The sequence below is a fragment of the Heterodontus francisci genome, chromosome 8, assembly GCF_036365525.1.
Source record: "Heterodontus francisci isolate sHetFra1 chromosome 8, sHetFra1.hap1, whole genome shotgun sequence".
In the NCBI taxonomy this organism is placed as follows: Eukaryota; Metazoa; Chordata; class Chondrichthyes; order Heterodontiformes; family Heterodontidae; genus Heterodontus; species Heterodontus francisci.
In genome coordinates this window covers 10,310,665-10,382,753 of record NC_090378.1, presented here as the reverse complement: position 1 = coordinate 10,382,753, position 72,089 = coordinate 10,310,665, and the positions used below count along the sequence as shown (strand labels likewise).

At 43.5% G+C, this 72,089-nt stretch overlaps 1 protein-coding gene across 1 annotated transcript; it reads left to right on the top strand.

Moving 5' to 3' along the window:
- Positions 1-15,911: 15,911 nt before the first annotated feature.
- Positions 15,912-38,677, top strand: LOC137373175 (di-N-acetylchitobiase-like). The gene is made up of 6 exons (XM_068038032.1): positions 15,912-15,927; positions 16,065-16,261; positions 30,403-30,574; positions 30,660-30,757; positions 31,519-31,680; positions 38,474-38,677. The coding sequence occupies exons 1-6, from the start codon at positions 15,912-15,914 to the stop codon at positions 38,675-38,677; spliced, it is 849 nt and encodes a 282-aa protein (XP_067894133.1).
- The last annotated feature ends 33,412 nt before the right edge of the window (positions 38,678-72,089 follow it).

Sequence of the window (72,089 nt, the reverse complement as noted above, 5' to 3'; positions counted from 1 at the left end):
CAACTGACTCCCACGACTTGTGATCAATGTCACACGATTTCATGTCGCGTTTGCAGACGTCTTTATAACGGAGACATGGACGGCCGGTGGGTCTGATACCAGTGGCGAGCTCGCTGTACAATGTGTCTTTGGGGATCCTGCCATCTTCCATGCGGCTCACATGGCCAAGCCATCTCAAGCGCCGCTGACTCAGTAGTGTGTATAAGCTGGGGGTGTTGGCCGCTTCAGGGACTTCTGTGTTGGAGATATAGTCCTGCCACCTGATGCCAAGTATTCTCCGAAGGCAGCGAAAATGGAATGAATTGAGACGTCGCTCTTGGCTGGCATACGTTGTCCAGGCCTCGCTGCCGTAGAGCAAGGTACTGAGGACACAGGCCTGATATACTCGGACTTTTGTGTTCCGTGTCAGTGCGCCATTTTCCCACACTCTCTTGGCCAGTCTGGACATAGCAGTGGAAGCCTTACCCATGCGCTTGTTGATTTCTGCATCTAGAGACAGGTTACTGGTGATAGTTGAGCCTAGGTAGGTGAACTCTTGAACCACTTCCAGAGCGTGGTCGCCAATATTGATGGATGGAGCATTTCTGACATCCTGCCCCATGATGTTCGTTTTCTTGAGGCTGATGGTTAGGCCAAATTCATTGCAGGCAGACGCAAACCTGTCGATGAGACTCTGCAGGCATTCTTCAGTGTGAGATATAAACAACATTTAAAACAGAAAAAAATCAGAGTCCTTGCAGATTTACGCTCCTGCCAGAAGTGGAACAGTCCAAGGTTGCTTCAAGTCCTCACAGCCGTCTGATGGGGGGAAAAAATGTTCTTCAACAATAGAACATCCCATAGTCTAATTCAGAAGCTGAAATTGATGCTTTCCTTCTCCAGCGATGAATTTCAACAATTAATGACTTGCAAAAACATTTTGATGCATCAATTTGACTTTAGAATAATTGAGGGATAATAGTTTATCACAGGCTAACTTCCCTTCCTTCACTTTAAATTATCAGAGATCTCGGTACTGGCTTGACTTTTTAGAATTTTGAGACAGAATAATAAATAAACAGACTAAATTTTCTTCCTTCTGTTTAAATGGTCTGAAAACCCTCCTTTCAGGTGCTAACACATAGCTGGAGATCTGTGTCTCTGTATTAGAACAGCCTATTTTCCACTATAAGCCTGTTCAAAATTACATTGCAACAATGTATCTCTGGATCTCTGGTCCTAAATGGCTGTATCACGGGCAACGAGAATGCATTCTTTGACTCACAGTCTCCGAATGGCTGTATCCCGGGCAATGAGAATGCATTCTTTGATCAGTTTTTAGAGCTTGCTGTTTTAAAGCAGTACTGCTCCCTTTCCAGCCTTAAAGCACCCTGCATTCTTCCCCCCCAAAAAACCGACAGGATCATAACAGCTCTGCTCTTGGCGGAATGAAACTCCATTCCTGGAATGCATTTCATTACATTGGGTAGAAAATACAAATTGAAAAAGACACAAACATTTTTTTTCTGCATTTTTAGGCAGACACTTTTCTAAAATGTTGAGACTACAGCAACAAGTTCCACCAGAACATTTTGGCTTTAAATTTTCAGAAGATTGCCCCAATTAACCCATTTCAAATTTCCCAGCATAGTCTTCCAATTGTTTTGTGTTTTCCTTTCACATGTCCCTATTGTCCATTACCTCAGCCAGGTGAACTACACAGCGAGGAGCACTGACCACTACTGGGTTCACTATTCTCTGGGAAGTTTCTCGAGGACCCCTTAAACTATGTGGCATCACATGACACTGGAAAACCCTGTCCGGTGCAACAGAAGCTGATTTTTTTCTTACCCTGGGGTGTCAAAGGAATTTGACAGGTTTCCTCCAACACATTTTTCTCTTCAAGATACATGGTGTTGCCCACTCTGTCCAAATAGTCCTTTAAATGAAAATTTGGACAGCAATCTGCCGTCTTTATCTTAGTGACTTTTCTACAGTCTATGCCAGTTTGAGCTGACCCACCACATTTAGACATCAAGACCATCTGCGAATTCCAGCTGTCCTGACTAGGATCAAATAAGCTGCCCCTCAGCATGCATTGTACCTCTGCTTCCACTTGGGCCTTTCTGTCTGGACCTAAGTGGTAAGGATGTTGCTTTAAAGGAACGGTTCCCCCTATACCCACATCTTGTGTTGCTAAAGTTGTATATCCTGGCTTATCCCTACAAACTTTTTGAAACGTTGTGAAAACCCTGGTTCGCTCTTCACGCTGTGTTTCATCGAAGTGTAAAAGCCTATTGTTTAATTTTCCCAGCCATGCTGTATTCGCTAATCTGACAGTTGGAGGTTCAATCTGAGAATTTCCAAGGCCTACTTCTGCCTCATCCTCACAATCCTTTTCCTTCTCAACAGTCCCGATTACCTGACACACCTGCACTGGCTGATCCTCCTCCCTGCGGTACTATTGTTTGAGCGTATTAATGCGACATGACCGGTTCTTCTTCTGGTGATCAGGGGTGTCAATCATGTAATCTACCTTACCCACTCTTTTGATCACTCTATATGGGCCACTGAACTGTGCTGTTAATGGTTCTCTCTGTAATGGTAACAACACGAATACTTCATCCCCTGGTTGAAAATCATGGGTTTTTGCATTCTCGTCTGCCCATCTTTTCATATTGGCTTGGGATGCTTTAAGGTGCTCCTGAGCCACCCCACAAGCATTTGTGAGCCTTTCCCAGAACACAGATACATAGTTTAATAATGATTATTCATTCTTTTGTTTCAAGAAACTGTCCTTTATAAGTTTTAAAGGATCTCTTACTTCACATCCATAAACCAATTCTAAAGGACTGAAGCCTGTAGACTCATTCGGTGAGTCTCTGGTGGCAAATAAAAGAAAGTCTCATCCTGTATCCCAGTCATGTGGATATTTGTGACAGTATGTCTTCATCATCGTTTTGAGAGTCTGGTGAAATCTCACGAAAGCTCCCTGTGACTGTGGGTGATATGCTGAAGATTTCAACTGTCTAATCCCCAAATTACCCATGACTTTTTGAAATATTCTAGACAAGCAATTGGAGCTTTGATCTGATTGAACTGGAAGTGGCAATCCATATCTCGTAAAGAACTGGGTTAACTTTTCTACCACTACTCTGGCAGTAATTGTCCTCAAAGGAATAGCCTCCGGCAATCAAGCAGCCATATCCATGATAGCAAGTATGTATTGATGCCCCACTTTTGTTTTTGGCAAGGGTCCTACACAGTCTACTAATACCCTGCTAGATGGTTCCTCAATCACTGGTATGGGAACTAGTGGTGCTGGTTTTATGGTAGGTTGTGGTTTTCCCATCATTTGACAGGTGTGGAATGTCCTACAACATTGTCTCACATCCTTTATAAGACCTGGCCAGTCATAAATTTGGCTTTTGCGTGATTTGGTCTTCCGAATTCCCCTATGTCCTGCAAAAGGAATGTCGTGTGCTAACCTTAATAATCCTTGTTGATATTTAGGTGGTGCCACTATCTGTTCAACAACTGTCCAGTCTTCGTCGGCAGGTCTATGAGGCGGTCTCCATTTCTACCTCAAAACACCGTTTGCCTTCTGGAACTCCTTTCCCCTCAACTTCTGACAGAGCCATCTGTGCTATTCGGTATATCTCTGGATCAGCTTGCTGTGCTGCAAAGATAGCTTATCTGTTAAACATCTCATTTGGATTATCTAAATCCTGAAATAAGGTTTCAGATGCTTGTATATCTATTTGTGGTGCCCCTTTTACCTCCAACAATTGATCCTGTTTAGCCATTGCTCGGGTAACTACACGCGCAGGAAATATTCCCAGAACTTGTTCCTGTTATTGCTCTGTTTCCTTAATTTCACTTGGTTCCTCTGTAACTATAAGATAAACTGATATTTTTAATCCAGCCAAATCATTTCCTTGGAGTAGATCAATTCCCCTTACTGGTAAACTGTGGACAACACCTCCAGTTACTATCCCAGATATTAAGTCACTCTCTCGGCGTAAATTATACAAAAGTACGGATATATACTCCCCGCCAATTCCATTAACGAAAACTTTAGGGTTCAAGGCACTCTCTGGTGGAAACCTCTTATCTTACCCCAGCTCCAGTGTTTGGGTTGTTCCTGTGTCTGTGAGTATAATGATAAGTTTTCCTGCCTCACTTACAGGATACCGAGTTACTCTCCCCTTTGACAAAAATTCATTACAACTCTCAGGTATTTTATTCTTAACCTCTTTACTCCTCTTAGTTTTAGTATCTGATTTCACATTCACAGCTTTTGTTAAAGCTATAACCTGGTCTGCTTTTCTCTCGGTCAGAGTCTTTTCCTCTGCACTAACTTTGCGTACCCCTACAAATCCTATGGGTTCACCTCGCAATTACCAGCACTCTGAATGAAGATGACCCGTTATGTGGCAATGATAACACTTTGGCTTGCGAACCTCACTTCTACCCTCAGCACCTTCCTTTCTGACCTGAGGAGGTGATCCTGGGGCATTTCCAGCTGTTTCCTTCTTGTCCCCGGCTACTTGCCTTCCTTTCACTCTCCCACTTTCTATCCTTCTCGGGTTTATGGGCATGATCGACAAAATAGTTTGGCTTATTCACAACCTCAAAATCATCAGCAATCTCTGCCGCTTGCCTCGATTTTAAAATGTTCAAGTTATCTCTATGAGTTCTCACTACTGAAGGAATGGAGTTTTTAAACTCTTCTAAGAGAATCAATTCTCGAAGGTTCTCGTATGTGGTTTCTATCTTTAATGCCCGTATCCAACGGTTAAAAGTAATTTGCTTCACCCGCTCAAATTCTAAATATGTCTGCCCAGTCAATCCTCATACGTTCCTAAACTCCTGACAGTGAGCTTCAGGGACTAACTCAAATGCAGTGAGAATAGCCTTTTTTGCCATCTCATAATCTGCAGAAGCCTCTTCAGAAAGCATGGCATGAGCCTCATGAGCTCTGCCTACCAGCCTGCCCTGCATGAGCAATGTCCAGCTTCCTTTCAGTCATTTCATCTGTTTGGCTATTTTTTCTAAAGATATGAAAAATGCCTCTTCGTCCCTTTCCTCAAACTTAGGAAGAGCCTGCATAAATTTAAACAACTTTTCGCTGGGTCCTGAACTAAATTCAGATTCTTCCTGACCCTAATTTTCTCTGGATTCAAGACTACCTTTTAGTCTTAGTTCCATCTCTTTTAACTTAAATTTCCTCTCTTTTTCACTTTCTCTCTGAAGTTCAAGTTTTCTTAATTCTTTTTTCGCCTCAAGGTTTTTTGTTTCTGACAGAATCCTAGACAATGCTGCGACATCACTTTTGGGCCTACTATCTTCTTGTTTCTTGTATTCCCTTTCTTGCTCCTCGTATTCCCCTTCAGCTTCATCATTATCATCATCTTCTTCTACTAATTCCAGATGTTTGGCTAGTATCTCAATTATCTCTGCTTTTTTGGAACCTGATTTGAATTCTAACCCTAATTTCACTGCCAATTATTTTAATTTATTCTCAGTTAAAGTTATCAAGTCACTCAGGGAAACATTCTGCTTTCCCAAAAGCTCTGCTTCAACCACTAATGCCATGACAATGGTGTAGACTGTACCTTATTATAAAAGAGATCTGGTTCTTTTATTTCTTTGTAATTGGCATTAGATTTAAATCCCAATAATTTAGTTTCCTATTGCTAAGATCCGAGATACGAGAGCAATTAAATATGACGTCAAATGCAAGACTGCAATTATCCCTGAGACGAGTAATTAATATGATTCCAAATGCGAGCCCTCCAGATTAGTCTGATTCTGAACCAAGATGTGAGCCATTGAATTAAATATGATTCAATCTTTAGCGAGACCCCAATTTATATGTGATTCAAATCCCGGATGAGAAGCCAATTAATAGGTTATAAATGAACGCTCCAGTCAAAGCCCCCAATCAAAATACGTGATTCTGATTGTGGTGGGAGAAATGCACTGTTAATTCAATCCATCCCTCCACAGATCACCTAACATATCATTTTAAACTTTCCAAATTAAAGAAAGGCCCAGTCAAATTGTATCATCTATTAAGCCCCTGAATGAGGCTAACCAAACCAGATGTCTTTAAATCAACAAATTAATTGTTTAATGAGAAAAACGAAATTCTTAAAATACTACTAAGATATAAACAACATTTAAAATAGAAAAAATCAGAGTCCTTGCAGATTTACGCTCATGCCGGATTTGGAACAGTCCGGGCTTGCTTCTGCCGTCCGATGGGGAAATAAAGGATCTTCAACAGTAGAACAGTCCTAATTCAAAAGTTGAAATTGATGCTTTCCTTCTCCAGCGATAAATTTCAACAATTAACAGTTTGCAAACACGATTTCATGTATCAATTTGGCTTTAGAATTTTTGAGGGATAAAAAAATTGCCACAATCTAACTTCCCTTCTCTCAGTTTAAATTATCAGAGATCAATGTTTTGGCTTGAAGTTTTAAAATTTTGAGAGAGACTAATAAATAAACAGACTGAATTTTCTTCCTTTATTTTAAATGGTCTGAGAACCCTCCTTTCAGGTGCTAACGCATAGATGTCTATCTGATTCTCTGAGTTAGAACAGTCTGTTTCCAATGTTCAAAATTAATTTGTAATAAGGTATCTCTGGATCTCTGGTCCTGAATGGCTGTATCCCAGGCAATGAGAATGTATTCTTTGACTCAGTTTTTAGAGCTCGCTGCCTTAAAGCAGTACTGTTCCTTTCCAGCCTTAAAGGCACCCTGCATTCTTCCCGAAAAAAAAACTACAGGATCATAACAATAGTCTGCCAGTATGTGTAACACAGGGGGCAAGAATGTAGCTGGTAATAACGACGTGATCTTGGGTGTCTCCATGAAACTTGGTGACAGGTTTTAGTGTGAAAGAACGAGTTGGTGATGCAGAGGTTGTGATAGGTACACAACTCCAGCAGTCTCTGTCTATTCTCATTCATCCTTCCAATGCCAGAGCGCCCAAGGCAGGAGGGTGCAGGAGTAAACAGAATGTAGACTGGTTTCAATCTCATTTTGAAGAGCTGGAACCTGTCATAGCTGCTAAGCGAACTGCACTGACGAATTACAAGAAAGCCCCCAGCGAGTGAACATCCATAGCACTTAAAGTAGCCAGAGGCCCTGCACAAAGTGCAGAACAGCCAGGTGCTGTGCAAATGACTACTGGCAACACCTATGCAGTTGCATTCAGCTGGCCTCCAACACCGGAAACATCAGAGGAATGTATGATGGCATTAAGAGATCTTTTGGGCCAACCATCAAGAAGATCACTCCCCCCTCAAGTCTAAATCAGGGGAAATGATCACTGACCGATGCAAGCTAATGGAGTGCTGAGTGGAGCATTACCTAGAACTGTATACCCGGGAAAATGTTGTCACTGATATCGCACTCAATGCAGCCCAGTCTCTGCCAGTCATGGGTGAGCTGGACCAACAGCCAACAAAATCGGAACTCAGTGATACCATTGATTTCCTAGCCAGTGGAAAAGCCCCTGGAAAGGACGGCATTAACCCTGAAATAATCAAGAGTGCAAAGCCTGCTATACTCTCAGCACTCCATGAACTGCTTTGCCTGTGCTGGGATGAGGGAGCAGTCAGGACATGCGCGATGCCAATATCATCACCCTCCATAAGAACAAGGGTGACCGCGGTGACTGCAACAACGACTGTGGAATCTCCCTGCTCAGCATAGTGGGGAAAGCCTTTGCTCGAGTTGTTTTGAACAGACTCCAGAAGTTGGCTGAGCATGTCTACCCTGAGGCGCAGTGCGGCCTTCGAGCAGAGAGATCCACCATTGACATGCTGTTTTCCCTTCGCCAGCTATAGGTGAAATGCTGCGAACAACAGATGGCCCTCTACATTGCTTTCATAGATCTCATCAAAGCCTTTAACCTCGTCAGCAGATGTGGTCGCTTCAGACTACTAGAAAAGATCGGATGTCCACCAAAGCTACTAAGTATCATCACCTCATTCCATGACAATATGAAAGGCACAATTTAGGATAACGGTGCCTCATCAGACCCCTTTCCTATCCTGAGTGGCATGAAACAGGGCTGTGTTCTCGCACCTACACTGTTTGGGATCTTCTTCTCACTGCTGCTCTCACATGCATTCAAGTCTTCAGGAGAAAGAATTTTCCTCCACACAAGATCAGATGGCAGGTTGTTCAACCTTGCCCGTCTTAGAGCGAAGACCAAAGTACGGAAAGTCCTCATCAGGGAACTCCTCTTTGCTGATGATGCTGCATTAACATCCCACACAGAAGAGTGTCTGCAGAGTCTCATCGACAGGATTGCAGCTGCCTGCAATGAATTTGGCCTAACCATCAACCTCAAGAAAACGAACATCATGGGACTGGACGTCAGGAATACTCCATCCATCAATATCGGCGACCACGCTCTGGAAGTGGTTGAAGAGTTCACCTACCTAGGCTTAACTATCACCAGTAACCTGTTTTCCGATACTGAAATCAACAAGGGCCTGGGAAAGGCGTCCGCTGCAATGTCCAGACTGGCCAAGAGGGTGTGGGAAAATGGTGCACTGACATAGAACACAAAAATCTGAGTGTTTCAAGCCTGTGTCCTCTGTACCTTGCTCGATGGCAGTGAGGCCTGGACAACATATGTCAGCCAAGAGCGACGTCTCAACTCATTCCATCTTCGCTGCCTCCAGAGAATCCTTGGCATCAGGTGGCAGGACCGTACCTCCAATGTAGAAGTCCTCGAGGCGGCCAACATCCCCAGCATATAGGAGATTTTAATTTTCCCAACATTGACTGGGATTCACTTAGTGTTAGAGGTCTGGATGGAGCAGAATTTGTAAGGAGCATCCAGGAGGGTTTTCTAGAGCAGTATGTAAATAGTCCAACTCAGGAAGGGGCCATACTGGACATGGTGAAGGGAATGAGCCCGGCCAGGTGGTTGAAGTTTCAGTAGGGGACTACTTTGGGAATAGTGATCACAATTCCGTAAGTTTTAGAATACTCATGGACAAAGACGAGAGTGGTCCTAAAGGAAGAGTGCTAAATTGGGGGAAGGCCAACTATACCAAAATTCGGCAGGAGCTGGGGAATGTAGATTGGGAGCAGCTGTTTGAAGGTAAATCCACATGTGATATGTGGGAGGCTTTTAAAGAGAGGTTGATTAGCGTGCAGGAGAGACATGTTCCTGTGAAAATGAGGGATAGAAATGGCAAGATTAGGGAACCATGGATGACAGGTGAAATTGTGAGACTAGCTAAGAGGAAAAAGGAAGCATACATAAGGTCTGGGAGGCTGAAGAAAGACGAAGATTTGAAAGAATATCGGGAACGTAGGACCAATCTGAAACGAGGAATTAAGAGGGCTAAAAGGGGTCATGAAATATCTTTAGCAAACAGGGTTAAGGAAAATCCCAAAGCCTTTTATTCATACATAAGGAGCAAGAGGGGAACTAGAGAAAGGATTGGCCCACTCAAGGACAAAGGAGGAAAGTTATGCGTGGAGTCAGAGAAAATGGGTGAGATTCTAAACGAGTACTTTGCATCGGTATTCACCGAGGAGAGGGACATGACGGATGTTGAGGTTAGGGACAGATGTTTGATTACTCTAGGTCAAGTCGGCATAAGGAGGGAGGAAGTGTTGGGTATTCTAAAAGTCATTAAGGTGGACAAGTCCCCAGGTCCGGATGGGATCTATCCCAGGTTAATGTGGGAAGCAAGAGAGGAAATAGCTGGGGCCTTAACAGATATCTTTGCAGCATCCTTAAACACGGGTGAGGTCCCGGAGGACTGGAGAATTGCTAATGTTGTCCCCTTGTTTAAGAAGGGTAACAGGGATAATCCAGGTAATTATATACCGGTGAGCCTGACGTCAGTGGTAGGGAAGCTGCTGGAGAAGATACTGAGGGATAGGATCTATTCCCATTTGGAAGAAAATGGGCTTATCAGTGATAGGCAACATGGTTTTGTGCAGGGAAGGTCATGTCTTACCAACTTAATAGAATTCTTTGAGGAAGTGACAAAGTTTTGATTGATGAGGGAAGGGCTGTAGATGTCATATACATGGACTTCAGTAAGGCATTTGATAAGGTTCCCCATGGTAGGCTGATGGAGAAAGTGAAGTCGCATGGGGTCCAGGGTGTACTAGCTAGGTGGATAAAGAACTGGCTGGGCAACAGGAGACAGAGAGTAGCAGTGGAAGGGAGTTTCTCAAAATGGAGACGTGTGACCAGTGGTGTTCCACAGGGATCCGTGCTGGGACCACTGTTGTTTGTGATATACATAAATGATTTGGAGGAAAGTATAGGTGGTCTGATTAGCAAGTTTGCAGACGACACTAAGATTGGTGGAGTAGCAGATAGTGAAGGGGACTGTCAGAGAATACAGCAGAATATAGATAGATTGGAGAGTTGGGCAGAGAAATGGCAGATGGAGTTCAATCAGGACAAATGCGAGGTGATGCATTTTGGAAGATCCAATTCAAGAGTGAACTATACAGTAAATGTAAAAGTCCTGGGGAAAATTGATGTACAGAGAGATTTGGGTGTTCAGGTCCATTGTTCCCTGAAGGTGGCAACGCAGGTCAATAGAGTGGTCAAGAAGGCATACGCATGCTTTCCTTCATCGGACGGGGTATTGAGTACAAGAGTTGGCAGGTCATGTTACAGTTGTATAGGACTTTGGTTCGGCCACATTTGGAATACTGCGTGCAGTTCTGGTCGCCGCATTACCAAAAGGATATAGATGCTTTGGAGAGGGTGCAGAGGAGGTTCACCAGGATGTTGCCTGGTATGGAGGGCGCTAGCTATGAAGAGAGGTTGAGTAGATTAGGATTATTTTCATTAGAAGGACGGAGGTTGAGGGGGGACCTGATTGAGGTGTACAAAATCATGAGAGGTATAGACAGGGTGGATAGCAAGAAGCTTTTTCCCAGAGTGGGATTCAATTACTAGGGGTTACGAGTTCAAAGTGAGAGGGGAAAAGTTTAGGGGGGATATGCATGGAAAGTTCTTTATGCAGAGGGTGGTGGGTGCCTGGAATGCGTTGCCAGCGGATGTGGGAGACGCGGGCACGATAGTGTCTTTTAAGATTTATCGAGACAGATACATGAATGGGCAGGAAGCAAAGAGATACAGACCCTTAGAAAATAGGCGACATGTTTAGATAGAGGTCCTGGATCGGCGCAGGCTTGGAGGGCCGAAGGGCCTGTTCCTGTGCTGTAATTTTCTTTGTTCTTTGTATATAGACCCTACTGAGCCAGCGGCACTTGAGATGGTTTGGCCATGTGAGCCCCATGGAAGATGGCGGGATCCCCAAGGACACATTGTACAGCGAGCTCGTCACTGGTATCAGACCCACCAGCTGTCCATGGCTCCGCTTTAAAGACATCTGCAAGCGTGACGTAAAGTCCTGTGACGTTGACCACAAGTCATGGGAGTCAGTTGCCAGTGATCGCCAGAGCTGGTGGACAGCCATAAAGGCAGGGCTAAACAGTGGCGGGTTGAAGAGACTTAACAGTTGGCAGGAAAAAAGACAGAAATGCAAGGAGAGAGCCAACTGTGCAATAACCCCGACAACCAATTTTATCTGCTGCGCCTGTGGAAGAGTCTGTCACTCTAGAATTGGCCTTTATAGCCACTCCAGGTACTGCTCCACAAACCACTGACCACCTCCAGGCGCTTACCCATTGTCTTTCGAGACAAGGAAGCCAAAGAGAGAAGAAAGAAATCACGATAAACCAGAGGATGAGTCTGAGACTGAGTGTTCCCAGATTGACCCTCCTGTGGTGAAGCTGGCAAACAGAGAAGTGTTAGAGAGTCTGGATGAGGTGCTGCAGCACCGAGCTGAGCACCAGAGGAAAGACATATCGGACCTATTGAGGGAGCATTCGCTATGATGTACAGATAAGCAAGGTCGCACTTCTCGGGCAATTCATGAGGTTGATGTAGGGGAAGCTAAACCAATTCACAAAACCCCTGCAGATTCAATCCCAGTAAAGAGACCAAAGTCATGGAGGAGGTTCAATACATGTTAAATAATTCTATAATTGAACTTAGTTTTTTTTATTCTTTCACAGGATGTGGGCATTGATAACAAGGCCAGCATTTATTGCCCATCTCTAATTGCCCTTGAGAAGGTGGTGGTGAGCTGCATTCTTGAACCGCTGCAGTTCATGTGGGGTGTAGGTGCCCCCACAGTGCTGTGAGGAAAGGAGTTCCAGGATTTTGCCCCAGCGACAGTGAAGGAATGGTGATATAGTTCCAAGTCAGGATGGTGTGTAGCTTGGAGGGGAACTTGCAGGTGGTGGTGTTCCCATGCATCTGCTGCCCTTGTCCTACAAGTAGAGGTAGAGGTCACGGTCACTGGGAGTGGTCACGGTTTGGAAGGTGTTGTCGAATGAGCCTTGGTGAGTTACTGCAGTGCATCCACTGCCACTGTGCGTCGATGGTGGATGGGGTGCCCATCGAGCAGAATGTTTGTCCTGGATGGTGTCAAGCTTCTTGAATGTTGTTGGAACTGCACCCATCCAGGCAAGTGGAGATTATTCCATCACGCTCCTGACTTGCGTCTTGTAGATTGTGGACCAGCTTTGGGGAGTCAGGAGGTGAGTTACTCACTGCAGGATTCCCAGCCTCTGACCTGCTCTTGTAGCAACAGTACTTATATGGCTGGTCCAGTTCAGTTTCTGGTCAATGCTATCTCCCAGGATGTTGATTGTGGGGGATTCAGCTATCATAATGCCATTGAATGTCAAGGGGCAATGGTTGGATTCTCTATTGTTGGAGATGGTCATTGCCTGGCACTTGTTTGGCACGAATGTAACTTATGACTTATCAGCCCAAACTTGAATGTTATTGAGGTCTTCCTGAATATGGACATGGACTGCTTCAGTATCTGACGAGTTATGAATGGTGCTGAACATTGTACGAACATCCTCACTTCCTACTTTATGATGGAGAGAAGGTGATTGATGAAACAGCTGAAGATGGTTGAGCCCATGACACTCCCCTGAGGAACTCCTGCAGCAATGTCCTGGAACTGAGATGATTGGCCTCCAACAACCACAACCATCTTCCTTTGTGCTAGGTGTGACTTTCGCCAGCAGAGAGTTTTCCCCCTGATTCCCATTGACTCCAGCTTTGCTGAGGCTCCTTGATGCCACACTCAGTCAAATGGTGCCTTGATGTCAAGAGCAGTCACTCTCACCTCGCCGCTGGAGTTCAGCTCTTTTGTCCTTGTTTGGCCCAAGACTGAAATGAGGTCAGGTGCTTTGTGACCTGGAGCTGAGCATCAGTAAATGGATTATTGCTGAGTGAGTCAAAGTAGTTGATGTTCTCCTGTTGGTTTAGGACCAAAAGAAGACGGTTCTCAAAGATTCTGTCTGGGCCCTTGGCTGGAACGACATTTCAATATTAGCAGACAGTGGTTGGAAAGGATAAGGGGCCATTCCCTGACACATTCAACCCACAATGGAGGTTTGATCACCAGACGTTGAAGGTGGGGGAGCTCGCATTCCAGGTTGACTGCTAAGATGGCTGAATACACAAATGGACATGGTCAAACCAGCTACTCACATGACTAACCTGTTGGGCAACCTGAGGTTTTTGAATTTCTACCAGCAGTTTGGGCAGAAAGCAGAATGCTCCTGAGTCGAATAGGTAGATGCCACTCGAAGTCTCCAGGCGAGTCGATGAACAGTCCATCATGGATAGGCTTTCAAGGCACTTCAGCTGCAGTAGGCGTCACACAGCTCTTTCAACAAGGAGTCTAGCAAGAGGTTTATTTAGATTTTGAAGCAGCAGTCTATCAGTAGAAATTACTGAGTTTCCAGAGCTCCCAGATACACCAAAGACAACAGAAAGTCACTCCTGAGGCAGAGACTTCTCAGAGACTGGAGTAAAAAGAAATTTTCTATCTCCAATAATGCAAAGAATCCTTTCCTGGGGTCTTTTCCCCTTTGGGCAAAAGACAACCTGCAGGCTAATGTAGATTTTTTTTGAGAGAGAGGCAAATCCTTCCTTCCTTCAAGGAGAGAATGCTTCACTGGTCTACCAGATCAAACCAGTTCTAGCCAATCTTTACACACAGTCAAACTGGTACAATATGGCATGTCACCCCATCTCTCTTGCTGTTGCTTCGGAAACAGACTTGCAGCTCACACACATTGTCTTCAGAGAGACAAACAACTCTCAGTTTTAAAGGCACACAGAACTCCCCCTTCGTTTAAACAACAGAAAATAAAGCACTTCCATGACTGTGTTAAATTCCATCTGCCACCTATCTGTGCATTCTGTTCGTCTACATCGTGTTGCAGGTGGTTCATATCATTCTCACTGTTTGCCACACCTCCAAGTTTGGTGTCATTGGCAAATTTTGAGATTCTACTCTGTATTCTAAGATCCAAGTCATTTAAATAAAGCAAAAAATGAAGTGGTCCCAGCACTGACCCTTGGAGAACACCACTGTCTACCATCTTCCAGTCTGAAAAATAACCATTTATTACGCTGGCTGTTTTCTGTCCTTAAGCCAAATTAGTATGAAACTTACCCCACACCTGTCAGCAAGGATCCTGTTCTCAGATCTATTCAGGTGTGATCTGTCCATCTAGAAGAGGTCCCTCCTGCCACAGAACTTCTGATCTCCCAGGAATCTGAAGCCCTCCCTCCTGCACCATGTTTCTAGCCACACATTAACTGCCCTATCCTCCTATGCCTACTTTCTTTCATGTGTGGCAAAGGGAGTAATCCAGAGATTACTACATTTGAGATCTTGCTTTTTGATGTCCTCCCTAACTCCAGATGATGGATATCTTGACTTTAATAAATTAATAAGTGGAACATTTATTAAATGTCACAACAGCAGTATGTCATTGAAGCCAGAATTAGAAAGCAGGATGCACTTTAGTGAAAGTCCTACCCTATTGTGTACTGAGCCTCGGTCCAGCGCACACGCTCCACTCTTCTGACTCTGGCCTGATGAGATTTCTCCTCTTCCACCATCAATGCAGCTCCTTCAGCTGTTACTGCCTTGAAAACTAGAATCTAAAATCTTCTACTTTTGTTGCTTTTCTATTTCTCTTATCTTCTCAATCTGCCTTGAAGCTGATCTGTTTGACTGTGCTTTTGGTCACTTCCATCATGTCAGCTTGACTCAGTGGGAACACGCTCTGTCTCTATCTCTCCATCTCCCTCCCCTCGAGGTTGGAAGGTTTTGGATTTACTCCAGCAATTGACACATAAGGGCAGTACTGAGGGAGTGCTGCACTGGTGAAGGTGCTGTGTTTCAGATGAGATATAAATAAATGTTCCACCAGCCTATTCAGGTGGGTGTAGAAGACCACGTGGGCACAATGTGAAGAAGAGCAGGGAGTTCTCGTGGTGTCCTGGGTAACATTCATCCCTCACCCAACACCACCAAAATACCAAACTGGTCCATTATCTAATTTCCTATTTGTGGGACCTTGCTGGGCACAAATTAGCTACAAAATCCACTTAGAAAAGTGGGCGGCACAGTGGCGCAGTGGTTAGTACCGCAGCCTCACAGCTCCAGGGACCCGGGTTCGATTCCGGGTACTGCCTGTGTGGAGTTTGCAAGTTCTCCCTGTGTCTGCGTGGGTTTTCTCCGGGTGCTCCGGTTTCCTCCCACAAGCCAAAAGACTTGCAGGTTGATAGGTAAATTGGCCATTATAAATTGTCACTAGTATAGGTAGGTGCTAGGGAAATATAGAGACAGGTGGGGATGTTTGGTAGGAATATGGGATTAGTGTAGGATTAGTATAAATGGGTGGTTGATGTTCGGCACAGACTCGGGCCGAAGGGCCTGTTTCAGTGCTGTATCTCAAATCTAATCTAAGACAGCAGTGATTACACTTCAAAAATAATTAATTGGTTATGAAGCATGTGAGGATATCCTGAGGATGTGGAAGGCACTAGGTAAATGCAAGCTGTAGCTAAATCTTCCTCTCCTGCTTTCTCCTTGATGCTTCCAGTTCTGTTTGTAAAATGTCTTGGGACTGTCCTGCAAATGAAACTGTAAAAACAATCATTGTGATTTCTTCATGCTTCACCAGAATTTATACAAGAAATACAAATTACAGACAGAAGACAACGAGAAAATGTTATCAGAAATCATGTGTATTTTGTAAAATCCCAGTTTCTGGATGGAATTCATTTGGACACATGGAGCAATACTTCAAATTATCGTGCATTAATTCAGCTGCTCAGGGAAACCACAGACGTCTTCCACCAGCAAATACCAGGATCTCAGGTAAAAGCCATCTTTTTAAAAATAAGCACAAGCAATTTGCTTTCCACTTAACTCTAAAGAAACATGGATAGTTTCCTGGATAAGTAAATTGAAATGAAGATTTCTAGCTGCTGTTTATCAGAGCATCATCTTGTTACGAGTCTGTTTGGACCAGAGCTGAGAAAAGACATTTTAGTTTGAATCAGCTTAATCTGAATCTGCAGCAGACTTGGTGATGCAGCAATTGTAGCCCAGAATTATACAAGTGTATTGAGGCCCAGATTCTAGTGATGGCATGTTTCAAACTGTAATTATCACACAAGTGGAAGAATGGGTGACAGCGCGGGGGCCGGTAAAATGCTGCGGGGAGAGGCCCGCCTCGACCCGCGACGTCGAGAGGGGCCCGCCGCATATTACGGCCACACGGCAGCGGCACCACAATTAGCAGATGGTAATGATTACTTACCGATGTTGATGATGCAGCCCGCCGTCTCTCCACCGACACTGCCGGATTTCTCATTGAAAGGGCGGCCATCACGTGCCGTCCTGTTCACGATCTGAAAGCCCGGCGAGTCCGCACTCTGCATTATGGAAGGGAGGGAGGATACACAGGGGTCTAACTCTGCATTCTTAACGAGAGGAGGGAGGGGGGATATGCAGGGGTCTAACTGCATTCTGGAAGGGAAGAGGGAGGGGGGATACACAGGGGTCTCACTCTGCTTTCTGGAAGGGAGGAAGGAGGGGGATACACAGGGATATAACTCTGCACACTGGAAGGAGGAGGGAGAGAGGATACGGAGGGGTCTAACTCTGCATTCTGGAAGAGAGGAGGGAGGGGGGATATGCAGGGGTCTCACTACATTCTGAAAGGGAGGGGATCTGGGATTACGAGAGGGAAAGCTGTGCTTGCATGAAGGGAGGTACTGTGTACCATCCCTCCGTTAACAATGTACGCTCTGTGTTTGTGAAGGGGCAATGGCACACTCGGTACCCTGTGTGTGTGGAGGGTGTCAGAAAGGGCAGGAGCATGAAGGTGTTATGGATGATGGGGGCAATTGATTCAGCTGGTAGGATCTTTATGTGGTCATGCTGTGCCACTCTGAGTGTTGGCCAAGATGGGCAATGCCATGGCACGCCACATAGTTGATTCAGGAAAGCAGCTGATGTACCCGTCAACACCAATCCCTGCCATGTGGGGAACCTTCGAATACATGCAGGGTTCAACTTTATTTATCACATGGAAGTAGGTTTGGCTCATCCTACATTGTGTGATCCTCTGCTCGTGAGGATCCGCATGCGCCAGAGGCAATACCAACAGGCAGGTGCGATCCATGTCGAGGCCCCCGGTCGTGAGCAGCAGCCCCCAAGTGGAGCTCGCTATTACATTTGCCATGCATCCACAGGCCCCACATGGCATGCCATTGGATGTCAGAGCGCCAGTGTCAGAGGAGATTGGGCATATAGAGAAGGTGGTACACGTCTCTGTGCCCTGCTCAAGGATGACCTGCAGCCCATGGGCTCCGGTGGACATCCCATGCCTTTGCTCTTCATAGTGACAGCGGTTCTCAAGCCTGACGCCTTTGCAGCTTTTTAGGAGCCCAACAGAGACTTTTGTGGAGGTTAAACAGTCAGCAGTGCACCGCTGCATCAGGGAGGTCACCAATGCCCTGCACCGGAGGGCCAGAGTATGTCCGCTTCAGGACGGACTCCCACAGCCAGGCCCAGAGGACCATTGGTTCTGACACCATTGCCGGAGAACCATAGGTTGTAATGTTCATAGACTGCACTCATGTGGCCATCAGGCCTCCCGCCAGGCTACCACCTGCAGATGTCACCATTAAAGGAGCCCTCTCAATAGGTGAAGCTGGTATGTGATCACTGCCGATGCTTGCTGCGAATGTGTGACCACTTCTCAGGCAGCGGCCATGACACCTGGGTCTTGCGCCAGTCCTGGCTGCCACCGCTGTTCACTGAACTGGCTCAGATGGAGGGGTGACTTCTTGGAGATAAGGGCTATCCTTTACAGACAAGGCTCCCGACACCAGTGAGAGATACAACACCAGCCACTGAGCTACATGAACCATCATTGAGCAGGTGATCGGCATGCTGAAAGGATGCTTCCAATGCGTGTATTGATAGGATGATGTCCTGTACTATGGGCTGAAAATGCCAGCTCCTTTCTTTGCTGCTCTGCACAGCTACGCACCCAATAGGGACCAGGCCTGGCATGATGAGGAGAGACGTCAACAGGATTCCTCCTTGGACTATGAGGACGCTGAGGACCTACAATATGAAAGACGCATGGGAGGGCAGATGGCAGTCAGGCTCTGCATGTGGGGATAGCAGTGAGGCAGGGATGTACGGAAGTGGCTTATCAGACAAAGGCTCTCTACTCCATCGGATCTGAAATGAGCTCTGCAAGACACACATCACCCTCGCTCACCTGCTGTGTTCCAGTCCATATCTGCAGCATCCCTGTGTAAACCATTAGAGGCAGCAGCTGACTGAACCAATGTCCAGGTCACTGCATTGGTGGAGATGCTTATGAGTAATGGTGGCATGGCAATGATGTTAATTCTTGCGTTGGCTCTCCTGAAGGGGAGGAACATTTCGTGAAAGACGTACTGACATTGCTGTGACACCCGTGCATTCCCATTTGTGTCAGTGTTTTCTCTGTAAACCTCTGTAATACCTTTTTTGGTCTATTTAAGTCTCACGTCCTGGAATGTGCTATTTTAAGATTATTCACCCAGGTGTAATACGCAGACAAGAAGGAATGTTAAACTTGAGTGGGAGAAGAGGATCACAACTTCACAGGACACTGGGATACAGCAGGGTAAGTATGTGGCAGCAAAGCGGAAGGTGCTGAGGTCACTCAGCAGGTCAGGCAGCATCTGTGGAGAGAGAAGCAGAGTTAACTTTCAGTTCTGTGAACTTGGACAAGTGAACCCTGTTTTTCTCTCCACAGATGCTGCCTGACCTGAAGGGTTTCTGCAGCACTTTCTGCTTTGCTGCCAGATTGACAGCAGCCCCACTCTTCAGCAGTCAGGTAAGTATTTCTTTGACAGCTGTCAGGAAGCAGGTGCTGGGATGCTTAAAATAGAACCCCAGTACCAGCTGCACAACTGGCAAAGGGTTCCTCACTGCGCAGAATGTCCCACCTCTCCCCACAGAATATAAGGGGGGGAGGCTCGGCACAATGATGCTCATGAGCCTCCCGCGTGCAATATTGCGGGGGCTCTGCAGCAGCCGCTAAATGTGGGTGTTGCGCTGAGTTGAAAGGGCGCCGCTGTCCATTTGGCCCATCATGCCTGTGCCTGCTCTTTGAAAGAGCGATCCAATTACAATCATAAAATGGTTACAGCACAGAAGGAGGCCATTTGAACCATTGTGTTTGTACTGGCTCTCTGAAAGAGCAACTCACTTAGTCCCACTCTTCTGCCCTTTCCCTGTAGCTCTCCCTTCAGTTAATTATCCAATGCTCTTCACAAGGCCTCGATTGAATCTGCCTCCACCACACTCTCGAGCAGTACATTCCTGATCCTAACAACTCGCTGTGTGAAAAAGCTTTCCCTCGTGTCACTGTTGCTTCTTTTTCAAATCTCCTTAAATTGATGTCCTCTGGTTCTCAAACCATCCACCAATGGGAACAGTTTCTCTGTATCTACTCTGTCCCGACCCCTCATGATTTTGGACACCTCTATCAACTTTCCTCTTAATCTTCTTTTCTCCAAGGAGAACAACCCCAGCTTCTCCAATTTATCAGCAGGAAAGCAGGAAACAACAGGCCAGTTAGCTTAACATCTGTCATCGGGAAAATGTTAGAAGCTATTATTGAAGACATTATAGCAGTACACTTCAAAAAATCAAGGTAATCAGGCAGAGTCAACATGGTTTTGTGAAAGGGAAATCATGTCTAACCAATTTATTGGATCTCGTTGAAGAAATAACATGTCCTGTAGATAAAGGGAAGATGGTGGATGTACTGTACTTAGATTTCTAGAAGGCATTTGACAAGGTGCCACATCAAAGGTTATTGCGAAAAATAAAAGCTCATGGTGTAGGGGGTAACATATTGGCATGAATAGAAGATCGGCAAGCTCACAAGAAACAGAGAGTAGGCACAAATGGATCATTGTCTGGTTGGCAAGATGTAATGAGTGGTGTGCCACAGGGACCAGTGCTGGGGCCTCAACTTTTTACAATTTATATAAATGACTTGGACAAAGGGACTGAAGGTATGGTTGCAAAATTTGCTGACGACACAAAGATAAGTTGGAAAGTAAGTTGTGAAGAGGACATAAGGAAGCTACAAAGGGATATAGATAGGTTATGTGAGGGGCAAAAATCTGGCAAATGGAGTAGAATGTGGGAAATTTGAAATTGTGCATTTTGGCAGGAAGAAAGAAAAGCATATTATCTAAATGGTGAGAGATTGCAGAGCTCTGAGATGCAGAGGGATCTGGGTGAGCTAGTGCATGAATTGTAAAAGGTTAGTATGCAGGTACAGCACGTAATTAGGAAAGCTAATAGAATGTTATCACTTATTGCGAGGGGAATTGAAAACAAAAGTAGGGAGGTTATGCTACAGTTATACAGGGCATTGATGAGACCACATCTGGAGTACTGTGTCCAGTATTGGACTCCTTGTTAAAGAAGGATGTAAATGCATTTGGAGCAGTTCAGAAAAGGTTTACTAGACTAATACCTGGAATGGGTGGTTTATCTCATGAAGAAAGGTTGGACAGACTAGGCTTGTATCCGCTGGAGTTTAGAAGAGTAAAAGGCGGCATGATTGAAATAGATAAAATCCTGAGGGGTCTTGACAGGGTGGATGTGGAAATGATGTATCGTCTTGTGGGAGAATCTAGAACTAGGCGTCACTGTTTATAAAGAAGGGGTCGCCCATTTAAGATAAAGATGAAGAGAATTTTTTTTCTCTCAGAGGGTCGTGAGTCTTTGGAACTCTCTTCCTCAAGGCAGAGGTAAATAGATTCTTGATAAGAAAGCGGGTGAAAGGACCGGAGGTAGGCAGGAATGTGGAGTTCAGGTTACAATCAGATCAGCCATGATCTTGTTGAATGGTAGAGCACGCTCGAGGGGCAGAGTGGCCTACTCCTGCTCCTAATTCATATGTTATCTATGTAACTGATATTCCTCATCCCTCGAACCATTCTCCTGAATCTTTTCTGAATTCTCTCGAATGCCTTCACATCCTTCCTAAAGTGTGGTGTTCAGTTGAGCCTGAAAAAGTGTTTTGCACAGGTTTGTCATAACTACCTTGCTTTTGTACTCTATGCCCCTACTTATAAGGCCAGTATCCCATATACTTGATTAACCACTTTCTCACCTTGTCATTCCACCTTCAATGAATTGTGAACATATATCCACAGGTGCCTCTTCTCCTTCATCACCTTTAGGATTGTACTTTTTACTTTATATTGCCTTTCCTCATTCTTCCTACAAAAATGAATCACTTCACACTTTTCTGCACTAAATTCCATCTGCCACTTGTCTGCACATGTCACCAGTCTGTTTAAATCTATCACGATCTGTCTCACAGTTCACAACACTTCCGAGTTTTGTGTCATCAGCATAGTTTGAAACTGTGGTCAGTACACCCAAGTCTAGGTAATTAATATGTATCAGGAAAAGCAGGGATCCCAACACCAACCCTTGGACCAGTTAATCTGACATCAGTCATTGGACAGATGCTGGAGACTATTATTAAAGAAGTCTTAACAATGCACTTGGAAAAGCATAGTATAATCAGAACAAGTCAACATGGCTGTACGAAAGGGACATCCTGTTTGACAAATTTATTTGAGTTTAGAAAGATAGAAAATAGGAGCAGGAGTAGGCCATTCAGCCCTTCAAGCCTGCTCCACCATTCATTATGATCATGGCTGATCATCCAACTCAACAACCTGTTCCTGCTTTCCCCCCATATCCTTTGATCCCTTTAGACCCAAGAGCTATATCTAACTCCTTCTTGAAAACATTCAATGTTTTGGCCTCAACTGTTTTCTGTGGTAACGAATTGCACAGGCTCACCACTGTCTGGGTGAAGAAATTTCCCCTCATCTCAGTCCTGGAAGGTTTACCCCGTATCCTTAGACTATGGCTCCTGGTTTTAGACTCCCCCACCATCGGGAACATCCTTCCTGCATCTACCCTGTCAAGTCCTGTTAGAATTTTCTAGGTTTCTATGAAATCCTCCCTCACTCTTCTGAACTCCAGCAATTATAATCCTAATTGACTCAATCTCTCCTCAGGCATCAGTCCCGCCACCCCAGGAATCAGTTTGGTAAACCATCACTGCACTCCCTCGATAGCAAGAACATCATTCCTCAGATAAGGAGACCAAAACTACTCACAATATTCCAGGTGTGGCCTCACCCTGTATAATTGCAGCAAGATGTGCCTACTCCTGTACTCGTCTCCTTTCGCTATGAAGACCAACATGCCATTTGCCTTTTTTACCGCCTGTTGCACCTGCATGCTTATCTTCAGCGACTGGTGTACGAGAATACCCAGATCTCGTTGCATATTCCCCTCTCTCAGTTTATAGCCGTTCAGATAATAATCTGCCTTCCTGTTTTTGCTACCAAAGTGGATAACCTCACATTTATCCACATTATACTGCATCTCCCATGCATTCGCCCACTCATTCAACTTGTCCAAATCACCCTGACGCCTTTTTGCATCCTCCTCACAACTCGCCCTCTCATCCAGTTTTGTGACACCTGCAAATTTGGAGATATTACTCGTGCACCAGTTCTGAAGATAAGCATGCAGGTGCAACAGGCGGTAAAAAAGGCAAAAGGCAAAAGGCATGTTGGTCTTCATAGCGAAAGGAGACGAGTAAAGGAGTAGGCTATAGAGGGACTGCAGTGAAGATTTACCAAACTGATTTAATTCCCTCATCTAAATCATGAATATATATTGTGAGTAGCTGGGGTCCGAGCACCGATTCCTGCGATACCCAACTAGTCACTGCCTGCCATTCGGAAAAAGACCCATTTATTCCTATTGCTTGTTTCCTGTCTGCCAACCAATTTTCTATCCATCGCAATACACTACCCCCAATCCCATGCACTTTAATTTTACATGCTAATCTCTTATGTGGGACTTTGTCGAAAGCCTTCTGAAAGCCCAAATAAACCGCATCCACTGGCTCCCCCTCATCACTCTACTCGTTACATCCTCGAAGAATTCTAGTAGATTTGTCAAGCATGATTTCCCTTTCGTAAATTCATGCTGACTCTGTCCGATTCTACCACTTTTCTCTAAGTGTTGTGCTATAAAATCTTTGATCGTGGACTCTAGAATTTTTCCCACTCCTGACGTCAGGCTGACTGGTCTATAATTCCCTGTTCTCTCTCTACCTCCCTTTTTAAATAGTGGGGTTACATTTGCTACCCTCCAATCTGTAGGAACTGTTCCAGAGTCTATAGAATCTTGGAAGATGACCACCAATGCATCCACTATTTCGAGAGCCACTTCCTTAAGTACTCTGGGGTGTAGATTATCAGGCCCCGGGGATTTATCGGCCTTCAATCCCATCAATTTCCTCAACACCATATCTCTACTAATACTGATTTCCTTCAGTTCCTCCCTCTCACTAAACCCTGTGTTCCCCACATTTCTGATGTCATATTTCTGACCTCCTTTGTGAAGATGGAATCAAAGTATGTATTTATCTGGTCAGCCATTTCTTTATTCCCCATAATAATGGTTTGGCTACCTTTTCCGTTTAACTTTTGCACCAGACAGGAATAAACAATTGTTGCAGTTCATCCATGCGCTCTTCGAATGTTTGCCATTGCCTATCCACTGTTATCCCTTTAAGTAACGTTTCTCAATCCATCATAGCCAATTTTTTACGGATGTAACTCGTTGGGGAGATAAAGGGGAGCCAGTAGATGTAGTATACCCGGATTTCCAAAAGACATTTGATAAGGTGCCACAAAAAAGATTAATAGGTAAGATAAGGGCTCATGTTGTTGAGGGTAATATATTAGCATTGATGGAGGATTGGTTAACAGACATAAAGCAGAGTGTGGGCATAAATGGGGCATTTTCAAGTTGGGAGGCATTGAATTGTGGGATGCCGGAAGGATCAGTGCTGGGGCCTCAGCTATTTACACTCCACATTAATGACTTGGACAAAGAGACTGGGAGTAATGTGTCTAAATTTGTTGGTGAAGCAAAGCTTGGTGGAAAGGTAAGCTGTGGGGAGGACACAGGGAGGCTGCAAAGATATATTAAGGTTAAGTGAATGGGCCACAAGATGGCAAATGGAGTATAATGTAGGAAAGTGTGATGTTATTCACTTTGGTTGTAAAAATAGAAAAACAGAATATTTTTTAAAAGGTGTGAAATTGTTAAGTGTTGATGTTCAGAAAGACTTGGGTGTACTCGTACAAGAAACACACAAAGTTAACATGCAGGTGCAGCAGGCTATTAGGAAGGCAAATGGCATGTTGGCCTTTATTGAAAGTGAATTGGAGTACAGGAATAAATAAGTCTTCATAAAATTATACAGGGCTTTGGTGAGACTGCACCTGGAATATTATATGCAGCTTTGATCTCCACATTTAAGAAAGTATATACTTGCACTGGAGGCAGTGCAATGCAGAGTTTCTGGGCTGAGGGGGTTGTTCAATGATGAGAGGCTGAGTAAATTGGTCCTGTATTCTCTGGAGTTTAGAAGAATGAGAGGCGACCTAATTGAGACATACAGGATTCTGAAAGGGCTTGATGGGGTAGAAGCTGAGGGATTCTTTCTGCTGGTCGGGGAATCTAGGCAGAGACTTGGGATCATTCAGCCAATCATTCAGGACTGAGATGAGGGGAAATTACTTCACTCAAATGGTTGTGAATCAGAGAGTCATACAGTTATACCGCACAGAAAAAGGGACTTCAGCCCATCATGTCTGTGCCGACCATCAAGCACCTAACTATTCTCATCCTATTTTCCAGCACTTGGTCCGTATCCTTGTATGCTATGGCGTTTCAAGTGCTCATCTAAATACTTCTCAAATGTTGTGAGGGTTCCTGCCTCTACCATCTCTTCAGGCAGTGCATTCCAGATTCCAACCACCCTCTTGGTTAAAAAACGTTTCCTCAAATCCCCTCTAAACTTCCTGCACCTTACCTTAAGTCTATGCCCCCTAGTTATTGACCCCTCCCGCTCGGGGAAAAATGTCTCTTCCTATCTAACCTATCAATGCCTCTCATAATTTTGTGTACCTCAATCATATCTCCTCTCAGTCTTCTCTGCTAGAAGAAAAACAACCCCAGCCTTTTCAGTGTCTCTTCATAGCTGAAATGTGCCAGCCCAGGCAACATCCTGGTGAATCTCCTCTGCACCATCTCCAGTGCAATCACATCCTTTCTATAGTGTGGTGACCAGAACTGTACACAGTACTCCAGCTGTGGCCGAACTGGTGTTTTATACAGCTCCATCATAACCTCCCTGCTCTCATATTCTATGCTTTGGCTAATAAAGACAAGTATCCCATATGCCTTCCAAACCACCCTATCTACCTGTGCTGCTGCCTTCAGTAATCTATGGACAAGTACACCAAGGTCCCTCTGACGCTGTGTACTTCCTAGGCTCCTACCATCCATTGTATATTCCCTTGCCTTGTTAGTCCTCCCAAAATGCATCACTTCACACTTCTCAGGATTCAATTCCATTTGCCACTGCTCCGCCCATCTTACCTGCCCATCTATATCGTCCTGTAATCTAAGGTTTTCCTCCTCACTATTTATGACACCACCAATTTTCAGAGGGAGAAAGAGAGGGGGGACACAGACAGCAAGAGGTAGAAAGAGAGAGAGGGGGACAGAGAAAGAGAGAGAGAGAGAGGGAAAGGGGGACAGGGAGGGAGAGAGAGATAAAAAAGGGGGACAGAGAGATGAGGGGGGAGGACGGGTGGGGGGTGGAGAGTGACTCAGAGAGAACGTAAGAACATAAGAACTAGGAGCAGGAGTAGGCAATTCAGCCCCTCGAGCCTGCTCCACCATTCAATACGATCATGGCTGATCTCATCTCGGCCTCAACTCCACTTTCCTGCCCGTTCTCCATAACCCTTCAACCATTTACTAATTAAAAATCTGACTATCTCCTCCTTAAATTTACTCAATGTCCCGACATCCACCGCACTCTGGGGTAGTGAATTCCACAGACTTCCGACCCTTTGAGAGAAGTAATTTCTCCTCACCTCTGTTTTAAATCTGCTACCCCTTATCCTAAAACTATGATCTCTCATTCTAGATTGTCCCACCAGAGGAAACATCCTCTCTACGTCTACTTTGTCAATCCCCTTAATCATCTTATATACCTCAATTAGATCTCCCTTCATTCTTCGAAACTCGAGAGAGTAAAGACCTAAACTGCTCAATCTCTCTTCATAAGACAAATCCCTCATCTGCTGGAATCAATCTCGTGAACCTCCTCTGAACTGCCTCCAATGCAACTACATCCCTCCTCAAGTAAGGGGACCAGAACTGGACATAATATAGGGAAAGAGAGAGAGAGAAAGGGGGACAGAGAGGGGGGTGGTGGGGGGTGGGGTGTCAGAAAGAGACTGAGGGGGACAGAGAGACAGAGAAATGCGGACAGAGGGAGAAAGAAGGGGGGAGAGAGAGGAACAGAGAGAGGTGGGGCCAAGAGAGGGGGGCAGAGGGGGTGAGAAAGAAAGAGAAAGTGGTGGATAGAGAGGGGCAAAACAGAGAGAAGGGGGAACAATAGAGAGAGTGTGAGAAACACATAGAGGGGGGAGATAGGGAGAGAAAGACAGAGCAAAAAGGAGCAGAGTGTGATCAAGATCACTGACTGAATGACATCTATCTGAAATACTATTCATCACGACAAGTGTGCAGGCAAACATTGACCATTTGTGCAAGCAAAAAATGCCAGGTATCTCACTAAATCAGTGTTCAACAGAGTGAAGAGAAAATAAGTCAATAAATTAGTTTTCTCATTTAAAGCTTCCTCACAAAAACGTACATTTGTTGTTGTTTTGATTAATAGTAAGATAATTTTTTAATGCCTTTATCTTTCTGAAATTGTCTCTCCACCGCCTATGTAAGACAAAAATTGTAATGTGCCCCCCCCCATGTGAAAAGTTTGGATCACCCTGTACTTGTCAATCTGTGTCCTGTTGCAGGCGATTCATATCATCCTCACTGTTTGCCACTCCTCCAAAATTGGTTTCATCGGCAAATTTTTGAAATTTTGCTCTGTATTCCAGGATCCAAGTTCTTTATAATTAGCAAAAAAAGCAGTGGCTGTCTCCACCAATCAATGTTATCTACCATGAAGCCAATTTTATATCCAATTAGACACTGATCCTCCTATTCCATGTGCCTGAGTTTTATTAACCAGCCTTTTATGTGGTATTTAATCAAATGCTTTCCAGATCTGTTCTCATCCCATTGATGTTGACCCTCCCCCTATTAATTATTTTCACTCTGGATTGCTCCTTGTACTTTTCCACAGCCAACCTAACCCTTATGATACTATGATCACTGTCCTCTAAATGTTCCACTACTGACACTTGATCCACTTGACCCACCTCATTCCCCAGAACCAGATACAGCAATGTCTCCTTCCTTGTTGGACTGGCAACATACTGATGTAGAAAATTCTCCTGAACACACGCCAGAAACTCTTGCCCCTCTCTGTCCTTTACATTACTACTATCCCAGTCTATATTAGGATAATTAAAGTCCCCCATTATAATGACTCTATAATTCTTGCCCCAGTCTGTAATTTCCCTGCAAATTTGTTCCTCTATATCTTTACCACTATTTGGTAGTCTGGAGAATACACCCATCAGTGTAATGGTGTACCTCTATTGTTTCTTAGCTCGAACAAATAGATTCTGTCCTTGACCCCTCTTGGACATCCTCTCTCTCCAGCACTGTAATGTTTTCCCAAATCAATACAGCTGTCCCTTCCCCCACCTTTCCTTCCCTATCTTTCCTGAACACCTTGTATCCCGGAATATTTAGCATCCAGTCCTGCTCTTTTTTGAGCCAGGTCTCCATTATCACCACAACATCATATTTCCACTCGCCTGTAGCTCACCAACCTTATTTATCACACTCCACGCCTTCACATTCATGCACTATAAACCTAATTTAGACACTTTTACATTCCCTCTTACTCTGACCCCACCTAATGCCTTGCTATTTCCTATTCCAGTGCAATCCGTTTCTCCAAATTCTCTGTGCACCTTGTTTTTTTCTCTCTAATATTACAACCTGGTTCCGCATCCCTGCCGAGTTTGGTTAAACCTTCCCAAATCGCACTAGCAAATCGCCCTGCAAGGACATTGGTCCTGGCTCTCTTCAGGTGCAACCCATCCAGCCTGCATAGGTTCCAACTCCCAGAACCAGTCCCAATGTCCAAGGAATCTGAAGCATTTCCTCCCGCACCATCTCTCCAGTCAAGCATTCATCTGCTCTTTCTTCCTATTTCTGTACTCACTTGCGCATGATACTGGGAGTAATCTGGAGATTACTACCTTTGAGGCCCTGCTTGTTAGTTTCTTTCCTAGATCCCTGAACTCTACCTGCAGGACCCCATCTCTCTTTCTACCTGTGTTGTTGGTACTGATATGGACTATGACCGTTAGTTGCTCACCCTCCCCCGTCAGAGTGCTTTTTATTTTTATTTTGAGATACAGCATTGAAACAGGCCCTTCGGCTCACCGAGTCTGTGCCGACCAAGAACCACCCATTGATACTAACCCGACAGTCATCCCATATTCCCTACCACCTATCTACACTAGGGGGCAATTTACAATGGCTAATTTACCTATCACCTGCAAGTCTTTGGCAGTGGGAGGAAACCAGAGCACCCAGCGAATACCCACACGGTGAAAGGGAGAACTTGCAAACTCTGCACAGGCAGTACCCAGAATTGAACCCGGGTCTCTGGAGCTGTGAGGCTGCGGTGCTAACCACTGCGCCACTGTGCCGCCCTCTGCAGCTTTTCAGTGACATCCATGATCCTGGTGTCAGGGAGACAACATAACATCCTGGATTCACATCTGTGGCCACAGAAACACCTGTCTGTTCCCCCAGTGAATTCCATCTCACTATTGATTTTCCAATCTTCCTGATTAATATTTGGACAATCAAGGATCCTAACAATTAAGACTCACTATTTTCCCCAACTTTATCATGTTCCACTTTATAAATTCTTGAACATTGTAGAATTTCTCCCCTGTTGAATTTCACAACTCCCATGCACCCTGCATGAGAAGGGAGTGCTTATTAAAAACCATATAACTATGAGTAAAAGCCAAAATAAGGGGCTGAATATTCGGCGGGAGGTGAAATAAATGGCGGCCCACACAGACAGAGAGGCACCGTGATTCCAAGTGCAGCAGCTCATTTAAATAGCTGATACAGGCTGCCCCCACCCTGATCCCATCGAGGGGGTGGGTTGTCTGTCCCCGGCAATGGTATTAACTGCCCCTGCACAGGCGCTGACACCATTTTTAAAAGGCTGTCAGCCACCCGGGACATTGAAATATTTAAAGTCACATTGAATTAATTTTCTTTTGCTCCTCTCCCAACCCCCAATATCAATTGGATTAATTATTTCCCCTTTTCACCCCAAAACATTTACCTTCACAACCTGACCTTTTCCCCCAAAACTGCACAAAATTTAAACTATATCCCTTCCCACCATGCCCGACACCTGTGATGTTCATTTGACCCTGCCCACCCCCCCCCCCTCACCTGCACTGAGAAATGTACCTTCTCCCCCTTCCCCACCAGTGCAGCGCCTCGTTTCCCCGGACAGGGATCTGAAGGCATGGCAGTGCCAATCGCTGGGGTGAAGATCACAGCGGGATTTCAGGAGTCAGTGGGAGACTCATTTATTCAGGTGAGTTAATTTATATAAATATTTAAATGGTGATCACGATGCCACACGGTGCGGGGGCCGCCACGAGGCCTTGCTGCCGCCGGCAATATCGGGCTGGGCCCTGCGGTGTCGAGGTCAGTGGCTGGCCTCATCCAGGGCAATCTTCATACCCACTCCCCACTACCATGGATCCCAATGTCGCGGGCTCTATAAAATCCAGCCCAAGGTGTGAGATAAAGTTAAATTCTCATTATTATTTGTTCCTTAGGTCACATTTAATGTACCTTGGGCTCCAGACTGCCCAGATGACCCATGCAATGATTATGTGGAAATGGCAAATTCCTGTGACTTGTTATTCGTAAAGTCCTATAATTTGCAGTATCAAATGTGGGATGAGTGCTTTGCAAAAGCAAATGCTCCCTATCACCAGGTTTATTCAGGTATGTACATTAAAACCTTCTGGTTCAGGGTCTGCCTCCCGGATATCAATGTTTATCTAAAACTGTCATATTTTTATACATTTAGGTCTCTCTGCTTATATCAAACTGGGTATTGATTCCAGAAAGCTGGTGATGGGAGTTCCATGGTTTGGTTACGACTATCCTTGCCAGCGCTTTTATGAGGTAAGATGAAATGTTTTACTTGCAATGCCCGAAACGTTAACTCTGCTTCTCTTTCCACAGATGCTGCCAGACCTGCTGAGTGGTTCCAGCATTTCTTGTTTTGATTTCAGATTTCCAGCATCCGCAGTATTTTGCTTTTATACACCTGAAACACATCCCTCGTCCACATTAACTGTCCAATCAGGGCATCTAAATGTTTTTGAAAACAGTCCAGTATTTTGCCTTGTTTAGCTTGCTTGTAGCCCAGTTCAATAACTTTGATGTTTTTTACATTCAGCTTTTTTATTACCTGTTTTACAGTTTTGTTAATTTCCATTTGTTTCCATTGGTTTTCTGTCTGTGCTGACCTTATCCATACTATTTAATATTTCATTTCACTGAGGCATTTCCTTAACTGCATTCTTCTGGACTGTAAATCTTAAGCTTCTGAATTTTTTTCTCAAAGCTCATTCCTTCACACATGGAATCAAAGAAGCACAGGAGATACAGCAGACCATTCAATTACTCAAGCCTGTTCCACCACTCAGTTTGAATGTCACTGATTTTTATTCCATATACCTGCCTTGACTTTGTCACGATTAATACCTTCGCCGAACAAAATTCTATTGAGCTTAGTTTTGAAATTTTCAATTATCCTTGAGTCCTAATTGCCCCTCAGAGCCTATACACTGGGAGATCAGTCATGCTGTCACTACATTTTTGAAGTTAGAAGAGTAACTATATTCACAAGTAATAATTTCTCATCCTTTTGTACTTTACAGCCTGGTAGATGTGAACTGGAAAAGATTCCTCTCGGAGGTGCTCCTTGCAGTTCGCAAGTTGGAAGATTTATTTCATTTCAAGATGTCAGGCAGCAGCTGCCCAGATCAATTACCGGCAGATATTGGGATGATGATTACAAATCCCCATATTATGTCTACAGGGTAAGACTATCAATCAAAGCACAGTGGAGACCTGTGCATTTCAACATTCTTTGTAGAATGTGAAGATTGCAGGGATTCATGATTCAGTATTCTCTGTGTACAGGATTCAGCAAAGTTCAAAATGTCCAGTTTGTACAGTCGGAAATGTGTGTAGTTGGATAATTGACAAGAAAATGGGAGTTGAGAAGCAAAGCACCAAAACCAGTTCACCTTGTTAAAACATTGTGAAAAACCAGTTGCAGACACTGTCGGAGGTGTTGTTTTTCAGATGGGAAGTTAAACTGAGGCCCTATCCGTCCTCTGAGGTGGACATAAATGTTCCAATAGCACTATTTTGAGGAAGAGTGGAGGTGTCCTCCCTGGTGTCCTGGGCAATATTTATCCCTCAACCAACATCACTAAAAGATTATCTGATCATTATCACATGCTGTTTGTGGGATCTTGCTCTGTGCAAACTGTCTGCTGCATTTCCTACATTGCAACAGTCACAACATTTCAAAAGCACTTCATTAGCTGTACAGTGCTTTGGATGGTCTGAGGTGGTGAACGGTGCTATTTAAATGCAAATAGTTTCTCCAGAAGCTTTATATAAATATATCTACAGTAATTATGTAATTTTGTTAATCAAGGCAAACAGTCACAGTCATCATGACAATTTTGAGGAATATATTGGCCCTGTTAACATGTGCCTTGTGTTCATATGTTGCACAGCATCCAGATGCGTTCATTGGTTTTGGTGTTAAAAAGATTGACTGGGAATTTCCTTGCAGCTGCTCCTCCAAGAATTTGATCATTTCTGTTTAAATCATCACAAGGGTTTCACACAATAAGTTTCTTTCAAATGCCGTAACATTGTTATGTAATTGACATGAAATTCTGTTGTGAGGTATTAGTGATTGAATGCTTAATTCAGCCAGATGAACAAACTTACACTAATTTAATGACATCATGAAACTATTAAATTATTTGTACACTATCCCACGGTCCTTCCTCAATTTTAGTATTTTAAAGAATTAAAGCAGTTGCATTCAAGGTCATAGAGAGATACAGCACTGAAACAGACACTTTGGCTCACAGAGTCTGTTCCAACCATCAACTTATACTAATCCGATATTCCCTACCACATCCCCACCTTCCCTCAATTCTCCTACCGACACTAGGAGCAATTTATAATGGCCAATTTACCGATCAACCTGCAAGGTTTTGGCTGTGGGAGGAAACCAAAGCAACCAGCAGAATTCCACACAATCACAGGGAAACTCGCAAACTCTGTACCCTGAACTGAACCCAGGTTGCTGGAGCTGTGAGGTTGCAGTGCTAACCACTGAACCACTCTGTGATCCTGTGCTTGTGCTGAAGGATCAGTGGTGAGACTTTTCGAGCATTAGTTTCTATTTTCAGTTCTATTTTCAGTTCTACTCGTGTGATGTGTTAATATGCAAATGCACTTTGCAGATTAATAAAGGGGGAGATGGTGGCAATGTCACTGGACTAGTAATCTAGAGGCCTAGACTAATGCACTGGGGACATTGGTTCGAATCCCATCATGGCAGATGGTGAAAATTTGAATTCAGTTATAAATATGGAATTAAGAAAGCTAGTCTAATAGTGACTATGAAACCATTTGGTCCTTTTGGGAAGGAAATCTACTGCCCTTACCTCGTCTGGCCTACATGTGATTCCAGACCCACAGCAATGTGGTTGATTCTTAATTGTCTTCTGAAAGGGCCGAGCAAGCCACTCAGTTCAAGAGCAGTTAGAGATAGGCAACAAATGCCGGCCTTACCAGTGACACCCACATCCAATGAAACAATAAAAATAAAGTACAAGTTAGGTTCCAGTGGTTTACATATCAGTGCAAAAGGCAAGGCTGAAGCATTTACAACCATCTTAAGCCAGAAGTGCTGAGTGAAAGATTCATCTCGGCCTCCTCCTGAGGTTTACAGCATTATAGATACCAGTCTTCAGCTAATTTGATTCGCTCCAAGTGATATCAAGAAATGGCAGAAGGCACTGGATCCAGCAAATTCCATAGGCCCTGACACATCCCCTCTGTAGCACCGGACTTGTGCTCCAGAACTAGCCTTGCCGCTCACCAAGCTGTTCCAATACAGCTGCAAAGCTCCTCTACCTGACAATGTAGAAAGTTGCATAGGTATGGCCATTTTTTTTCGTTCATGGGATGTGGGCATCGCTGACTAGGACAGCATTAATTGCCCATCCCTAATTGCTCTTGAGAAGGTGGTGATGAGCCATCTTCTTAAAGCACTGCAGTCCACGTAGGGTGGGTACACCCACAGTGCTGTTAGGAAGGGCATTCCAGGATTTTGACCCAGCAACAGTGAAAGATCAGCGATATATTTCCAAGTCAGGATGATGTGTGACTTGGAGGGGAACTTGCAAATGGTGGTGTTCCCATGCATCTGCTGCCTTTGTCCTTCTAGGTGGTAGATGTCCCGGGTTTGCAAGGTGCTGTCGAAGGAGCCTTGGTGCATTGCTGCAGTGCATCTTGTAGATGGTACACACTCCTGCCACTGTGCGTCAATGGTGGAGGGAGTGAATGTTTGTGAATGGGGTGCCAATCAACAGGATGCTTTTTCCTGGATGGTGTCGAGCTTCTTGAGTGTTGTTGGAGCTGCACACATCAAGGCAAGTGGAGAGTATTCCATCACACTCCTGACTTGTGCCTTGTAGATGGTGGACAGGATTTGGGGAGTCAGGAGGTGAGTTACTCACTGCAGGATTCCTAGCCTCTGACCTGCTCTTGTAGGCATGGTATTTACATGGCTGGTCCAGTTCAGTTTCTGGTCAATGGAAACCTATAGGATGTTGATCGTGGGGGATTCAGCAATCGTAATTCCATTGAATGACAAGGGGCAATAGTTGGATCCTGCCCAAGAAAAGCGGGACAAATCCAATCTAGCCCATTACCGCCCAATCATTCTACTCTCGATTAACAGAGAAGTGATGGAAGACGTCATTGACAGTGCTCTCAAGCGACACTTACTCAGCAATAACCTGCTCACTGCTGCTCAGTTTGGGTTCCACCAGGATCACTCAGCTTCTGACCTCATTACAGCCTTGTTCCAAACATGGACAAAATAGCTGAATTCCAGAGGCGAGGTGAGAGTGACTGCCCTTGACATCAAGGCAGCATTTGACCAAGTGTGGCATCAAGGAGCCCCAACAAAATTGAAGTCGATGGGAATCGGAGTGGAAACTCTCCACTGGATGGAGTCGTACTTAACACAAAGAAAGATAGTTGTGTCGCTGGTGGCCAATCATCTCGGCTCCAGGACATTGCTACTGGAGTTCCTCAGGATAGTGTCCTCGGCCCAACCATCTTCAACATCTTCATCAATGGCCTTCCCTCCTTGATAAGGTCAAAAGTGGGAAGGTTCACTGATGATTGCACAGTGCTCAGAACCATTCAGAACTCCTCATACACTGAAGCAGTCCATACCTGCATGCAGCAAGATCTGGACAGCATTCAGACGTGAGCTGCTAAGTGGCGAGTAAAATTTGCACCATACAAGTGCCAAGCAATGGCCAACTCCAAAAAGAGCAAATCAAACCATCTCCCTTGACATTCAACAGCATTCCCATCACTGCAACCACAACCATTACCATCCTGCAGGTCACCATTGAGCAGAAACTGAACTGGACCAGCCAATTAAATACTGTGGCTACAAGGACAGGTCAGAGGCTGGGAATTCTGTGGCGAGTAACTCACCTCCTGATTCAGCTCCAGAACATCACTGCAGGAGTTCCTCATTGTAGTGTCCTAGGCCCAACCATCTTCAGCTGCTTCATCAATGACCTTCCTTCAATCATAAGGTGACAGTGGAGATGTTCGCTGATGATTGCACAATGTTCAGAACCATTTGTGACGCCTCAGATACTGAAGCAGTCCATGTAGAAATGCAGCAAAACCTGGAGAACATGTAGGCTTGGGCTGATAAGTGGCAAGTAACATTTGTGCCGCACAAGTGCCAGGCAATGACCATCTCTAACAAGAGAGAATCTAACCATCTCCTGTTGACATTCAATGGCATTACAATTGCTGAATCCCCCACGATCAACATCCTGGGGGTTACAATTGACCAGAAACTGAACTGGAATAGCCATATAAATACCATGGCTACAAGAGCAGGTCAGAGGCTGAGAATCCTGACTCCCCAAAGCCTGTCCACCATCTACAAGGTACTAGTCAGGAGTGTGCTGGAATACTCTGCACTTGTTTGGACGAGTGCAGCTCCAACAGCATTCAAAAAGATCAAACTTTGACACCATCCAGAACAAAGCAGTTCATTGATTGGCACCCCATCTACTACCTTAAACATTCATTTGCTCCACCGCCAGCACACAGTGGGAACAGTTGTGTACCATCTACAAGGTGAACTGTAGCAATTCGCCAAGCCTCCTTCGACAGCACCTTCCAAACCCACGACCTGTACCACCTGGAAGGGCAAGGGCACTGGAGCCATGGGAACACCATCACCTGCAAGTTCCTATCCCAGCCAAAAACATCCTGACTTGGAACAATATCGCTGTTCCCTCACTGTCGCTGGGTCAAAATCCTGAAACAGCCGACCTTGCAGCAGTGTAACTGTAACCACACCACATGGACTGGCTCACCACCATCTTCTCATGGGCAATTAGGGATTGGCAAAAATGCTGGACTTGCCAGTGACACTCATATTGTCACAAGAGTTTTGTTTCTTTTAAACTGGGAATTCTGTTAGGTGTTTAAAGCTGGGAAATGGGGATTTTCTGTGAACACTGCTGACACTTGGGGCTGGATTTTATGGGGGCCTCCACGTCAGGATCTGTTGCGGGAGGCAGCATCAACATTGCCCGTATAATGCCCGCCATGGACCTTGACGATAGTAGGGCCCTGTGTCATAAGAGTTTTCTTTTATTTCAAAATTAAGAGGTCTGTGTGCCTTTTAAAGCTGGGAGAAGAGGGTTTTTCCGTGAGCACTAAATTTTGACACTTGGTGTTTGAAGTGCAGGCTGTAAAACCTGCATCCAAGCAACAGAAAGATTTACGATTGTCTTCTGACTTGGTTGTTGTTGAAAGCTTTTAGTCAGGTCTGCAGAGTGAACCAGACCAGGGAGCAGTTAGTAGTGAACTGGGGCTGTGATTTTCTGATAGACCAGAAAAAAGACCGAATCTCTCCGCAACAGAAGCTTTTCATCTCTTATAAAGAAATTCTACATTTGAGGTGTGGTTTTTACCTGCCTGAAGTGAGAGAAAAGTCCCAGGAAAAGAGGAGTTGCTGCACTCTGTTGAGAAAGGAAGCCTTGTGTTTCAGGTGTGGCAGGTTGCTGTTGCCTCCAGCCTCAAAAATCCCTGCCTCAAGAGTGAGTCTTGTTGCATTTTGTGTTATTGCAAGTTCCTGAAATTTCAAGGAAGTTTCGACTGTCAGAGTGCTGCTTTAAAATTTAAAGTCGACCTGTTTCTATACCTAAAACTGAAAGATCTGTGTGATGCCTGCTTCAGTCAAATTGCATTGAACACCTACCCAGACTGTTTATCAAACTCACCTGGAGAGACTTCAAGTGCCATCTGACTATTCGACTCTGGTACAGCTCACCAATCCAGCAATATCCTTCCTGGAATTATTGTTTCGAAGAAAGCATTGTAAAATCAATATCCATTTTCCCTGGTTAACCATTTTGTTTTGAATGTATGTGTGTGTGCATGAGGGTTAGGAAGAATAAGGAGTTATAAAATCTTGTCATGTATATAGATTCATCTCATTATTGTTTAAAACTTGGTTTATTAATACATAGTTAATTTTGTTTTTATTTAAAGAATCCTTTTTTAGTGTGCTTTATTCTGGGGGATATAAAAGTATATAATATCGGAGCAGCTCTGCGGAGTGAAAGCCGCGCATGCATGCCGCCATCTTTTACGGCCGCCACTGCGGTGGCAAAGTAAAATCCAGCCCTTGGTGTTTAAACTCTGTACACAGACTGTAATACTTGCTTCCAATCAACCAGAAAGATTTATGACTGTCTTGTGACTTGTTTGTTGAAAGATTTTAGTTTCATTTTGGGATTATAAGAAACCCGTGAACTTTACAAGGAGCAGGCTTTGAAATCTTTGTTTTACCTTTCCTGGAAAGAGAGGAAAACCCAAAAAAGTGTTACCATTCTCTGCAAAAGAAGCCTTGCATCTCTTCGAAAGAAATTCTACTTTTTATGTGTGGTTTGGACCTGCCTGAAGAGAGAGAAAAGACCCAGGAACAGAGGAATTGCTTCACTCTGTGGAGGCACACTGCTTTGCAGAGAGAAAACCCCTGCATTTTAAAGGTAACGGATTTCTACTGTCTTCAATCTGAAGAATCCCTGCCTCAAGCGTAAGTCTTGTTGCCTTTTGTGTTTTTGGGAGATCCTGAGATCTCAAGAAAGCTTCTACTGTTCGACTGCTATTTCAAAATCCAAGCAGACCTGTTACTACACCCTTTTGCTGAAAGAGCTGTGTGACGCCTGCTGTAGACGAATTTCCTAGAATGCCGACATATCACAGACTATTCATCAAACCCGCCAAGAGAGACTTCGCATGGCATCCGACTATTCGACTCTGGGATGACTCACCAATCTTGAAATATCCTACCTTTATATGTTTCATTCGCTTAATCCACCTAAACTTATCCTTTAATGCAAGTACAAGTTTAATGTATTTTAAATAGAGTTGTTGAAGATGTTCAGTGTTGTGTCTAGAACTGTGCTTTAATCCAAACCTACCTCCTATCTGTCTAACTCTCCTTGGCTTTTTTGGCAGGTTAATAATACATACCACGAGGTTTGGTATGATGATCCAGAGAGCATTTCACTAAAATCGCTGATCATGAAGAAACTAAAACTCCGTGGTATAGGTGCGTGGACTGCAAATTACCAAAACTACACTGCTGATCCTACAACAGCACTGCAAACTGAAGAAATGTGGAATGCTCTGTGCCCAATCCGAGGAAAATGGAGAACTTAAAGTATTTACTCTTCTTATAACGTAATTATTTACTTTTGCAAGTAAACACAACAAAAAGTGAGCTCACTTCCAACCTTAGAAATTTAACTAATGCAGATCTTGGGAACAAATTTAAAATTTTAATATTTTATCTAATCAATCAATTCCTATTCAATGAAAAGCAAATGTATAAATATGATTTACACTCCAAGATCTGGTCCCTTCAGGCATCTTAAATTGTTTATAAAATGTACCAAAACTGCGTTAGTTACTTTAATGTTTAATGACAGTGTCGGCTAAAATTTGTTGCCACTAAATACTTACAATTCAGGGAACAATTCCACTTTCCCATTGTGTGATTTATCAATTGTGACATACACACGTGCTGTCTGTTTTACACACATCTTCATTCTCATTCATGATTTATTATGATTTTATTTTGCCATAGGTTATAAATTGAAGTTAGATAAGTTTTTAATGTTCAGTTTCCTCCATTAAGGGGTGTGAATGGACCACAAATAGTGTCCTCTTTTTGCTGCTTGCTTTTTAATTGTAATAATACAAACACTGTAACTATTTGCATTTTAATCTTCATGAGAGATTTACAATTGCCTACTCCTGAAAGATAAATTGAATCTTCCCATGAATATGTATTTCACAAAATAAAATGCTGTTTTCAAAATAAGTGTTTTAATTCTGTTGCTCGAGGCAAGTGAAAATTGTGGAAATATTAAACAATTGTGGATCTGGTTAGAAAAGAATTCCCATCGATGTAATCTTTGCACATATATGTAGTTGTCCTTTGTTAATCACCTTCCCTCCTCATTTCCAATGTGAAAAACTCACCATTGGGGCCGGGTGGATTGGAGTTGGATATTTCTCTCATATTCTCTGTATTTGTAATTCTACCCAGCAAGAATTATCATTCTTTATTCCTGATACAAATTTCTTCTGTAACAATGTAGTTTCAGTAACTCAGTATGTAATATTATGGGTCTAACCAGTTCCTTGATAAGAGTAAAACTCTGGTATGGTATTTGCAGAAACACAGTCAATTCGAGATGAAGGTAAAGAAGGCAGAAGAAAACGACCTCTTTCAGTGATCATAAAAGTTACCTTTCTTTAACCCTGGCAAACTATAAATAATTTAAACTACAACACTGTCTTTGCAGCAAAACCTTGAAAGTTTGAGAATTCCTAAAGCCGTACAGATGCATCCTGCGCATCCCTGGTTTATATCATCCCACCATTGGTGGCAGTGTCTTCATCAGCCTAGACCCTAAACTCATTGATTTCTGAATCCTCATTTTCTCTCTCTCCTCCTTTCGGACACTTCCTAAAACCTACCTCTTTGACCAAGCTATTGGTCACCTGTCCGAATATTTTCTGTGTGAAGGCAGCGCTATGGGGAAAAGACGCGGGAGTGGGGATAGCTGAATTGCTGTTGCAGAGAGCTGGCACAAACACAATGGGCTGAATGGCCTCCATCTCTGCAGTAATCATTCTATGATTCTATGGTGTCAAATTTTGTTTGTTAACACTCCTGTGAAGCACCTTGGGATGTTTTCCTGTGTTAAAGGCACTATATAAATACAAGTGTTGTTGATCAGTGTGTTTCCAGCCCAACAAGGATGGAAGCAGTGCAGGATCGAGCTCTCAGGAATGAAGTGGGGCAAGTGGAGCAAGTTTTAGTTGAGGATCATTTGGGCAACAATGATCATAATAATGGGTTAAGAATATTCTAGAAAAAAGACAAGGGACAACCAGCATAAAGATTCTTTAACTGGAGGAAGACTAATTTCAGTGATTCAAAAAGGGATCGAGCCCAGGTGGATTAGAATTGAAAATTGTTAAGTAAAGCTGTAACTGAACAATGCGATGCTTTCAAATAGGAGATGGTTCAAGTATAGAGTAGACATTCCCATGAGGGGAAAGGAAATGCATCCAAAGCCTCCTGGATGACTAAAGACATAGAGATAACAAGAAACAGAAAAAATGGAGCTTTTAACAATGCGGTGGGTAATACTGTAGAGAATCAAGCTGAATACAGAAAATAAAGAGATCTAAAAAGAAATGAGGGACATGAGATTAGTGGTTAACATGAAAGGAAACCTAAAAGTTTTTTATAAACATGTAGTAAGAGAGTAGTCAATGGAAGAATGAGGCTGATTGGGGGCCAAAAAGTGAACTTCTTGTGGAGGCAGAGGTCATGGCCGAGGTACTAAATGCTATTTCTTATCTCTGACTATTAGAGAAGAGGATGTTGCTCATCTCGCAGTAATGTAGGAGGTAGTAGCAACATTGTATATAATAACTTTTCACAGAATGACAGAATTGTTATAGCACAGAAGGGGACCATTTGGCCCATCGTGTCTGTGCTAACTCACCAAAGGAGCAATTTACCTCGTGCCACTCCCCCGCCTTCTCCCCATATCCCTGCACATTCTTCCTTTTCAGATAATAATCCAATTCCCTCTTGAATGCCTCTATTGAACCTGCCTCCACCACACTCCTGGGCAGTGCATTCCAGATCCGAATCAATCGCTGCGTGAAAAAGTTTTTCCTGATGACTCCATTGCTTCTTTTGCCAATTACCTTAAATCTCTGCCACCTTGTTTTCGATCCTTCCATCAGTGAGAATAGTTCTTCCCTACCTGTGCTGTCCAGACCCCACATGATTTTGAATGCCTCTGTCAAATCTCCTCCCAAACTTCTCCAAGGAAAACAGTCCCAACTTCTCCAATCTATCCACTGAACTGAAGTTCCTCATCCCTGGAAACATTCTCGTGATTTTTTTCTGTACTCTCTCCAATGATTTCACATCTTTCCTAAAGTGTGGTGCCCAGAACTGGACACAGATGCAGAACCAATGTTTTATACAAGTTTAACATAACTTTTTTTTCCAGTGGGATGTGGGCATCACTGGCGAGACCAGCATTTATTGCCCATCCCTAATTGCCCTTGAGAAAGTGGTGGAGAACTTCCTTGCTTTTGTACTCTATAGTCCTATTAATAACTCCTAGGAGACTGTATGCTTTATTAACCACTCTCTCAACCTGCCCTGACACCTTCGATGACTTATGCACATCAAGGAGCCTGAGCAAAACTGGAGTAATTCAGAATCGGGGGAAATTCTCTGCTGGTTGGAGTCATACCTAGCACAAAGGAAGATGGTTGTGGTTGTTGGAGGTCAATCATCTCAGTTCCAGGGCATCACTGCAGGAGTTCCTCAGGGTAGTGTCCTCGGCCCAACCATCTTCAGCTGCTTCATCAATGATCCTTCCCTCCATCTTAAGGACAGAATTGGGGATGTTCGCTGATGATTGCAAAATGTCCAACATTATTGACGACTCCTCAGATACTGAAGCAGGCTGTGTCGAAATGCAGCAAGACCTGGACAATATCAAGGCTTGGGTTGATAAGTGGCAGGTAACATTTGAACCACACAAGCACCAGGTAATGACGATCTCCAACAAGAGTGAATCTAACCATCTCCCTTTGGCATTCAATGGCATTACCATCACTGAATCACCTACTATCAACATCCTGGGGATCACCATTGACCAGAAACTGAACTGAACCAGCCACGTAAATGCTGTGCTAAAAGAGAGGTCAGAGGCTGAGAATCCTGTGGTGAGTAACTCACCTCCTGACTCCCCAAAGCCCGGTCCACCAGAAGATCTTCACTTGCGTGGATGGGTGCAGCTCCAACAACAGTCAAGAAGCTCGAAACTATCAAGGACAAAGCAGCCTTCTTGATTGGCACCACATCCACAAACATTCACTCTCTCCACCACCGACACACAGTGGCAGCAGTGTGTACCATCTACAAGATGCACTGCTGCAATGCACCAAGGCTCCTTCGACAGCTCCTTCCAAACCTGTGATCTCTGCCACCTATAAACACAAGGGCAGCAGATGCATGGGAACACCACTACCTGCAGGTTCCTCTCCAAGCCACACACCATCCTGTCTTGGAACTATATTGCCGCTCCTTCAATGTATCTGGGTCAAAATCCTGGAACTACCTTCCTGCAGCACTGTGGGTGTCCCTACCCCACATGAACTGCAGCAGTTCAAGAAGGTAGCTCACCACTAGCTTCTCAAGGGCAACTAGAGATGGGCAATAATTGCTGTCCTAGCCAGTGATGCCCACATCCCATGAACGAATAAAAAAAAACATATACTGCCAGGTCCCTTTGCTCCTGCACCCCTTTGGTATTTTACCTTTTATTTGATATTGTCTCTCCGCATTCTTCCTACCAAGATGAATGACTTCACACTCATCAGCATTAAATTCCATCTGCCACTTGTCTGTACATTCCACCAAACTGCTTAGGTCCTTTTGAAGTTCTACACCCTCCTCCACATTCTTCGCAATGTTTCCAAGTTTTGTATCGTGTGAAAATTTTGAAAATGTGCCCTGTAAACCAAGGTCTAGGTCAGGGGTCGCCAACCTTTTCTTCAGTGAGAGCGACTTCTGATGAACTAAAAATATCATGAGCCATTTCAACATATATTGAAAAAATTTGGATAAACCAACGCAATACGAACATACGAATTAGGAGCAGGAGTAGGACCCCCCCACCACCCAGAGCCTGTTCCGCCATTCACAAGATCTGATCTGATTGTAACCTCAACTCCACAATCCCACCAACCTCGATAAACCTTCACCCCCTTGCTTATCAAGAATCTATCTACCTCTGCCTTAAAAATATTCAAAGATTCTGCTTCAACGGGCTTTTCGGGAAGAGAGGCCAAAGAATCTTCACCCTTTGAGAGAATAAAAAATCTCCTTGTCATGCCTTAAATGGGTGACCCCTTAGATACATAGAGTCATAGAGTTATACAGAACAGAAACAGGCCCTTCGGCCCATTATGTCCATGCTGGCCATCAAGAACCTATCTATTTTCATCTCATTTTCCAGCACTCGGCGCGTTGTCTTTTATGCTATGGTGTTTCAAGTGCCCATCTAAATACTTCTTAAATGTTGTGAGGGTTTCTGCCTCTACCACCCCTTCAGGCAGTGTGTTCCAGATTCCAACCACCCTCTGGGTGAAAATTTTGTTCCTTAAATCCCCTCTAAACCTCCTGCCCCTTACCTTAAATCTATGCTCCCTGGTTAGTGACACCTCTGCTAAGCGAAAAAGTTTCTTCCTATCCTACCCTATCAATGCCCCTCATAACTTTGTATAGCTCAATCAGGTCCTCCCTCAGCATTCTCTGCTCTAAGGAAAACAACTCTAGCCTATCCTTTCTCTCTTCAGTGCTGAAGTGCTCCAGCCCAGGCAACATCCCGCTGAATCTCCTCTGCACACTCTCCAGTGCATTCACATCTTTATTATAGTGTGGCGACCAGAACTGTACACAGTACTCTAGCTGCGGCCGAACTAGCATTTTATATAGCTCCATCATAATCTCCCTACTCTTACATAGAACATAGAACACAGAACATAGAACAGTACAGCAAAGTACAGGCCCTTCGGCCCATGATGTTGTGCCGACCCTTTAACCTAATCTCAGATCAAACGACCTACATACCCTTCATTCTACTATCATCCATGTACCTATCCAAGAGTCGCTTAAATGTCCCTAATGTATCTGCTTCTACTACCACCGCTGGCAGTGCATTCCACGCACCCACCACTCTCTGTGTAAAGAACCTACCTCTGACATCTCCCCTAAACCTTCCTTCCTGGTGATAGCCCTTTCCGCCCTGGGAAAAAGTCTCTGGCTATCCACTCTATCTATGTCTCTCATCATCTTGTACCCCTCTATCAAGTCACTTCTCATCCTTCTTCGCTCCAATGAGAAAAGCCCTAGCTCCCTCAACCTTTCTTCATAAGACATGCCCTGCAGTCCAGGCAGCATCCTGGTAAATCTCCTCTGCACCCTCTCTAAAGCTTTTACATCCTTCCAATAATGAGGCGACCAGAACTGAGCACAATATTCCAAGTCTGGTCTAACCAGGGCTTTATAGAGCTGCAGCATAACCTCGCGGCTCTTAAACTCAATCCCCCTGTTAATGAAAGCCAACACACCATACGCCTTCTTAACAACCCTATCAACTTGGGTGGCAACTTTGAGGGATCTTTGGACGTGGACCCCAAGATCCCTCTGTTCCTCCACACTGCCAAGAATCCTGTATTTAAGCCTGTATTCTGCATTCAAATTCGACCTTCCAAAATGAATCACTTCATACTTTTCCAGGTTGAACTCCATCTGCCACTTCTCAGCCCAGCTCTGCATCCTGTCAATGTCCCATTGCAACCGACAACAGCCCTCCACACTATCCACAACTCCAGCAACCTTTGTGTCATCGGCAAACTTACTAACCCAGCCTTCCACTTCCTCATCCAAGTCATTTATAAAAATCACAAAGAGCAGAGGTCCCAGAACAGATCCTTGTGGAACACCACTGGTCACCGAGCTCCAGGCTGAATATATTCCATCTACTATCACCCTCTGTCTTCTATGGGCCAGCCAATTCTGTATCCAGCCAGCCAAATTTCCCTGTATCAAATGCCTCCTTACTTTCTGAATGAGCCTACCATGGGGAACCTTATCAAACGCCTTGCTAAAATCCATATACACCACATCCACTGCTCTTCCTTCATCAATGTGTTTTGTCACATCCTCAAAGAATTCAATAAGGCTTGTGAGGCATGACCTGCCCCTCACAAAGCCATGCTGACTATCTCTAATCAAACTATGCTTTTCCAAATAATCATAAATCTTGTCTCTCAGAATCCTCTCCAATAATTACATTCTATGCCTCAGCTAATAAATCCCATATGCCTTCCTAACCACCTTAGCTACCTGTGCTCATGCCTTCAGTGATCTGTGGACAAGTACACCAACGTCCCTCTGACCTTCTGTACTTCCTAGGGTCCTGCCATCCACTGTATATTCCCTTGCCTTGTTCTTCCTCCCAAGATGCATCACTTCACACTTCTCAGGATTAAATTCCATCTGCCACTGCTCTTCCCATCTTACCAGCCCATCTATATCATCCTGTAATCTAAGGCTTTCCTCCTCATCATTTATGACACCACCAATTTTTGTGTCATCGGCGAACTTACTGATCATAGCTTCTATATTCACATCTAAATCATTAATGTACACTACAAACAGCAAGGGTCCCAGCACTGATCCCTGTGGTACACCACTGGTCACAGGCTTCCAATCGCAAAAACAACCCTCGACCATCACCTTCTGCCTTCTGCCACTAAGCTAATTTTGAATCCAATTTGCCAAATTGCCCTGGATCCCATGGGCTCTTACCTTCCTAATCAATCTCCCATGTGGGACCTTATCAAAGCCTTACTGAAGTCCATGTATACTACATCAACTGCATACCTAGTCACCTCCTCGAAAAATGCAATCAGATTTGTTCGACACGATCTACTCTTGACAAAGCCATGCTGACTATCCCTGATTAATCCCTGTCTCTCCAAGTGGAGAATAATCCTGTCCGTCAGAATTGTTTCCAATGTTTCCCCAACCACTGATGTTAGACTCACTGTCCTGTAATTACCTGGTTTATCCCGACTACCCTTCTTGAATAAAGGTACCACATTTGCTGTCCTCCAGTCCTCTGGTACCTCTCCTGTGGCCTGAGAGGATTTGAAAATTTGTGTCAGAGCCCTGCTATCTCCTCCCTTGCCTCGCACAACAACCTGGATACATCTCATCTGGGCCTGGGGACTGATCCACTTTTCAGCCCGCTAAAACTGCTAATACGTTCTCCCTTTCAATGCTAATTTGTTCAAGTATGTCACAATCCCCCTCTCTGATCTACACCTCCATCATCCTTCTCCATAGTGGTCACAGATGAAAAGTTATCATTCAAAACCTCACCTACATCCTCCGGCTCCACACACAGATTGTCACTTTGCTCCCCAATGGGTGCTACTCTTTCCCTGGTTATCCTCTTTCCCTTAATATACTTATAAAATGTTTTGGAATTTTCCTTTATGCTGTCCGCCAAAGTTTTTTCATGTCCCCTCTTCACTCTCCTAATTACTTTTTTAAGTACCCCCCTATACTTTCTATACTCCTCTAGTGCCTCCGTTGTTTTCAGCCCTCTGAATTTGACAAAAGCCTCCTTTTTTTCCTTATCCAATCCTCTATATCCCTTGACATGCAGGGTTCCCTGGAATTGTTGGTCCTACCCTTCACCTTTACGGGAACATGTTGTCCCTGAACTCTCACTATTTCCTTTTTGAATGACTCCCACTGGTCTGATGTAGCCTTTCCTACAAGTAGCTGCTCCCAGTCCACTTTGGCCAGATCCTGTTTTATCATTTTGAAATCGGCCGTTCCCAAATTCAGTACCTTTATTTCCGGTCTATCTTTGTCCTTTTCCATAACTACCTTAAATCTTACAGAGTTATGGTCACTACCCCCAAAATGCTCCCCTACTGACACTTCTACCACTTATCTGGCTTCATTCCCTAGGATTAGGTCCAGTACCGCCCCTTCTCTTGTAGGACTTTCTACTACTGGCTCAAGAAGCTTTTCTGGATGCATTTTAATAATTCCGCCCCCTTTAAGCCTTTTGCACTAAAACGATCCCAGTTAATATTGGGGCGGCACAGTGGCGCAGTGGTTGGCACTGCAGCATCACAGCTCCAGTAACCCGGGTTCAATTCTGGGTACTGCCTGTGTGGAGTTTGCAAGTTCTCCCTGTGTCTGCGTGGGTTTCCTCCGGGTGCTCCGGTTTCCTCCCACTTGCAGGTTGATAGGTTAATTGGCCATTATAAATTGCCCCAAGTATAGGTAGGTGGTACGGCAATATAGGGACAGGTGGGGATGTGGTAGGAAGATGGGATTAGTGTAGGATTAGTATAAATGGGTGGTTGATGGTCGGCACAGACTCAGAGGGCCGAAGGGACTGTTTCAGTGCTGTATCTCTGAACTAAACTAAATACTGGGGAAGTTGAAATCTCCTACTATTATTACCCTATTATTTTTACACCTCTCTGAGATTTGCCGACATATCTGCTGCTCTATCTCTCCCCGACTGTTTAGAGGCCGGATGTGCACTCCCAGCATAGTGATTGCCCCCGATTTATTTTTAAGATCTACCCATGTGACCTCATTTGAGGAACCTTCTTAGATATCATCCCTCCTTACTTCAGTAATTGACGTCTTCATCAAAAGTGCAATGTTACCTCCTCTTTTACACCCCCCACCCCCGTCACACCTGGAATATTGAGCTGCCAATCCTGCCCTTCCCTCAACCATGTCTCTGTGATAGCAATAATACCTTATTCCCATGTGTTAATCAACGCCCTCAATTCATCTGCCTTACTTGTAAGAGTCCTTGCGTTAAAATAGATGCAATTCAGCCTTGCATTATTCGCTTGTGCCTTAACAGGTCTATATTTGCTCTGCCTTCCAGACTGACTTAATTTCTCTTTTATATTTGGCTGTGCATCTCCCCCCACTGTACCTCCACTCTGTATCCCATCGACTTGCCAAATTAGTTTAACCACCCGTCCCCAACAGCACTAGCAAACCTCCCAGCAAGGATAAAATAAAAGCAAAATACTGCAGGAGCTGGAAATCTGAAATAAAAACAAGAAATGCTGGAAATACTCAGCAGGTCTGACAGCATCTGTGGAGAGAGAAGCAGAGTTGATCTACTCCAGCAGGGAGCTTCATGGAGATGAGGTGGAGCGTTGCAGCCAGGAAAATGAAAAACAGTGTTGGTGCGATGACACGGCCTTGCTTGACCCCAGTTTGCACTCGGATTGGGTCAGTGGCAGATTCGTTGGCAAGGATTACAGCTTGCATGACGACACGCAACAGGTGGAGGATGGTGATGAATTTCTCCAGGCAGCCACGTTTGAGGAGGATGTTCCATAATCCCTCCCAGTTGATAGAGTCAAAAGACTTTGTGAGGTCAAAGAAGGCCATGTATAAAGGTTGCTGCTGCTCCCTACATTTTTCTTGGAGCTGTCTTGCTGTGAAGATCATGTCCACTGTGCCTCTTGATGGATGGAATCCACATTGTGATTCCAGTAGGAGCTGTTCAGCCACAGGGAGGAGGTGATTGAGAAGGACTCTTATGATGACCTTCCTATGGCGGACAGCAGGGATACCCCTCTGTGGTTACCACAGTCGGACTTGTGGACTTTTTTGAAGATGGTCAGAATTAGGACATCTCGGAGATCTCCTGGCATGCTCTCCTCCTTCCAGATGAGGGAGTTAAGTCCATGTATTTGTGTCAAGAGGCCGCTGTGCTCTATTTTAGAATTTTGGCGGGAATTCCGTCCTGGCTGGCTGGAGAAGGAGTCGACAATGATCTGGAACTCGGTTTCAGAGTGAACACACACAAAAGTGTCATCTGCATACTGATGCTCGATGACTGACGTTGCAGTGATTTTGGTTTTGGTTTGAAGGTGGCGTAGGTTGAACAGTTTCCTGTCTGTTCTGTAGATTATCTCCACGCTGGCAGATATTTTGCTGAAAGTGAGATACAGCATTGCAGCAAGGAAAATGGAGAAGAGGGTCGGTGTGATGACACAGGCTTTCTTGACCCTGGTCTTGACTGAGATAGGGTCTGTGTTGGTTCTGTTGGTGAGGATCATGGCTTATATGTCATCGTGGAGTAGACGGAGGATGGTGACAAACTTCTGAGGACAGCCAGATTTGAGCAGGATGCTCCATCAGCCTTTGCAGCTGACAGAGTCAAAGGCTTTTGTGAGGTCGAAAAAGGCCTACTCAACCACGTCATCAATCAAGCGTTGGACCACAGAGAGGTCCACATCACCCGCGCTGTTACAGGTACCGACAACTGCTGGACTGACCACTGCCTCATCCAATCTACCATCTCCATCAGCTCCCAAGCAGAAGAAGCAACAAAAGCAATGCCACAAGAACATGAACATTGGAGGCCTCAAATTTCCAGTTAAAGTGACCCTTCTCAGTCAGTGTCTTACCGCCAACCTCTCAACAGCCAACCACCAGGAGCTGCTGTGCGCCATTCATGCCTGGTCGATCCTAAAGGCCACCATAACAAGCACCTGCAAAGAGGTCCTTGGCTTCTCCACCAGGAAGCATCATGACTGGTTTGACAAGATCAACCAGGAAATACAGGACCTAATGGAACGTAAGTGCAAAGCCTTCGCAGGCTGGAAACTTCACTACACATCCAAAGTAAAGCAGCAATCCCAGCAGCAACTGGAAATATTAGCAACATCTCACAGTTTGTTGTGCACTGCTGCATAAGGGAGCTCACTGAGAAGCTCTTTGCAAAGAGAGATAATTTCATTTCATCTTGCCAGAGAGAAACAGACAGAGTGAGTACGATGGTTTGAGGGATTGCAAACTTCTCCATGGTGCACGGTGCCATTGACTGCTTGTACATTGCTTTGAGTGTGTCTCATGTCAACTCTGCCATCTAGCTGAAGTGAAAGGGATTCCACTCCCTCAGTGTGTAGCTGGTGTGTGATCGTACGTAGTGCATCATGCAGGTCAATGCCCAGTATCCTGGCAGAAGTCACGATGCATTCATTCTCCAGTGGTCCTCCATGCCAGCTGTATTTCAAACACCATGGCAAACCAAACATGGCTCATGACCCATGCACATGTCTCCAACAGGCAGACAACAAGAGCCAAGCTGTCAAAACAAATCCTGAAGCAATGATCCCACTGACTGATCTGCTCCGGAGGCATCCTGCATTACTCGGCTGAGCAGGTCTGAAGATTTGTTGTGGTTATTCTACAGGCTGCACAACCTCACCATCAGGAGGGAACAGCCCTCGTCACCATCTATTAAACAAGAAGCTGAGAAACAAAACATGAAGTGAAGGAGGAGGAGGAGCCAGAGGAAGAGGAGGAAGAGGGAGGGACATTGCAACTTAGACAACTCCTTTCTGCCTGGGTTGTACACGAGCAAACAGTTCAAGAGAGATACCAATAACTTTAACCTCAATTTCCCATTCACCCACAGTCTCACACTCCTAATCTATCCTTTGGCACTGACCATAACATTTTCCTTTTGCTCACAATGAAAAAACAAAAGCGAAACAAAGTACACATTCCAATGTAAATTTATAAATGAAATCATGTCATATTGCATCTAAAAATAAAGTAATCACCCTAGTGCATTCCCTTAGTGATTCTTCCTTTGCCTGTATCAGGTACCTCTGCTACCCTCTATATTACGCAGTGTTTCAGTATCTGAGCTAGTGACTGTGACTATGAAATCAGGTGATGGTGGTTCTTCATCCTTGCAGTCTTCCTGCTCTTCCACCACTGCCGGTGCAGGTTACACTTCTTGGGTATCTGAACTGACAGGGGGAAAGGGTAGGGCTGTGATGAGTAGAGGAGAAATTGAGAAGTGGATGCAAATACTTTCTGGAACTTGTAAATCAGAAGAGATTGAGGGATGAGGGAGAAGTGGAATGTGGCAAGGAGGATTAGGTTTGAGGATACCCTCATCTTCAGTAGCTTCAGCCCCACTGGTGACATGGCCTCAGCAATGGCACTTGCCATAATAGACAGCACCGTCTCCTCTATGGGGTCAGAGCATGCAGGCAAGATCTCCCTCTCCGGTTACTTCCTGCTGCACACCCGTTGTAAGAGAAAGGGAACAGTGTCAGTGAGGTGAACCAATTTAATCTCCACTGACTGGGGAAATCTTTCTGAGCAAACTTCTTAAAACAAAACACAGCATAAAAGACACTTTTCATCTGCTGACACATCACTTCAAACCATGATATTTTATCCACCACACTTTACACAATGTTCCGAAAAAGGGTCACTGACCCAAAACGTTAACTCTGCTTCTCTTTCCACAGATGCTGCCAGACATGCTGAGTGGTTCCAGCATTTCTTTGTTTTTATTACACAATGTACAGTTCTGTCCAGATACTATCAGTTCAATTGTTACTTATTTCAACAAGTTAACAGTGTCTGACATAATGTTCACCAATTGAAATCCTTATTCACTGTGCCATTGTTCACTGTGTATCAGTCAGTAAGTCCACAGTTCGAATGCATGGACCATGACCAACAAAAAATAACATTAAAGCAGCTTTTATTGTGACAATAACAAGAGATATTGCACAGTCAGCTGGGTCCGGATGAGGCAAGGGGGGGTCAGTTGGGGGGCAGGGAGAATGTTATGCATTGGGGGCAGTTGGGGCATCGGGGGCGGCCCTCCGTTAGGCACAGGGTGCCCGATCAGGAGGGTCCCCCCCCCCACAGTGCACAAGAAGGCTGCCTGGTTTTAGTGGCAGTTAGTTGGCCACTTATGGCCTTGATGGTCCTGGGGCAGGTAGGCGAGTTCTTGCTGCTGCTGCCCCGCATAAAATTGTAGCAGGGGTGGGAGGGGGTCAGGAATACAACCCCCCCTCCCCCCTCCGCTGCCCCCACCGCTTCCCACTCGATTTTACTCCCCTCCACCCGCCAGCCTCCAGCCCGCTCAATTGGGGGACGTAAAATTCTGGTCGAGGTCATGTAATGACATTTATAGGCAACACAGTAGCAAAATTAAGCAAAGTTGCTTCAAAGCTGTGATGATGAAATGATTCATCATCAATATTACGTTAGCTCTCATCGGCAGTAACATTTTATTTTTGAATGCCTCTTATTTCATATTTTTAAAGTTGAATTTCCTTTAAATCCACATTCCGCACAGCTGTTTACCTAATGTTTCCCTTGATTAACTCTTTATGATATAGATGTGCATTGAAACAGATTAAAATGATACTTAAATGCAGAAGGATAATCATTATTTAAATATATTACAGTTATCTACAGTAGTTCTGCCATTAATCCCGTGTTTCTCTACTGTCACATTTCACTGTGTCTGACACTATCATCTTCAATAAGAAGTCTTTGGACATCAGTTGCTCAGTGGATTCCCAGTGATTAATTGTGCAGGTGAACTGAAGGATAAAGACATACGGTTCCCTTGTCTTCAAGGAGGATGCTGAGTGTGTACATGAACTCGATATTCATTGGTGAATTTAGAGAAACTTGAAAATTCTGAACTGCAGTGTTTGCAACAGGATGGACTAACTGTAAAGTCAATTAAACATTCTGAAATTTTCTTTCAAATACACCAATAAAGTTTTTATTTCCCAGAAAGAGCAAAGACAGTTGATTGCAAATCATTTATGTCGTTAGGATTAAACAATTACTGAAAGTATTCTGTCAGTTACTGACTGTGACATTGGATCATTTTCTAGTTTCTCCCTTGTACATATGAACGTAAGAATTAAGAGCAGAAGTAGGCCACTCGGCCCCTCAAGCCTGCTCTGCCATTCGATAAGATCATGGTGGATCTGATTGTAACCTCGATTCCACGTTCCCGCCTCCCCCCAATAATATTACATCCCCTTGCTTATCAAGAATCGATCTACCTCTGCCTTAAAAATATTCTAAGACTCTGCTTCCACCACCTTTTAAGGAAGAGAGTTCCAAAGTCTCATGACCCTCTGACAGAAAACATTTCTCCTCATCTCTGCCTGAAAAGGACGAACCCTTATTTTATACAGTGACCCCTCGTTCTAGATTCTCCCACAAGTGGAAATATCCTTTCCACATCCACCCTGTCAAGACCCACATAATCTTATATGTTTGAATCAAGTCGCCTCTTACTCTTCTAAACTCCAGCAGATACAAGCCCAGCCTGTTTAACCTTTCCTCAGAAGGCAACCCACCCATTCCAGGTATTAGTCTAGTAAACCTTCTCTGAACTGCTTCCAATTCATTTACATCCTTCCTTAAATAAGGAGACCAACACTGCACACAGTATTCCAGATGTGGTCTCACCAATGCCCTGTATTACTGAAGCAAACCTCCCTACTTTTGTCTTCAATTCCCCTCGCGTTAAACGATGACATTCTATTCACTTTCCTAATTACTTGCTGGACCCGCATACCAACCTTTTGTGATTCATGCACGAAGACACCCAAATCCCTCTGCATCTCAGAGTTCTGCAATCTCTCACCATTTAGATAATATGCTTCCATTTTATTCTTCCTGCCAAAATGGACAATTTCACAATTACCCACATGATACTCCATTTGCCAGATCTTTGCCCATTCAATTAACCTATCTATATCCCTTTGTCGCCTCCTTATGTCCTCTTCACAACTTACTTTCCGACCTATCTTTGTGCAATCAGCAAATGTAGCAACCATACTTTCGGTTCCTTCATCCAAGTCATTTAGATAAATTGTAAAATATGAGGCCCGAACACCAATCCCTGTGGCACACCACTCATTACATCTTGCCAACCAGAATATGACTGATTTATGCTACTCTATGTTTCCTGTTAGCTAGCCATTCTTCCATCTGTGGCAAAATGTTACTCCTTACATGAGCTTTTATTTTCCGCCACAACCTTTGATGTGGCACCTTATCAAATGCCTTCTCGAAATCTAAGTACAGTACATCCACCATCTCCCCTTTATCCACAGCACATGTTACTTCTTCAAAGAACTCCAATAAATTGGTTAAACATGATTTCCTTTTCACAAAACCATGTTGACTCTGCCTGATCACTTTGATGTTTTCTCAGTACCCTACTAAAATGTCTTCAATAATCGCTTCCACAATTTTCCCTCTGACAGATGTTCAGTTCATTGGCCTGTAGTTTCTGCTTTCTGTCTCCCTCCTTTTTTGAATAAAAGAGTTGCATTTGCTATTTTCTTATCTCATGGAACTTTCCCCGAATCTAGAGAATTTTGGAAAATTAAAACCAATGCATCAACTATCTCACTAGCCACTTCTTTTAACACCCTAGGATGAGGTCCATCAGGACCTGGGGACTTGTCAGCACGCACCTCCAACAATTTTCTCACTACCACTTTCCCAGTGATTGTATTTTTCTTGAGTTCCTCCCTCCCTTCCATTTCCTGATTTACAACTATTTCTGGGATGTAACTTGTATCCTCTATTGTGAAGACTGATGCAAAATAGTTGTTCAATTCATCTACCATCTTCTTATTATCCATTATTAATTCCACACACTCACTTTCTATAGGACCAATGCTCACTTGGTTAACTCTTTTCTTTTTTAAATATCAAAAGAAATTCTTCGTACCTAGTTTTATTTTTTTCGCCATCTTTCTCTTGTATTCCAATTTTTCCCTCCTTCGTGATCTTTTAGTTGTTCTTTGCTGCTTTTTATATTCTGTCCAATCTTCTGACCAGCCACCCACCTTTGCACAGTTATATGCTATTACTTTAAGTTTGATATTATCTTTAACTTGTTTTGCTAACCATGGATGGTAGCTCCTCTCCTTCAAATTTTTCTTTCTCGTTGGAATGTATTGATTCTTTGTATTCTGAAATATCCCCTTAAATGTCTGCCAACGCAGTTCTATTGATCTATCCCTCAATCTACTTTGCCAGTTCACTTTTGCTAGCTTTGCTTTCATGCCCTAATAATTGGCCTTATTTAAGTTTAAAATACTAGACTTAGACCTACTCTTCTCTTCCTCAAACTGAATGTAAAATTAAATCATATTATGAATGCTGTTGCCTCAGGGCATCTTCACTATGAGGTCTTAATTAATCCTGTCTCGTTGCACAATAATAAGTCTGTCTGGTTGCCTCCAGAATGTGCTGTTCTAAGAAACTATCCTGAAAACATTTTATGAACTCCTCATCTAGGCTACCTTTGCCCATCTGATTTTTCCAGTCTAAATGTAGATCAAAATCGCCTCTGATTATTGTCGTACCTTTCTGACAAACACCTACTATTTCTTCCTTTATACCCTACCCTACTGTGTGGTTACTTTCAGGGGCCTGTACACCACTCCCACAAGTGACTTCTTGCCTTTATCATTTCTCATCTCGAACCAAACCGCTTCTACATCCTGGTTTCCTGATCTTAGGTCATCCCTCTCTATTGTGCTAATACTATCATTCATTAACTTAACCCTTAACTGAGTCCAATGGCTTCAACGACCATTACCACTGGCATTGGAGTCCCATCACCTCCAGGTTCCCTCCCAATTCAAACACCATCCTGACTTGGACATTCATTGCTATCTCTTCAAAGTTGTTGGGTCAAAATCCTGGATCTCCCTGGGCAGCAGCAGTGTGGGAGCACCTTCAGAGACTGCAGTGGTAAAGAAACATCACCTTGTCAAGGGCATCCAAGGATGGGGAATCTGCAGATCATCTTCAAATCCTCACTAGATAGTGGTGAGGTACCAGAGGATTGGAGGTCTGTGAACACTGTGCCATTGTTTAAAAAGGGTGCGAGGGATAGACCAGATAATTATAGGCTGGTCAGTCTGAACGCAGTGGTGGGAAAATTATTAGAATCAATCCTGAACGATAGGATAAACTTCCACTTAGAGGGGCATGGATTAATCAAGGATAGTCAGCATGAATTTGTTAAGGGAAGGTTGTGTCTTACTAATTTAATTGAATATTTTGAGGAAGTAACAAGGAGGATTGATGAGGGCAATGCAGTGCATGTGGTCGACATGGATCCTAGTAAGGGATTTGACAAGGTCCCACATGACAGACTGATCAGTAAAATAAAAGCCCATGGGATACAGGGGAATGTGGTAAGTTGGATCTAAAATTGTCTCAGTGACAGGAAACAAAGTGTATGGTCGACAGATGTTTCTGTGAATGGAAAGCGTTCCACAGGGTCACTTGCTGTTTGTGGTATATAGTAATGATTTGGACCTAAATGTGAGAGGCATGATTGGAATATCTGCTGATGACACAAAAATTGGCCGTGTAGTTGTTAGTGAAGTGGATAGCTGCAGACTTCAGAATGATATCAATGGTTTGGTTGAGTGGGCGGAAAAGTGGCAAATGGAATTCAATCCAGGTAAGTGTGAGGTAATGCATTTAGCGAGGGCAAATAAAGCAAGGGAATGCACAAAAAACAGGAGGATATTGAGAGGGGTAGGAGAAGTGAGAGACCTTGGAGTGCATGTCCAAATGACCCTGAAGGTGGCAGGACAGTTAGATAGAGTGGTGAAGAAGGCATATGAAATGTTTTCCCTTATTGGCTAAGGTATAGAATTCAAAAGCAAGGATGTAATGCTGGAACTGTATAAAACACTGGTTAGGCCACAGTTGGAGTATTGCGTACAGTTCTGGTCACTCCATTACAGAAAGAACATATTTGTACTGGAGAGAGTACAGAGAAGATTTACAAGAATGTTGCCAAGACTCGAAAGCTGCAGCTATGAGGAAAGATTGGATAGGCTAGGGTTGTTTTCCTTAGAACAGAGGAGGCTGAGGGGTAACTTATTAGAGATGTACAAAATTATGAGGGGACAGGAAGGACCTGTTTCCCCTAGCAGAGTGGTCAATTACCAGGGAGCTCAGATTTAAGATGATTGGTAGAAGGATTAGAGGGTTCATGAGGAAAATCTTTTTCACCCAGAGGGTGGTGGGTGTCTGGAATTCACTGCCAGAAGTGGTGGTGGAGGTAGAAACCGTCAATGCTTTTAAAAGGTACATGCACCTGAAGTGCTGTAACCGGCAAGGCTAAGAACCAGGTGCTGGAAGGTGGGATTAGGTTGGGCTGCTATATTTTTCAGCTGGCACAAACATGACGGGCTGAATGACTTCCTTCTGTGCTGTAATCTTTCTACGCTGTATGGTTCTATTACAAAAAAAATAAGAAAAAAAAAACACTTGGGCTGAACACTTGCTCATTCTTGAAGAAAAAATGGAAGATATGGAATGTCCTTTGCTGTAGTTTAGTGTCCCAAATGCGTATAGACAGCTGTCACTGGATCTTCTGAGAACAGTTCTTTTCAGGTGACATTGAAGATCAGTTTGGGTAGGCTTGCTGGAAAAGCAGCAACAGAGGTTTCAGTCTCAGAACTGACAGGAGGAATGCAGCCACAGTTTTAGTCTGATTTTTACTCTTTTCAGCTCCTCAAGAGTTGGAAAACTGTCAGGCTTTTTCCAAACTGCTGGAACAGACTGGGTTGGGGTGGTTTGTTCTTCCTGGCAAGTTTTCTCTAACTGCTTTTCAAACCACTGTTCATCCACAACTATCTGAAAACAATTCAAAGTGAAACTAAAAACATTCCAGAAGTCAAGCCTCTTGACCTCTGTAAATCTTGACCTTTCACTTCTCTGTAAACATCTTCTTCAAGTCAAACACAATCACTGCTGGGTAATTATCTGCAGACAGTGCCTTCCAGTAAATGTTTGTTTTCAAGCTCAGCCCAAAAGCCTTCTGGTGACCTCCCTTAAAAAAAAACACACACACAAAGTTTCAGCATCTATGGAATCTTTTCAGTTTTGAAACACAAACCTTCAAAATTTATCAAAGAAAGGAAGCACTCATAACAATTACCAAATCAAGTTTGACTCCGAGCCACATCAGAAGATATCACAGCAGGTGACCAATAGCTTGGTCAAAGAGTAAAGTTTTCAGACATGTCTTAAAGGAGGAGAAACCGGGAATGAGGATTCAGAAATCAATTTGAGAGTTCAGGGCCTAGGCTGATGAAGACACTGCCACCAACAGTGAGATGATATACAGCAGGATGCACAGGATGCATCTATAACGGCTTTAGTAATTCTCACACTCTCAAGGTTTTGCTGCAAAGACAGTTTTGTAGTTTAAATTATTTATAGTTTGCCAGGGACAAAGAAAGGTAACTTTAACCCTCACTGAATGAGGTCATTTTGCTTCTGCCTTCTTTACCTTGATCTCGATTTGACTCTGTTCTTGCAATTTTCACACTAGAGTTGTACTCTTATCCAGGAGATGGTTAGACCCATAGGGCTAGAATTTTATGAAGGCATGGAAACATAGAAACATAGAAAATAGGAGCGGGAGTAGGCCATTCAGCCCTTTGAGCCTGCTCCACCATTCATTATGATCATGGTTGATCATCCAACTCAGTAACCTGTTCCCACTTTCCCCTTTGATCCCTTTAGACCCAAGAGCTATATCTAACTCCTTCTTGAAAACATTCAATGTTTTGGCCTCAACTGCTTTCTGTGGTAACGAATTCCACAGGCTCACCACTCTCTGGGTGAAGAAATTCTCCTCATCTCAATCCTGAAAGGTCTAGCCCGTATCCTTAGACTATGACCCCTGATTTTGGACTCCCCCACCATCAGGAACATCCTTCCTGCATCAACCCTGTCAAGTCTTGTTAGACCTTGCTGTACCTGAAATATATTAATGACCTAGACCAGGAGTCGCAAAACGTTGATTGTGATTTACTGGTAGCTCGCTGTTGGTCTTTGAGTAGCTGACATAAAGGCAACAATTTGTGACGGTAAAAGTAGAATTAAAAAAATGGCTTCCTTCCCAGACTGAAATTCGCAGCATTTCTCAAATTCAAACATTCTGCCTGGTCGACAATTTAAACCTATGATTTGCTCTATTTTCTTATTCATTGGTTAAGACATGTGAATGAGAAGAGGGTGACCAATCAGAAGTGGTCTCGGGTTGTAGAGCGGGTTCAAACTGCGGGAATGAATGGTCCCTGAATGACTGAGCTGAAACTGATCATTTTCACAAACCCTGTCAGTTTCAGTGCAGGAAATACCATCTCGGGGGAAATAGAAACGTAGAAACATAGAAAATAGGTGTAGGAGTAGGCCACTCGGCCTTCGAGCCTGCTCCGCCATTCATTATGATCCTGGCTGTTCCCGCTTTCACCCCATATCCTTTCATCCCTTTAAGCCCAAGAGCTATATCTAACTCCTTCTTGAAAACATACAATGTTTTGGCCTCAACTGCTTTGTGTGGTAGCGAATTCCACAGGTTCACCACTCTCTTGGTGAAGAAATAACATCACAAATCATTCCATTTGACTAATTATTAAATTATAAAACAATGGACAGATGTGAAGATGTGATGTTATTTTTCACTGGGAGTAAATCAACAACTTTATAACATCGTCTGCACATTCAAGAAATAAAGAATGAAAACTCTCGCCATAACCCTGGTGCGTTGGAAAGGCTAAATTCAGAGGCTGGAATATTACAACGTAAATTATTGAATAACACATCCCAGCTCCCATTCCCAGGTCACTGCTGACCCTATGAGGCGGTGGGTGGCTCTGAAAAGAGTCTTTCTTCAGTGCTTGGGAGAAATGGTTAAATCTTATGACCGCCGAATCCACGGGGAGTGCGACCCTGCCGTTTCAGAGCAGGCACCACATGCTGGCATCTTGCGCTTGACCTGCTCAGTGCAGGTGACCCGCTTCATTGTTCCCGCATTCTCCAGGAAAACCACAAAGATCCTCCCAGGCAGTGAAACTCATCTTCTGAGAATCTCCATACCAGATTGAAACAGAAAATACAAAGACAATGGGAAAGATCCAGAGTGATACTTAACATTAAAACCAAATAAATAAACCGATTCTATAGAGAGATGTTGGTGCAGCTTTTTCAGAGAGATTGTGGGTGGTTCTTAAAAAAGAGCCCTTGTGTTTCGAGTGTTTTTTAGTTCATGGTGGAGGTTTACTTGGAGCTGGTGTACTTGATCACCGCCTTTGTCCCTTCCAACTTTCCGGGCTGTCTAAGTTGAGCACTTTGTTGGGCGGAAATATTTATTCAGGCAGTTTCAACAACTCAGAGACAACACTGAGTTAGAAACCAGAAATGGGAGTTCGAGACAGAAACAAGGAAGTTGTTTGGAACCGTTATAAATCTCACTGTTTACAGGCCTCAGCGAGAGCACTGTGTCTAATTCTTGGCTTCACATTTCACCAGGGATGTCAAGGCCTTAGAGAGGGAGCACAGGAGATTTATGAGAATGGGACAAGAGATGTGGGAATTCAGTTAATGTGGAAAGAATATGGGTCTGGGTTCTGTGAAGCTGGGCTCGATCTCAGAGCAGAGATGTTAATGAAACAGTTAACAGTTGTTTTCAACATTGTGCAGGGTTTTTATAGAGTAAATAAAGAGAAACTGTTTCCAGTGGAAGAAGGATCCAGAACCAGTGGACACAGAATTGGTAAAAGAATCAGAGGAGAAGATGAGGAGACATTTTTAATGTAACGAGTTACGATGATCAGAGATGCACGCTCGAATCATGCAGTGTCGAATATAACATTGAAGTAAAATTAAGATCAGTTTTCCTTCATATTAAATATACTATAATTCTATTTATAAAACATACAGGATGTTTTTAGAGCTATTTAAAAAACAAGAGATAGCAAAGTGGGCATTGGTCCGATAGAAAGTGAGTCTCGGGAATTAATAATGGAAAATAAGGAGAAGCAGATGAATTCAACAGTTATTTTGCATTGGTTTTCACTATAAAGAAAATCAGTAACATCCCAGAAAAAGCTGTAAATCAGGAAATGGAAGGGAGTCATAGAGTCATAGTCATAGAGTTATACAGCACAGAAACAGGCCCTTTGGCCCATCGTGTCCGTGCTGGCCATCCAGCTCCCAACTATTCTAATCCCAATTTCCTGCACTTGGCCCGTGGCCTTGTATGCTATGGCGTTTCAAGTGCTCATCTAAATACTTCTTAAATGTTGTGAGGGTTCCTGCCTCCACTGCCTCTTCAGGCAGTGCATTCCAGATTCCAACCACCCTCTGGGTGAAAACTTTTTCCTCAAATCCCCCTTAAACATCCTGCCCCTTACCCTAAATCTATGCCCCCTGGTTATTGGAAAAAGGGAAAAAGTTTCTTCCTATCTAACCTATCAATGCCCCTCATAATTTTGTTTACCTCAATAATGTCCCCACTCAGCCTTCTCTGCTCCAAGGAAAACAACCCCAGCCTTTTCAGTCTCTCTTCATAGCTGAAATGCTCCAGCCCAGGCAACATCTTGCTCAATCTCCTCTGCACCCTCTCCAGTGCATTCACATCCTTCCTATAATGTGGTGAACAGAACTGTACACAGTACTCCAGCTATGGCCTAACTAGTGTTTTATATAGCTCCATCATAACCTCCCTGCTCTTATGTTCTCTGCCTTGGCTAATAAAGGCAAATATCCCATATGCCTTCCAAACCACCTTATCTACCTGTGCTGCTGCCTTCGGTAATCTATGGACAAGTACACCAAGGTCCTTCTGAACTTCTGTACTTCCTCGGATCCTACAACCCATTGTATATTCGCTGGCCTTGTTAGTCCTCCCAAAATCCATCACCTCACACTTCTCAGGAGTAAATTCCATTTGCCAATGCTCCGCCCATCTTACCCACCCATCTATATCGTCCTGTATTCTAAGGCTTTCCTCCTCACTATCTAAAACACCACCAATTTTCATGTCATCTGCAAACTTACTGATCATACCTCCTATATTCACGTCTAAATCATTATTGTACGCTACAAACAGCAAGGGTGCCAACACCAATCCCCATGGTAAACCACTGGTCACGATTTCCAATTGCAAAAACAGCACTCGACCATTAACCTCTGCCTCCTGCCAGTAAACCAATTTTGGATCCAATTTGCCAAAGTGCCCTGGATCCCATGGGCTCTTACCTTCTTAACCAATCTCCCATATGGGACCTTATCAAAAGCCTTACTGAAATCCATGTATACTACATCTACTGCTTTACCTTCACCTCCTCACAAAATTCAATCAAGTTAGTTAGACACGATCTCCCCCTGACAAAGCCATGCTGACTATTCCTGATTAATCCCTGCCTCTCCAAGTGGAGATTAATCCTGTCCCTCGAATTTTTTCCAATATTTTCCCAACCACTGATGTTGGACTCACCGGCCTGTAATTATCTGGTTTATCCCTATTATCCTTCTTGAATAATGGTACCACATTCGCTGTCCTCCAGTCCTGTGGCCAGAGAGGATTTGAAAATTTGTGTCAAAGCCCCTGCAATCTCCTCCCTTGCCTCACATAACAGCCTGGGATACATCTCATCTGGGCCTGGGGATTTATCCACTTTTCAGCCCGCTAAAACAGCTAATATTTCCTCCCTTTCAATGCTGATAATTTCAATGGAGGGAGGAACTCAAGAAAATTACAATCACCAAGGAAGTGGTACTGAGCAAATTGTTGGAGCTGCGGACTGACAAGTCCCAGGTCCTGACGGACTTCATCCTAGGGTCTGAAACGAATTGGCTAGTGAGATAGTTGATGCACTGGTTCTAATTTTCCAAACTTCCCGAGATTGGGGGAAGGTTCCATCAGATTGGAAAATAGCCAATATAACTCCTTTATTCAAAAGGGGAGAGCAACAGAAAGCAGGAAATTACAGACTAATGAGTTTAACACCTGTCAGAGGGAAAATGTTCGAATCTAATATTCAAGACTTTATCACAGGGCACTTCGAAAAATTCAAAGTGATCAGGCAGACTCAACATAGTTTTGTGAAAGGGAAATTATCTCTAACCAATTTATTCGAGTGGTGTGCCAAAGGTTACGTGAGTGGGCAAAGATCTGGCAAATGGAGTAAAATGTGGGAAAATGTGAAATTGTCCATCTTGGCAGGAAGAATAAAAAAAGAAGCATATTACCTAAATGGTGCGAGATCGCAGAGCTCAGAGATACAGAGTGATCTAGGTGGCCTCGTGCATGAATCACAAAAGGTTTGTATGCAGAAAGTAATTAAGAAAGCTAATAGAATGTTATCATTTATTGTGAGGGGAATTGAGTACAAAAGTATGGAGTTCCGAAGAAGGGTCACTGACCCGAAACGTTAACTCTGCTTCTCTTTCCACAGATGCTGCCAGACCTGCTGAGTGAATCCAGCATTTCTTGTTTTTGTTACAAATGTATGGAGGTTGTGCTGCAGTTATACAGGGAATTGGTGAGACCATATCTGGAGTATTGTGTAGAGTATTGGTCTCCTCATTTAAGAAAGGATATAAATGCATTGGAAACAGTTCAGAACAGGTGTCCTGGACTAATTCCTGGAATGGGTGCGTTGTCTTCTGAGGAAAGGTTGGATAGGCGAGGAATGTATCCGCTGGAGCTAGAAGTCTGTGCAGCAACTTGATTGAAGCTGTTGTGAAAGTCATTCTTTTTTGTTCAAAAATATATATTTTTAAAGGAATTTATGATTAAGCTGAATAAATGTTGAACCAGGAAATTTTTTTTTAAAAGGAAGCCATCAAGAGGACACCGAGAAAAAGCGCCTGATTGGCAACAGTGTTGTTGGTTGTCACATGGCTCGAGCTATGCTTGGAACGGCAACCCTGGCAACCGGGGTAGAAAAGTTGGAAGTGCGCCTTTGATTGGACAAGCTCAGTTGTAAGAGAGTGAACCTGGGATGGGCAGATAACTGAACAAGCTTTCTCGTTGTGAGTCAGTGTGTGTGTGGTTTTACCTTCCAAAAGGAGATGAAAGTCAAGTGCTGCTGAAGTGTTAAAAAAGGACAGAAGGAAAGAATTCTAGGAAGAACAGAAGACTACAACTCAGATCACTTTCCAGCTATTCCCTCAAAGACTCTCAGAAGTCTATTGTGTCAATTCATCTTGTTTCCTGCATTTGAAGAATGCCTGCTAAAAAATAATTCTAAACGGCACCTGAAGGGAACTGTTCAAAAGATCCTGTCTAGGTGCGCTCGAAGGTTGGACTAGGTGCCAGTTTTCATGCAGCGTGTTTCATTGGCTGTTTGCTTCAGGGGTGGGCAAGTAACTTGCCCGGGTGTTTGTATTTTTTGTCTGTAACTGAGCTCTGATCCAAAAATCCCTTTTTATTAGCTTTCGCTTAATCAGTGTATATGTTTGTGTGTGAGTCTGAAGGGAGTAAGTCAAAATGGGACTTTAAAATTTAGTTCAGGTAGAAAGGGGACTTTTAAGATTGAATGCTGGATTTTTAAAAATTTGATCTGTGATATATTTTTTGACTTCATTACTAGTTAAGTCTTGTTTTATATAAAATGTTAATTTTGTCATTCAGAAAAGAACCCTGGTTAGTGTGTCATATTCTGGGGAAAAATAGTTTTATATAGACTGTTTCAGTAAGTGGGAAAATTAAAAAAATATTTGTGACCTGTGGAGAAGTGGGACTGAATTAACTGTGCACTCCACTCGCCTTGGTTGTAACAAATGTCATGGTCCTGTAGTTTTTTTTTCTGGGAATATGCGGTTTGCCTTGAAGGCTTGCAAGGGATCAGTATTACTTTAAGAACCAGCAAACCTTGGGAGTTATAGGAAGGTGCATTTTCATTGCCTTAGAAACAGCCATTTGGAGACTGCGATTCAAAGGGATGCATTCTCATTACCATAGATACAGCCAATGGGAGTGAATCTCACGTGATACATTTGTTACAATTCAGTTTTGAACCTGCTTTGAGTTGAAGACAGTTTGTTCCAACAGAACACAGACACAGAGGACATAGACACAGCTGTGGTGTTTAGCACTTGAGAAAAGAGCTCTCAATCGTTTAAACTGAAGGAATAGGATATTAGTCTGATCAACTATGATCTCTCAAAATTCCAGAAAAGTCAAGCCAAACCAGAGATCACTGGTAACTTAAACTGAAGAAAGAGAAGTTAGACTGTGACAATCTTTTATCCCTCAAAATAAAAACTCTGAAGTCAGCTTGATTCCATTGAAAGAGTTTGCAAGTCTTTAATTGCTGAAATTCGCTGCAGAAGGAAAGCATCACCTACTGCTGAGGTAGACTACGGACTGCTCTACTGTGGAAGAAACTTTTTTTCCCTCATCAGACGACTGTGAGGACTTCAAGCAACATTCTGTGAGGACTTCAAGCAACATTCTATGAGGACTTCAAGCAATATTGGACTGTGAATTTGCAAGGACTCTATTTTTTTCTATTTTAAACGTTGTTTACATATTCATTGTGTTTAAGAACTTAGTTCTTCTAATTAAAGAGTTAATTTATTGATTTAAAGACACCTGGTTTGATTTGCCCCATTCCGGGGTGGGGTGGTTAATAGATGGTACAATTTGGCTGGGTCTTTATTTAATTTGGAAAGTTTTAAATGGTATGTTAGGCATTCTGTGGAGTGACAGGATTGAATTATCAGTGCATCCCTCCCACCACAATCAGAATCATGCATTTTGATTGCGGGCTTTGACTGGAGCGGTCGGTCGTAACATATTTATTGGGGGCTCATCCTGGGATTTGAATAGCTTATTAATTGTGGGCTCACTCATGATTTGAATCATATATTAATTGGGTTTCTGGATTTGAATCATATCTTAATTGGGGGCTCACTCACAGTTGAATCATAGTTAATTTGGTGGCTCACATCTGGGATCAGAATCAGACCAATTTGAAGGGCTTGCATTTCCATTTCGGATAACATATTTAAATTGGAGTCTTGCGTTTGGCATCAGATTGATTGTTATCGAGTCTGGGATCTTATCAATTAGAAACTTGATTGTTGGGATCTGAATCAGACGCCAATTGAAAGAAATTAAAAGAACTAGGTCTCTTGTATAATAAGGTACAATCTATACCATTGTGATGGTATTAGTGGTTGTAGCAGAGTTTTTGGGAAAGCAGAATGTTTCCCTGAGTGACTTGATAATTTTGACTAAGAACAAATTGAAAGAATTGGCAGCAAAATTGCGGCAGGAATTGAAATCAGGTGCCAAAAAATCACAGCTAATTGACATAATATCCAAACATCTGGAATTGGTAGACGAAGATGATGATGATAATACAGATGAAGGGCAATATGAGGAACAAGAAAGCGAATACGGAAGATATGAAGGGAATAGGTCCAAGAGTGATGCAGTGGAATTGGCGAGGATTCAGTTAGAAATGAAAAAACTGGAGCTTCAGCAGGAAAAAGAAAAAGCAATAGCAATAAGAAAATTTGAATTGGTGGAAAGGGAGAAAGAGAGAGCATTTCGGACAGAAAGTGAAAGAGAAGAGAGGGAATTTGGGTTAAAAGAGATGGAACTAAGACATAGGGATAGTCTTAAATCCAGGGAAAATTTGGGTCAAGAAGAATCTGAATTTAGATCAAGACGCAGCAAGAAGTTATTTAAATTTATACAGGATCTTCCTAAATTCGAGGAAAAGGATGTAGAGGCATTTTTCATATCTTTTGAAAAAAATAGCCAAACAGATGAAATGGCTGAAAGAAAGCTGAACATTGCTCATGCAAGGCAGGCTGGTAGGCAGAACTCATGAAGTTTATGCCATGCTTTCTGAAGAGGCTTCTGTAGGTTATGAGATGGCAAAAAGGCTAATCTCACTGTATATGATTTAGTCCCTGAATCTTACCATCAGAAGTTTAGGAACTTACGGAGATTGACTGGGCATACATATTTAAAATTTGAGAGGGTGAAGCAAATTACTTTTGACCATTGGATACGGACATTAAAGATAGAAACCACATAGGAGAAACTTCGAGAATTGATTCTCTTAGAAGAGTTTAAAAACTCCATTCCTTAGCAGTGAGAACTCATATAGATAACCTGAAAGTTTTGAAAGCTAGGCAAGCAGCAGAGATTGCTGATGATTCTTGGCTTGTGAATAAGCCAACTTATTTTGTCCGTCACTCCCATAAACCCGAGAAGGATAGAAAGTGGGAGAGTGAAATGAAGGCAAGTAGCTGGGGACAAGAAGGAAACAGCTGGGAATGCCCCAGGATCACCTCCTCAGGTCAGAAAGGAAGGTGCTGAGGGTAGAAGTGAAGTTCGCAAGCCAAAATGTTATCATTGCAACAAAAGGGGTCATCTTCATTCAGAGTGCTGGAAATTGCAAGGTAAACCCATGAGACATGTTGGGGTGTGCAAAGTTAGTGCAGAGGAACAGACTCTGACTAAGAGTATAGCAGACCAGTCTATAGCTTTAAAGACAGCTGTGAATGTGAAACCAGATAGTAAAACTAAGAGGAGTGCAGAGGTTAAGAATAAACTACCTGAGAGTTATAATGATTTTTTGTCAAAGGGGAGAGTAACTCCATATCCTGTAAGTGAGGCAGGAAAACCTATCATTATACTCAGGGACACAGGAGCAACCCAAACACTCTTGCTGGGGCAAGATATGAGGTTTCCACCAGAGAGCGCCCTGAATGCTAAAGTTTTAGTCAATGGAATAGGCAGGGTGTATATACCTGTAGCTTTGTATAAAGTATGCCTAGAGAGTGACTTAATATCTGGGATAGTTACTGTATGTGTTGTCCACAGTTTATCAGTAAAGGGCATTGTTCTACTCGTAGGAAATGATTTGGCTGGATCAAAAATATCAGTTTCTCCGATAGTTTCAGAGGAACCAAGTGAAATTAAGGAAACAGAGCAATTAGAGGAGCAAGTTCTGAGAATATTTCCAGTGTGTGTAGTTACCCAAGCAATGGGTAAACAGGCTCCATTGTCAGTGGTAAAAGGGGCATCAAATATAGATAATCAGGCATCTGAAAGCTTATTTGGGGATTTAGATAATCCAAATGAGATGTTTAACAGATCGTCTATCATTGCAGCACAGCAAGCCGATCCAGAGTTCTACCAAATAACATAGACGGCTCTGTCAGAAGCTGAGGTGAAAGGAGTTCCAGAAGGCTATTATATGGCAAACGGGGTTTTGAGGAGGAAATGGAGACCGCCTCATAGACCTGCTGATGAAAACTGGACAGTTATTGAACAGATAATGGTACCACCTCAATATTGACAAGGGTTAATAAAGTTAGCATATGACTTTCCTTTTTCAGAACATAGGGGAATTTGGAAGACCAAATCACACATAAGCAAGCATTATTACTGGCCAGGTCTTGCAAAGGATGTGAGAAAGTTTTGTGGGGCATGCCACACCTGTCAAACGATGGGAAAACCGCAACCTACCATAAAGCCAGGGGATGAGGTATTAGTGTTGCTACCGTCACAGGGAGCACCAGTGAAAGTACGGTTCAGTTGGCCCATATAGAGTGATCAAAAGAGTGGGTAAAGTAGATTACTTGATTGACACCCCTGATCGCCGGATGAAGAACCGGTTGTGTCACATTAATTTGCTCAAACCATATTACCGCAGGGAGGAGGATAAGCCAGTACAGGTATGTCAGGTAATCGGGATTGTGGTGAAGGAAAAGGCTAGTGAGGATGAGGCAGAAGTAGGCCGAGGAAATTTTCAGATTGAACTTCCAACTATCCAGTCAGCAATTGCAGAATGGCTAGGAAAATTAAACAATAGGCTTTTACACTTAAAGGCAAAACAGCGTGAAGTCCTAACCAGGATTTTCACAATGTTTCAAAAGGTTTGTAGGGATAAGCCGGGATGTACAACCTTAGTCGCACATGATGTGGATATAGGGGGAACCATTTCTTTAAAACAACATCCTTCCCGCTTGAGTCCAGACAAACAGGCCCAAGTGAAAGCAGAGACCCAGCACATGCTGGAAAACAAATTGATTGAACCTAGTCAAAGTAGCTGGAGTTCACCAATAGTTCTAGTACCTAAACCTGATGGGTCAACCTAGTTTTGTATCGATTATTGGAAAGTTAATGCTGTAACAAAGGCAGACTCCTACCCAATTCCACATTTAGAAGCCTGCATCGACAGAGTAGGCAGTGCTAAGTTTCTTACCAAGATTGACTTGTTAAAGGGATACTGGCAAGTTCCTTTGATTTCTCGAGCCAAAGAGATATCAGCTTTTCTAACGCCTAACAGTCTTTATCAGTACCAGGTGATGCCATACGAGCTAAAAAATGCTCCAGCAACATTTTAAAGATGAATGACTCAGATGGTAGCCAGTGTTCCCTATTGTGTAGTATATCTCGATGATGTACTAATATATAGTAACACTTGGCAAGAACACTTAAACCAATTAAAACTTTTGTTTAAAAAGTTACGAGCGGTGGACTTAGTGGTAAATTTGTACACATTTCGTGGAAAAATAATGTTATCGCTGGTGATTTGTTGCTGATTTAACTATGTGGATGGTGATGAGAACATTGTAAATTATCAGTAGAGTATATCTGTAAATTCAGAAAAAAAGGTTAGCATTTTTCAATTTGTATTTTTTTTTACCAATTATAATGAAACGCATTTCAGGAATGGCTTTTCATTCTGCTGGGGGCAGGGGTGTCATGGTCCTGTAGTTTTTTTTTCTGGGAATATGCGGTTTGACTTTAAGGCTTGCAAGGGATCAGTATTGCTTGAAGAACCAGCAAGCCTCAGGAGTTATAGGAAGGTGCATTTTCGTTGCCTTAGAAACAGCCATTTGGAGACTGCGAGTCAAAGGATGCATTCTCATTACCATAGATATAGCTAATGGGAGTGAGTCTCATGTGATACATTTGTTACAATTCAATTTTGAACTGGCTTTTAGTTGAAGACAGTTTGTTCTAACAGAACACAGACACAGAGACATACAGACACAGCTGTGGTGTTTAGCACTTGAAAAGAGAGCTCTCAACCATTTAAACTGAAGGATTATGATATTAGTCTGATTAATTATTATCTCTCATAATTCTGAAAAGTCAAGCCAAACCAGAGATCTCTGGTAATTTAAATTGAAGAAAGGGAAGTTAGACTGTGACAATCTTTTATCCCTCAAAAAAAACTCTAAAGTCAGCTTGATTCCATTGAAAGAGATTGCAAGTCATTAATTGTTGAAATTCGCTGCAGAAGGAAAGCATCATCCACTGCTAAAGTTAGACTATGGACTGTTATACTGTAGAAGAACCTTTTTTCCCACATCAGACGACTGTGAACTCATTGGACTGTGAATTTGCAAGGATTTTTTTTATTGTAAGTGTTGTTTATATTTTCATAGTGTTTAAGAATTTAGTTCTTCTAATTAAAGAGTTAATTTGTTGATTTCACGACACCTGGTTTGATTAGCCTCATTCGGGGGGGTTAATAGACGGTACAATTTGGCTGGGTCTGACTTTAATTTGGAAAGTTTTAAATGATATATTAGGTGATCTGTGGAGCGACGAGATTGAATAATCAGTGCATCTCTCCCACCACAATCAGAATCGAATTTTTGATTGGGGTCTTTGTTGTACCACAAAACATATAAGATCCTAAGGAGTCTTGGCAACGTAGATGTGGGAAGCTCAGCCAGCTGAAGTGAACTGGGTTACTAGGCTAGGAGATAGATCTATAGAGAAGCAGTGGCACACATTTAAGGGGATATTTCAGAATACTCAGAATAAGTATATTCCTACTACAAAGAAAAATTCGAAGGGGAGGATCCACCATCCGTGGTTAACTAAAGAAGTTAAGGAAAGCAATAAACTTAAGAAAAAGCATATAATGGTGCAAAGATGGGTGGGAGGTCAGATGATTGGTTGGAACATCAAGAACGGCAGAGAATGACTGAAAGGTTAATCAGGAGAAAGAAATTAGAGTATGAAAGGAAGCTAGCTAGAAATGTAAAACAGATAGCAAAAGATTCTGCAGGTATTTAAAAGGAAAAGAGTCACTAAAGTGAGTGTTGTTCCTCTAGAGAGTGAGAATGGGGAGTCGTGAGTAGAGAATAAGGAAATAGCAGATGAAATGAACAAATATTTTGCTTCTGTATTCACTATAGTGGATACATAAAACATACCAGTAATAGTTGTAAATCGGGAGGTGGAAGGAAGAGAGGAACTTGCTGAAATTACAATGACCAGGGAAACAGTACTGAGCAAACTGATGGAGCTGCAGGCTGACAAGTTCCCAGGTCCTGATGGGCTTCATCCTAGGGTATTAAAAGAGGTGGCTAATGATGTAGTAGATATGTTGGTGTTAAATTTTCAAAATTTGCTAGATTCTGGAAAGGTTCCATCAGAGAAAGTAGCAAATATAACCCCTCTATTCAAGAAGAGGGGTGGGGCGGAGGCAGAAAACAGGTAAGTATAGAGAAGTTAGCTCGACGTCTGTCATGGGGAAGGTGTGAAAATCAATCATGAAGGAGGCTGTAACTGGGCACCAGGAAAAGCTCAAGGGGTGGCGCAGTGGTTAGCACCGCAGCCTCACACCTCCGGCGACTTGGGTTCAGTTCTGGGTACTGCCTATGTGGAGTTTGCAAGTTCTCCCTTTGACTGCGTGGGTTTCCACCAGGTGCTCTGGTTTCCTCCCACAGCCAAAGACTTACAGGTTGATAGGTAAATTGGCCATTGTAAATTGCCCCTAGTGTAGGTAGGAGAATGGAGTGGATGTGGTGGGGAATATGGGATTGATGTAGGATTAGTATAAATGGGTGGCTGTTGGTCGGCACAGACTCGGTGGGCCAAAGGGCCTGTTTCAGTGCTGTATCTCTTTAAAAAAAGTAATTGGGAATAGTTAGCATGGTTTTGTGAAAGGGAAATTGTATTTAACCAATTTATTGGAGTTTTTTGAAGGAGTAACTTACGCTCTGGATAAAGGGGAGCCCGTTGACGTACTGTACTTATTTCCAGAAGGCATTTTACAAGGTGCCACATAAAAAGTTATTGCACAAAGTAGCAGCTCATGGTGTACATTAGCATCGATAGAAGATTGGTTGGCTGGCAGAAAACAGAGAGTATGCATAAATCTGTCCTTTTCTAATTGGATGTGACCAGTTGAATCCCACAGGGGTCTGTGCTGGGGCCTCAGCTTTTTACAATTTATATGAATGATTTAGATGAGGCGAGCAATGTCA

What these genes read in the sequence shown, in the direction of transcription:
- LOC137373175 (XM_068038032.1), top strand. An exon ending in CTATCACCAGGTTTATTCAG is followed by an intron (nt 30,575 to 30,659) that starts GTATGTACATTA and finishes TTATACATTTAG; the next exon opens with GTCTCTCTGCTTATATCAAA. An exon ending in CCCCATATTATGTCTACAGG is followed by an intron (nt 31,681 to 38,473) that starts GTAAGACTATCA and finishes CTTTTTTGGCAG; the next exon opens with GTTAATAATACATACCACGA.